This window comes from Gossypium raimondii, chromosome 13 (genome assembly GCF_025698545.1).
Source record: "Gossypium raimondii isolate GPD5lz chromosome 13, ASM2569854v1, whole genome shotgun sequence".
Taxonomy (NCBI): domain Eukaryota; kingdom Viridiplantae; phylum Streptophyta; class Magnoliopsida; order Malvales; family Malvaceae; genus Gossypium; species Gossypium raimondii.
Window position 1 is genome coordinate 18,365,901 of NC_068577.1, and position 72,089 is coordinate 18,437,989.

At 33.6% G+C, this 72,089-nt stretch overlaps 3 protein-coding genes across 4 annotated transcripts; all 3 read left to right on the top strand.

Moving 5' to 3' along the window:
* Positions 1 to 24,668: 24,668 nt before the first annotated feature.
* Positions 24,669 to 27,236, top strand: LOC105784478 (cytochrome P450 CYP749A22). Of its 2 annotated transcripts, none has more exons than XM_052626835.1 (5): positions 24,669 to 25,016; positions 25,151 to 25,323; positions 25,904 to 26,136; positions 26,221 to 26,599; positions 26,674 to 27,236. In XM_052626835.1, exons 1-5 carry the CDS (start codon positions 24,743 to 24,745, stop codon positions 27,121 to 27,123), a joined length of 1,509 nt encoding a protein of 502 aa, XP_052482795.1. In that variant the 5' UTR covers positions 24,669 to 24,742; the 3' UTR covers positions 27,124 to 27,236. The 2 variants fall into 2 exon arrangements, with proteins under 2 accessions (XP_052482795.1, XP_012465826.1); XM_012610372.2 differs by having other exon boundaries at positions 24,670 to 25,016; positions 25,100 to 25,323.
* A 2,303-nt stretch (positions 27,237 to 29,539) lies between these two features.
* On the top strand, positions 29,540 to 29,905 carry LOC105784480 (uncharacterized). Its single transcript, XM_012610376.2, has one exon. It carries the CDS (start codon positions 29,540 to 29,542, stop codon positions 29,903 to 29,905), a length of 366 nt encoding a protein of 121 aa, XP_012465830.1.
* Positions 29,906 to 37,789: 7,884 nt separating this feature from the next.
* On the top strand, positions 37,790 to 40,354 carry LOC105784479 (probable protein S-acyltransferase 7). Its single transcript, XM_052627028.1, is given in 6 exon segments — positions 37,790 to 37,877; positions 38,909 to 39,030; positions 39,105 to 39,275; positions 39,350 to 39,613; positions 39,684 to 39,917; positions 40,106 to 40,354. Coding segments are annotated over 6 exon segments (1,056 nt in total). The 3' UTR covers positions 40,283 to 40,354.
* Positions 40,355 to 72,089: the final 31,735 nt, after the last annotated feature.

Consider the following 72,089-nt stretch of genomic DNA (forward strand, 5'->3'; position numbering starts at 1 on the left):
ATTGACAATTTAGTAAGAAGGTAATTGGAAATTTAGTATGTGTTGCATTAATAAGTTAATTGAATGAAAATGTTGCTGTTCGAAAATGCCATTTAAAATGTTTAATATATGTATGCCTATTAAGTTGTTTGGGACAGCTTGACTTAGATTAAGCGTTGCGATATATATATATTTATACTTGGTATATGAAAATGCAATGTAATAAGCCTATTTTTAATTTGATAATTCGAATGTCTTGATAGTTGATCACATGATTCGGTTGTTGGATTTATAAAGCATGTGTTGTATGACTTTGATGCATGGTTTGTATTTGTAATATGATTAATAACGCTCGTTGTAATATGATTAATAACGCTCGTTGAGTTAATTGGTTATATGCTTTATATATAAATGTATGAAACTTACTTATATGAATGAATGAATGGTTGCTATCTGAATTTGTGCATGAATTTTAATAAATGATCGTGATAAACTAGGTTTTGTTCGATAATGCCTTGTAACCCTAATCTGGTGACGGATACGGGTTAGGGGTGCTACAAATGTGTACATATATATATATGAGTATATGCTTATAAATGGTGATATGAAATAACCAAATGAATTGATCACTAAGCCTATGTTACAATTTGGTATAGGAATTAGTTGAGTGATAGACTTGAATTGATTATTTGTTTTTGGATAATATTTATGTTATATTGATTTGATTTATAGAAATACTACTGATTTTTATCACTCAACGTGCTTTTTTTTTCGTGCGCATGTTAGGTCTCAAAGAAGATCTAGAGCATCAACTTCAGCATCCAGTTAAGATCCAGGACTCGATAATGTTTGTATAAATCTCTTTTTTCGGTTATAAGGCATGTACCTAGGTTGAGTAAAATTTGGTATATAAAGTTATGCGTATATGCACTTATGGTTTAATGGTTAATGTTACCCGATTATGTGGCATGTGTCTAGGTTTAAATGAGATTATATGTTTATTTTAGATGTTGAGGAAATGATCTATGTCTATAATGCTTGTATTGATTGGCAAGTTGATATGTTAATTTATGGCTGGAAATGGTAGTTTTTGATGTGGTTGTTAAATATGGGAAATGTGATGGTACATATAAAATATTGATATGCCTGAAGGTAATAAGAAATGTTTGAATAGGTGAAGTTTTGTTGGATGACATGATACAATAATTTGATTCATATTTGAAATGTTGTAAGTATGATATGTAACACGTTTTGGTATTAATTTTATATGTTGTTGGTTTAGCATTATAGTTAATATTAGGTAATAGAAAATTTGGTAATTGATGGCATATAAGACATATGTATGGTTAGTTTCTAATTTGGTATAAAATGGATTATAACTTTGGTTTTGATTCATGTTTGTGATAATGCCTTGAGGCATATTGGTTAGAATTAGGAAAATAATATGTTTTGGTATGCTTTGCTGCATTTTGAATAGGTCTAAATATTGGTTAAGTGTATACTTATGGCACATGTGAAAAATTGGTTTTATATCTTGCATGTTAAGGTACCTTTTGGCACACAAAGGCTAACAAACGGTCGTGTGTAACACACGGGCATGTGACACAGTCGTGTGCTCTTTATGAAATGAGAGGTGATTGGTAAACACGATCACAGTTTGTTATACAGGCTAGCCACACGACCGCGTGGTACTGTAGATTTGGTCAATGTATTTTCACATTATCTCAATCTCTCACACAACCCAACCACATGGTCGTGTGATTGTTTCTAAATTTTTGCATCTAGGTCCACACGCCTTCAGTGAGTTACACGACCTGGATATAAAGTCGTGTGACTCTAGCTTTACACAATTGGTAACACGGCCATGTGACCTTGTTTTGTGATTTTCCCTAGTTGTTTTAAAATTTGCAATTTAATCCTTATTTGTACTCAGGTCAATATAAGAGCTTTCGTAAGCTCAAATTAAGACTCAGATTTGATTGTTAATCATGCTAAACTTGAATTATGAATTGTTTTGTTGATCTATTGAATATTAAAGTTAGAAATGAGTGTGAATTGTTCTGTTAACTGATGCAGTATCCTGTAGCTCGGGTCCGGCGACCGGACTAGGTAAGGGGTGTTAACTCCCTCTCTCAAAGCTTCATTCATGATCACTAGTAGCCTGTTTTGCTGCCATCACTGGCTTTGCCTCTGAAAAAATACACTAAATTGCTCCCTCAATTACCTCTCAACAAATCTCTAATCAGTTTTCTTCAAAACATACTAAAAATCATTCAAAATAAAACTTTACTTTTTGACTAACCAAGCTCAGATCTCCATCATTTGCTGTTAGATCGACTTGATTTTTTTATATGTGCTTTTCCTCACCAATACCTCTTTCTTGACCGTCGGGATCAATAAGCAAGTCGCTGGAGTATGTCCAACCCCGTAATCGAATTTGGCCCCCTTTTTTTTTGCTTCGATGTTCTCTTCTATTTTTGACACATTTTTCTTTGTTAGAAGTCTGGTCTTTGTCTCAATGTAGTGTTTCTTTGTGCTTATTAATTGTTGTTTGCTTGGGTTTTTGGTTGATTTGAATATAGGTTTATTTGATAAGTGAATGATGTTGTTGGGGGTGTTGTGAATGAAATTGGGAGTAGTGGTGAAGGTGACATTGTTTGAGAGGTTTGCTAGTATCAAATATTGGGGAATTTTATTGCAAATTCAAGTTGGGCTTGTGGTTTTTGCTATGATAAAATTTTCATTATTTTTGTTTTTCTCTTGTTTGATTTGATAGATGATGAGAAACTTATTAAATCTACTTTGTTTTCTATAGCTTTAAGAAAAAGAATATGAGATTTATTTTTTAAATTTATATTTAATCAACTTCTTAACTCATATCCATTAAAAAGTGTGGATGAAGTTTGAGAGAATAAGTGTGCTTCAAACAGGGTGAGTTAGGAGAGGCGAAAGAACAGTGAGAAGAATGGAAAAAAGGAAATAAAAAAAGGAAATGAAGTAAAAAAATATAAAATTTATTTTTATATAAAAAATGTGTTTAACTTATGTGATGATGACATGAATGACATGTCAACATTTAATGACACGATTTGTGTCACATCAGACTTTTGTTACATCACTAATGTTGAATAATGGCACAATGACCAAAATGTTATAAATTAATAACATTAGTGATCAAAGCGTAACAAATTATAACTCAATGACCAAAATGTAATTTAAATAATACATAAATAACTTTTTTTGTTGTTTTCGCAAAAAATAGTTCACATTCGAACATGTATAGTTGTATAAAATATAGATTCTGCCTGGGATCCATGCGAAGTCCTTGTAATTTTACTATGGTTGAAAGTAACGACACGCAATCCTTGAATTCAGTTGAAAATAATGACATGTCAGCATTTAAAGACACAATTTGTGTCACCTCAGACTTTTGTTACATCACTAATGTCGAATAACGGCACAATAACCAAAATGTTATAAATTAATAACATTAGTGATCAAAACGTAACAAATTATAACTCAATGACCAAAATGTAATTTAAATCATACATAAATAACTTTTTTTTTGTTTTCCCAAAAAATAGTTCACATTCGAACGGGTATAGTAGTATAAAATATAGATTCTGCTTAGGATCCATGCGAAGTCCTTGTAATTTTGCTGTGGTTGAAAATAACGACACGCAATCCTCGAATTCGGTTTTTTATTTTTTTTTATTTATGTTACATGGATCCACTTAAAATTGGCTTTTTTTATAAAACTAACCCAAAAAATTAATTAATTACATAAATGACTTATTTTTTTATAAAATACGAAAATAACCTAAAATCTATAGTAAAAGTTGGTGGAGCCAAAGTATTTGGCACCACCAACATACCACGTCAGCAATCGGGATAAAAAAATCAATTTTTTTGTGGAGCCATATAGAATGACGCCACCTGTATAAATACTAAAAAAATACTACAATTTTTGAAAAAAATAGGGCTTTAAACAAATTTACCTTTTTCTGGAGGAGCCAAATAATTTGGCATCACCAAATTCCAACGCCCTATTCTTCTCCTATTGTCCTTCTTCTATTTTTTTAATTGTTTTTAATTGTTTCCTTTTTTCTGTTTTTTAATTGTTTTTCCTTTTTTTATTATTTGGTTTTCTTTTTTTATTATTTATTATTTGTTTTATAATATTCTAAATGTATATTTTAAATGTTTTATAATATTTTTATTAATTTTTTAATTAATTAATTAATTATTTGTTTTATAATATTTTAAACATTTTATAATATATTTTTATTTAAACGTTTTAAAAAAATTATATTTAAAATAATATTTTATTTGGTGGAGCCATTCTAAATGGCTCCACCACTCTATTACAAGTGTAATTTTTTTTAAATGTGCTTTTTAATATAAAATTTAAAATTTGATATTTTATTTTGGCGGAGCCATTCTTTATGGCTCCACAACTTGGTTCTCTAACATATATAGAATGGTGAAATTGTTGTGTTTAGTAGAAGAGTTCAAAAATTCTGTTGAAGATGAATAACAATGTGTTTTTGGTGTACGTTCTTTTTTATGGTGAAATTGTAGAAGGTGATGTTGGTTGTGTATTTCAAGGTCGGCAAAGAGTAGGATTGTGATTCAAAAAAATGTGAAAGTGACAGAAATGGAAAGGAAGATCAGTGCGAAAATAGCTATCTGTTGTGGAAGGGCAATGTCTAGATTATTTTACAAGTTTCTAATCTCTACAAATCCGTTGAAATTTTGTCAGATGCAACTGTTAGATGATGATGACTTAGGCACTATGATGGAAATATGGTGGTCGATTAGGAATGAGAACTCCCAACCAGTTGAGTTATTTGCTGAGTTACTAGACTTAGAGCTTGTTGAGAATGTTAGTCCAATAAGTCAACATCGCGGATTTGACTTTGATCTTAATGTTGGATGGACAAATCAGCTAGAATGCGGAGGGATATCGTAGATACCCAAAAATCCAAATTATGGTGGGAGTTCGTATAACAACCCTACCCCCAGTCCCCATCTACAAATACACCCGGAGGTGATAATAAGCACAAAGGCAGACATCGGAGAAATGACTAATAATGGTGAAGATTCTGATCAGGACGTTAAAGATTTTAGTGACCCTGGTGTTGATGATGTTCTAGAAGATATCGACGATGAGGGCCTTGAGGAGGTTGAACAAGCTCACGACCCTTTATTCAGTAACTTGAGTCATTGCATTGTTTTACGAAATGAACTTGGAGGCGACATGTTGAACGTAGATCTAGATGCAGTGCATGCATCCGAGTTCCCTGAGTACACCGATATAGTCCTTGCTCATAGATTGGCGTCAAATTCACAATTGGAGGAGTTATTCGTTGGGCAACGATTCGAGAACAAGGTGGACTGTGTGTTTGCCATCAAACAGTATAGCATGATGTTGTCAATTGATAACAAGGTTGCCAAGTCTACACCGACATTATATGTTGGGGAATGTTTGAGAGCCGGCAATAGGTGTGGTTTGCGGGTTCAAGCTGAATTTATACAAAGGACTCAACATTGGAAAATACGAAAATTAGAAGGGTGTCATACATGCACTGTCGCGCGTAAGTCTCAAGACCACCGAAAATTGGATGTCAAAAGTATTTGCATCATGCCACTAGTGAAAGATAGCCCAATGACTCTTGTGTCGATATTGATTATGGACACGCAAGCCTGATTCCAGTACAAAGAAAAGTGTGGTGGGTGAAACAAATGGCCAAGAAACAATTTTACGGCGACTAGAATAAGGCATACAATGAACTTCAGGGTTGGATTTCAGCGATGGTGGAGTACGTCCCAAGAACTATCGTGGACTTGCAAACGTTACCTTATCAAGGCTCGAATGGACCATTGGAACTGGGGAGAAAATTTTTTCGTCAATTGTTCTAGACTTTTGATCCATGTATTAGGGCCTTCTCCCACTGCAAACCGCTAGTGCAGGTTGATGGAACGTGACTTTATGGAAGAAACATGCAGATACTTCTGATTGCAGTTGTACAAGAAGGTAACGAAAATGTACTATCGATCGCTTTCACCATCGTGGAGTTGGAGAACTCTGAATCGTGGGCATATTTCATTCGGAACTTACGGAGGCATGTTGTCAGACAAGACAACATTTTCATTATCTCCAATAGATCGAAGGGCCTTGTTATTGCAATTCAACAATTCGAGGTTCCATGGAGGTCCGTCTACTGTATTCATCACATCATTGTCAACTTCCACAATGATTACAAGAACAAATACTCATGCAAACGAATCATGAACATGGGAATAAATATGTAGTTAAATTCGTATTTGTAAATATTTTGAGTCTATTTCCTAATTGGGATGGTAACGTGTTTTATCGGAATACACACGTAGGATATGAGCTAGAAGCATACTGATTCAGACATAATTTGCAAGGTTAGAGACTGATATGGCGGGGTCCAAACCTTCTCTCACATAGTGGTTGTGTAACACCCCTAACCCATATTCATTGCCAAAATAGGGTTATAGAGCATTACCAGATTTACAAATTAGACAGATAGAAATTTCAAACATTTCATATCATATAGCATTCATGTCAAAAACCAATCAAATTCATACAAATTGTCCCTTAAACGAGCCCTCGAGGCTCAAAATATGCATTAGAAACAAATCGGGACTAAATCGAAAACTCAGAAAAATTTTTAGAAACATTTAAAATTTTTCTTTAAATTTTTTTTGATTTTTTGATTTAGTCCCGATTTATTTCTAGTGCATATTTTGAGCCTCGAGAGCTCGTTTAAGGGAAAATTTGTATGAATTTGATTGGTTTTTGACATGAATGCTATAAGATATAAAATGTTTGAAATTTCTATTTGCCTGATCTGTAAATCTGGCAATGCTCTGTAACACTGTTTTAGCGATGAATACGGGTTAGGGGTGTTATATCAAAGCTACAATTTAGTCGATTCTTGGACTAACGTAGCATATACAAGTCCAGCTAAGTTGTAACAGCCTATTTTTAATGAAATATAAACAGTGGTTTCGGGACCACAAATTCGAAATCAAAAAAATTATTTTATTATTATTTTATGATCTACTACATGATAGAAATGCCGTATAAAAAATTTCGCTAAGAAATTTTACCGTTTACATGCTCAATTTGATAAAAATGACTAATTTGCGTAAAGTGCAAAAGATGTGTTATAATAGCTAAAGGTATTAAATAGCTATAGGACTTTAAAATGGAGGTGCTTATATGGTAATTAGACCATTAATATGTTAGTGGATGATAATGGCTTGGCAATTTTGTAATTATTAAAGTTTATTAAGGTTAATTTTGGAAATTAGAAATTTAGGTTATAATTAATTAAATAAAACAAACAATTCACATCCATTATCATCATCTTCCACCATTTATGAAGTGAAAAACCTAGGCATGGAAGCTTGAAGTTTTAGCAAGTTGATTTTTGCTCAATTAGGTATGTGTTTTGTCCCGTTTTTGATCATTTCTATGTTTTCGGGATCGTTATAGCTTAATCTAGCTAGCCCGAGGACTAATTTGTGAAACTATTAAAGTATTTGAGTTTTACCATTGATGAACATGTTAGGGTTTTGAAGTTTAATGGTAGAAAATGAATGGTTGTTGTTAGATAAACAACTTTTGTAAAGGAATTTTTGATGAAATTATCAATTAGGGATTAAATTAAAAATTGTGATAAATTATGTGGTAAAATTTTGAATTTATGAAAAATGTGGGCTGTTATAAGCATGTATATAGTTCGGCTATGATGGGTTGTAATGAAATTGTGCAAATTTCCATTTTTATGAAATAGGGACTAAATTACAAAGAATTAAAAGTATAGGGGCAAAATGGCAATTTTACCAAAAATTTGTGTTGGACTAATTTGAATGTAAATTATATTGAATTGAGTTAAATTCATTCGTATAGATTCGGTTAGACCTCCTATGGAGTTAGATAGAGGAAAAGAAAAAATCTTGGATTAGTCGCCTCCGTATCTACGTACACTCGTCAAGGTAAGTTCATGTAATTAAATTGCATATTTATATGCTTTAATTGAAATATATATTTGTGGATTGTATAATTGCTATGTATAATTACCGATGTATATATCCGACAACATACGACGACTACCGAGCCCCGTTTGAACCTTAGGAATTCGTAAGATGCAAATGACATGTCATTAGGGTTACCAATTTCAGGTCGTATGAGCTTACCGTTACTCAGCTCACATGTGCTTACCATTATTTAGCTCGGAGGAGCTTATCGTTATTCAGCCTGGAGGAGCTTACTGTTTATAGCTCGTAAGAGCATACCAATTCAGAGCTCGTATGAGCATACATGTACATGAATTAACATATTACAATTCAATACACCTGGTGTGTACTACCTATGTATCCAACGATATTCTAAATGGTTCAACTAGCACAGTTTTGTTTCGAGTTTATAAGAGTTCAATACAAACTAGTATAGGTATTTACATGAATTACATGGAAATGGTTTGTATATGATATATGGATACATGATATTGGTGTTACATGTATATAAAGTTTGAATAGTTGTTAAATTCATACATGACTCTCGGTTTTTATATGAATTACATGGCTAACATGGTTGATGAATATGTGTTAGGCTTGTGGACAAATTGAGTTGAGATATGCTTTGGGTTTACTTACCTTAAATGTGATTAAAATGGTAAGTTAAATTCTCTATTATACAAACTTACTAAGCTTAAATGCTTTCTTTGTATTATTTTTTATGTTTTATGGTGATTCGAGAGCTCATTCGGGTTGGAAGCTTGTCGGACTATATCACACTATCCATCGGCTCTTTTGGTACTTTTGGTTATTTAATTTCGGTTATAGTGGCATGTATAGGTTAATTTGGCCAATGTTGGCATATATGTGTTTTGTTGAGAATAGTCATTTATATGGCTTTTGTTTGGTATATTTTGATGTATATATATATGTTGTCTTATCATATTTGATATGTGTTTGATATGGTAGAATGATGGAAAGTATAATGTGGTTTGAATATGCATATAAGATCTATTATATACCTTGGTGTGATTTAGTGCTTTCTTATGGAAAACTTATAAGTATATTAATGTTGGTTAGAATGGTATATTTGGTACCATTTGGAATTATATCTATGTTTTGGTAAGAGAGTTAAGTGACATGAAATGGTGCAAAATGATTTACCTTGTGAATTGGTATTTTAGGTACCAAATGGGTGAGCTTGATAAGTGATCTACATGATAGGTTTTGGTACAATTATGCTTATATGTATTTATTCACTTAGGTAAATTTGAATACATGGTTGACATGTTTGCATACTGTCATTTGAGGTGCCGAAGGGCATATTGGTTGTATGTGATGATTTTAAATGTTTAAGGCTTGATTTTGGCTTGTTTTGAATGCCTATTATGACTTGTGTATATGCAAAAATGTTGAGTGCGGGTGGATGTCAAATTGGGTGAGAAGTATGGCTTGTAAAATGGTCTATTTTCTTCCACACAGGCAGAGACACAGGTACGAGCACGGCCAAGTGACACGACTGTGTGTCCCCTGTATCTTTTAAAGAGTGCAAGTTAGTATACTCACATGGCCTAGCACACCGGTGTGTGGCTTGGCCGTGTACCAGAGTTAGTGAGTTACACGGGTATGAGTACGGGCTAGGACATGGCCATGTGTTCTTATTTCGAGTGCCCACACGGCCTAAGACACGGGTGTGTCTCTTGGCCGTGTGACCCCTACAGTGTTTAAAATTTTAAATGTTTCTAAAATTATTTTTGAGTTTTTGATTTAGTCTCGATTTGTTTCTAATGCATATTTTGAGCCTCGAGGGCTCGTTAAGGGACAATTAGTATGAATTTGATTGGTTTTTGACATGAATGCTATATGATATGAAATATTTGAAATTTCTATCTGTCTAATTTATAAATTTGGTAATGCTCTGTAACCCTATTTTGGCGATGAATAAGGGTTAAGGGTGTTACATTTATTGGTATCAGAGCAATGGTTTAGTCGATTCTCAAACTAACGTAGTATATACGAGTCTAGTTATACATGAAATTATTTAACCTATGATAGTGTGATATCTCCTGACCATTTTAAAACATGTTTACATATAGCAATGATATCCAACTGAGCTGATTCCGATGAAGTAAAGAGTAATGCTCAAGCCTTCGTTCATAGAGTAGCTTCGAGTGGTACGAGGCCGTATCTGAGGGCCAGGGAGGAAAGGCTAAGGAAGCCTTCTTCTAGATGATGAATGAGTGGTTCACCGAGTTTGTACAAATGAATCCGGCTGCTCAATAACCTCTACCCACTTGTGTTCCCCAACCGTTTTCCGTTATTCATTAAAGTATGGAACCTATCCAAGTTAGTAAGCCTCCTGTTGATAAGATCCGTAAGTATGGGGCTGAAGAATTCTGAGCTACTGTCGAGGATGATCTTAAGAGAGAGAAATTCTAGTTAGAGAATACCATCAGGGTTTTTGATGAGTTATCCTATTCCCCGATGGAATGTTTAAAGTGTGCCATATCTTTATTAAAAGATCCAGCTTACTAGTGCTTGTAAAATGACCTATTTTCATCCTCACGGGCATGTGTCTCAGCCGTGTGTCACACGACCGCGTGTCTCCTGTATCTTTTAAAGGGTACAAGTCAGTATGCCTACACGACCTGGCACACGGGCATGTGGCTTGGCCGTGTGACCCAAGTCAATGAGTTACATGGGTACGAGCACGGTCTAGGACATGGTCGTGTGTTCCTATTTCGAATGCCCACACGGCTTAAGGCACGGGCGTGTCTCTTGGTTGTGTGACCCCTGTAGTGTTCAAAATTTTAAATGTTTTTAAAAATTTTTCTGAGTTTCCGATTTAGGCCCGATTTGTTTCTAATGCATATTTTGAGCCTCGAGGGCTCGTTTAAAGGACAATTTGTATGAATTTGATTGGTTTTTAACATGGATGCTATATGATATGAAATGTTTAAAATTTCTATCTGTCTGATTTATAAATCTGGTAATGCTCTGTAACCCTATTTCGGTGATAAATACGGGTTAGGGGTGTTACAGGTTGGGTAGCATGGAGCCGTGGCAATGGGCTCAATATTTTAACGAGGGGAATCGATACGGTCATATGATGACCAACCTCGTTGATGTTGTAAACTCCGTCTTCAGGTGTACGCGTCACTTGCCAATTTAATCAGTTCTTTCAAACATATTTTACAAGCTAGTTTCCTTAATGCCAAAAATGGGATTGAAACAAGCAAAATAGTTGGAGGGATGACACGTACACGTCTAAAATATTAAGGATGCCATGAAAAAGAACTTTCAAAAGGTCAGGTCAATGAATACAGAACTTTATTCCCAAAACTTGGAAACTTTTCGAGTGACAGAGTACATCGGTTGTTAGTCGGGAATCCCGCTATGGTCCTACAGAGTTGATCTCCGAAACAGACTGTGTGTGTACGGGATGTTCCAAGCACTACGGTACCCATGTGCGCATATGGTTGCAGCGTATGCTACCTACAATTTGATGTCGAACAATATATCGATAATGTGTAAACGCTTGAACGTACGTTGCGTATTTGGGGTAACGGGTTCCCCTTATTAAGAGATGTATCAACATGGAAAGTGCAACCGCCTACGCTTGAGATGTTGCCAAATCGGTCACTCGTAGCAAAGTCAAAGGTCAACCGACAACAACGAGGATTCAGAACGACATGGATATCAGAGAACAATAGGTCGATCCAAAGTGTTGCACCATATGTAGAATAGTTGGACACAATAGGAGCAAGTGTCCTTATGAAAACGTCTATACTAGTCAATCTTCACGGTCTGAAGGAAATTAAATGTTGTACCCAATTTTTGTATTTTATGGTCTTTTGGAAATAAAGTTTGTATTGTTTAGTGCTAAGCTTTTATTTAAAATTAATTGTTGCAAGTTTTAATACTTTAAAAGGTATTATAAGTTATACAAAAAAGACTAATACATAAGTTGTGGAATTATAAACCAATACAACAAATATTACATAACACTTAAAATTTACGTGTATCAAAATTGGAATCAACTGGGAGTGGTATCGTCATTCAGGGTATAACAGTTTACGGTCCTCCATTGATGAGGTGGACATTAGGGTGTACTGTACACATCAAGAGGATCAGCAGCTGGATTGAAAGTGGCCTGAGGCAGGGTGTAATACATGTTATTAACAAACATATCAAATGATATCGGTGGTTTCTCTGGGTGATATGAACCCTTTTACGACCCATCACGAAAAGCGCCAACCCATTGGTCCGATGTGTTCAAAATTGGTCTTCTGATTCGGGCTCCACCATATGTTGATCCTTTAGGTCGAGCTCCCCCATAGGTTGACTTCCACGTCTATAGTCGTGATCTGGTACTATTATAAGTTTCCCATCATATAAATAAACGCGCCATCGAGTCATGTACCACTGCATGTATTCAGTCGAGGGACTGAAGTCAAACATGCAGGAGTGCATCTCATGCCATTTGTTGTACCGGGCATTCCATAGTGCTACATAACGTTGATTTTCCACACTCTAATTTGTTGTATGTTTCCCCCTCATGGTCTTACCGTGGACATTAGCAAATTGTTGTAAATAGACTGGCAAAAATTGTCTACACCTAAACTGTCGCATAACTCGATCGGCGTTATACAACTCAATGGTTGAAAAGTTGAACACCAACGTGTTAATGCACCACACATGGGCTTCGGCGTGAATCCACTGAGGAATAAGGGTTGCAATGTTCGGTGCAGAATACAATATCTACAAGAACTACACAATATAACATAATGAGTCAAGTCATATCACATACTGCAAGTGGATAAGTTAAATCAACATTAGTTAAACCATATTAATATATATTACATTCTCTCTGGCGGACGCCTTTATCATTTGGCAATAAATGATTAATGTCTGGCTCGCACCAATTCTCGAAAATGTGGCCCATCTGAAATTGAAACAAACACGTTAGCACTTAAACTTGGGAAAATTTTATCCACAATTATGAGTTGTTAAATGTTAAGTATAATTTTATTTTTACCTGTTTACAAGTGGTCACAAATATGGTTGGTGCCTAACAGCCGCTAGAAACGGCATTATGTTTAGAGCCTAGGGTTGCAGCAGACCCAGACAACCAGCCATGTTACTAACCCAATGTTTTGCTGCTTGGCAAAGCTCACGGTAAAATATGGCCAACACTGCTGATCCCCAAATATAAGTACCGGGATGAGAGAAATCTTCCAATAGAGGCAAGTACTTTAAGTGGACCCTATTAGACGTGTTGTCCAGCATAAATACCCCCACGATCAGTTGCATAATATAGGCTCAAGCAACACACATCACCTCGTGCTCAGTGGCAATGCTCGATAACTCCTTAAAACTTGCTCTGAACCATTCTAATGTTAAACATGTGAAATTCTATTCCCATCACTAGGGGACTGTCCAAGCAATCTGTGGCATAGTACTAAAAGTTTCAACACTTTGCTTCGACCCGTGACCACAATACCGTCAACTCGTAACCCAAGTTGTATAGCGACGTCTTCCAATGTGATAGTGCACTCCCCACATGACATAATGAAGGTGTAGGTCTCCGTACGCCACCGCTCAACTAAGGCGGATATTAAGTTCGCCCTCAGGTCAAACCTTCGGATCAATGTGACATCCCCAAATCCCGCCAACTGTAAGTATGGCATGACCCACTCATCCGGATCATACTTGGGAAAATGAAACCGCAACTTCAAAACCCGATACCCATCCTGTATGGTAAAATTTTTATAAACAATATGATAAATCAATTATCTATATAATTTAAAAACATCAACGTAGCCATTCTAAGTATTTTTTATTTGAGTTAAATTAAATGAGTAATAAAATATTAATATAGAATGAAGATTTGTCATAAATATTAGTAATAATACGTAGAGATCAAATGTGATTTCTAAATTAATAATAATAACACTTATAATATAATATATACATTAGTTGAAGCCAAATTAATATGTGTTCCTAGTTTCCTCATGTGAAAGCTATTTTTAGTTTTTATTTAGGTGGTGTCAAATTAGTGGAAGACAAATGTAATTTTTTTTGTACCCCACAAATGGAACCAAGCATGGTAACAATGCAAAATTAAGTAGAAAGGTCATCATATTAAAAAATTTAATATATAAATTTATGAATGTGTCATAAATTAAAAAAAAAATTATTATTAACACATAGAGACAGTTTCATGCAATCAAAACACGTTGAGCAAAGTAGCGCTGAGTAAGAAAAACTAAAACAATTTTTTTTATTTAATTTATAATTAATTTTATTGTTTTGTTTATCCTCAATGAAGTGTGATCCGTATTTACTCGAGAAGACATTTTGATATCTGCATAATTTTAAAAAAATTACATAAATTAAATATAATTAATTTTTATATTACAATAACTATAAAATACAAAATACAAACTATAAATACCTTATGAGTTTTTTTTTTCTCTTTTCTTCCTTCTCTTCTTCTACAAAATACAAGATATTTGAAGGGAGATCAAAACCCCACCTTCTTAAATAGAGACGTTCTTCTTCTTCCATTTTTTTTAACTAACAATTATTAGGCTTTTTTAACCTATTCACCAGTCACATCGCTGATGTCACTGATACGATGTGACCAATCATGATATATATTTTAATTCTTTAATATATATATTTTAAAAAGCCATAGTTTTTTAGCAAATAACTTTTTTATTATTTTTTCCAATCAATTCAACTTTCACTCTCGTTTTTTCTCATTTTTTATTCTTTAGTACTCCATTTTTTATTTCTATTAAAATGTCCCTTTAATTTTCTTAGTTTCACATTATATACCTTCAAATTAAAAAAATAAAAATACATAAAAAAGAAACACTTCTCATATTCATGTGTTATTGAGAGGCTTATATATAAGTAATTTTTTCTTCTTTCAACTCAGATTCATGTGTCATTAAAAGACTTATATATACAAATTTGGTCACACAAAATAGAATGGCTCCACCAAATAAAATATTATTATTTTTAAAATTAAAAGAATTAAAAAAGCATCATTGGCTCCATTTAGAATGGCTCCACTACAAAAATATACATAAAATATTATAATAATAATAAACAAATAAATAAAAAAACAAATAAAAAAGAAAAAGGACAAACAAATAAAAAACAGAAAAAAGACAAACAAATAAAAAAATAGAAAAAGGAAATAAAGAAAAACAAATAAAAAAACATAAAAAGGACAATAGGCAGCAGAATAGGGTGGAATCTAGTGGCGCCAAATTATTTGGCTCCATCAGAAAAAGGTAAATTTGTTTAAAGCTCCCATTTTTCAAAATTCATAGTATTTCTCTAATATTTATATAGGTTGCGCCATTTTACATGGCTTCACCAAGAAATTAATTTTTTTTATCCTGGTTGCTGACGTGGCATGTTGGTGGCGCTAAACACTTTGACTCCACCAACTTTTACTCTAGATTTTAGGTTATTTTCATATTTTATAAAAAAATTAGGTAATTTATATAATTAATTAATTTACTGATGAATTATAGGTTACACGAATAGGATGGAATTGATATAAATGCTATATGATTTACATGAATTATTTGTTTTATGAATATATGAATTATAGGGATGTCATGATATATTTAGCTATATGACTAACTCGTGGATGGTGATGTGAATAGACTTTGTGGACAAATGAGTTGATTTTAATTGTTTTAAATGCTTAAATGTTAAATTGGTAACAACCCGTTTTTGAGTCTGATCGGAACAGTGGTTTCGGGACTACTTAACCGAGTAAAAATATTTATTATGTTATTTTAATAAGTTTTACAACATGATGGAATTATAGTATAAAAATTTCATTAAGAAATTTTACCGTTTAAATAATTAATTTGATAAAAAAGACTTAATCGCATAAAATGTAAAAGTAGCATGCTATAAGTTAAGAGTATTTATTTGTTGATAAGTTGAATGAGAGGTCCTTATATGTTATTGGACCAATGATAGTGGTGCTGGCCATAAATGACCTTAAAATATGTGAATTATGCTTTTATTTCATTAAGGTTAATTTGGTAAAATGGTTATTAATATTGAATTAAAGTAAAAACAAAACAGAAAGTGGCAGTCATTTTTTTTTCTGCATGATTTTGAAGTTTAGAAAGCCAAAGTCATGGCTTTTACATTCGGCCAAGCTTAGATTCTCAATTAGGGTATGGTTTTTATTCCGTTTTTAATAATTTTTACGTTTTTGAGATCGTTGCTTTATATTCTAGCTAGCCTGTACCTCAATTTATGAAAATTTTGATGATTTTGAAATGTGCCATTGTTGAATACTAGTATATTTTGAAGTATTATGCTAGATTATTGATGGGTATTGAAATATATACAAGTTTTATAAAGTAAATTTTGACAAAAAGCGAGCATTAGGGATTTAATTAAAAATAGAAATATTATGTTAGAAATGTGAAATAAATGAAAATATGGGCTGATTAGAAGATATATAGTATTCGCTAAGAATACGTATAAAGAAATTTTATATATTTTGTGTATTTCTGAATTAGGAACTAAAATGTCAAAATGTGAAAATATGATGGCTATTTTGTAAAAATGCCAAAATATATTTATATGGATTGGATTGATTGATTTGATGAATAAATGAGTTAAATTTGAATTTGTATAGATCAAGATGAACAAATATCGGAACTTGATCGGGGGAAACAAAAGTTAGACAGGTAGACAAAAGTATTCGAGCAAATACGAGGTAAGTTCGTGTAGCTAGAATTGAATTATTAAATATTTGTGATTGTCCAAAAATGAATGTATGTAAGTTGAATGAATGATCCACTTGAATTTTAAATTACTGATATACTATTATATTATTGTTTACATAAATGCAAATGAAATGTTACAAATACTATATACGTTATATAGATTTGGTATAATAATAGGCATTGAATATGAAATTTTGAGTATTTAAATGTATGTATTGAATTATATTAAATATATATATACACATATGAATTGAGAAATTGAGCTATTGTTTTTTCATTGCTTAATTGATGAAATTGGATAATACCGAGCCCGTTTGAACTTTAGAAAATCGTCGGATACGAGTGACTTGTCACTAGGGGTACCGTTTGGTCGAGCTCCTGTATTTGTTGCGGACTCACCACAGCTTGTATGAGCTTATCGTTTCAGCTCTACGGAGCTTACCGTTTTAGCTCGATACAGCTTACCGTTTATCAGCTCGGAATGAGCTTACCGATCATGGCTCGAAAGAGCCAAAATGACAATGAATTGACGAATTTCTGATAAATACACTTATAGTGTATCACCCGTGTATCCCTCGATGTTCTAATAGGTTCAACGGGCATAATTACTGTTACTAATCATATGAATAAGTTATATAATTATTTGGATGAATTACCATTGATATGTTTAAGTTACTATTGATACGGAAAAATTTCTGTTATTACTGATGAATTACAGGTTACACGAATAGGATGGAATTGATATAAATGCTATATGATTTACATGAATTATTTGTTTTATGAATATATGAATTATAAGGACGACATGATATATTTAGCTATATGACTAACTCGTGGATGGTGATGTGAATAGACTTTGTGGACAAATGAGTTGATTTTAATTGTTTTAAATGCTTAAATGTTAAATTGGTAAGTTTAATTCTATATTATACGGCTTACTAAGCTTAATGCTTACTTCATTTATTTTCTTATGTTCTATAGACTTCGGAAGCTAGCTCGATTTTGGACTAGGTCGGAGATTTGCTATCACACTATCCAAACGATTTTCGGTACTTTTGGACCTTATGTAAATAATGTAAATATGGCATGTATAGTTAATTTTTGGTATGAATTTTGGGGTTTGATCAAGTTATGTGATATGGCTTGAGTTGGAAATGTTTAGTTTAGAATGGAAATATTATGTGTTATGTTCATTTTGGGTGCACTTTGATAAATGATATTTTGGTATATTTGAATATATAATGCATTGGTTGCGATTTGATATTTGCAGGGAAGGTTCAATAGTTATAAAGGGGTTACGTACAAATTTTTCTAAAAAAAATAAAAAAATGAATGAAGTCAATTAGTAAGAATTTATATGAATTTATGATTATATATGTTTTTTATTTATTTAAGAATTACTGTATATTGTCCGAGATATCTGGTAATGCCTTGTAACTCGATTTCGGCGACAGTTAGAGGTTAAAGGTGTTACATTTAAATTGGTATCAGAGCTATGATTTGTCGATTCTAGGACTACCGTAGTGTTTACGAGTCTAGTTATACATGCCATATTGAAACTGCGATAGTGTGATATCTCCTGACAACTTATGAATTATGTTTTATATAGTAAATGGATCCAAATCGAGCAATGGCCGACGATGTAGAAAGTAACGCGCCAGCTTCCACTCAAGGAACTGCGCCTTCTGAATCGAACCCTGCTACGGGCGGTCAGGGAGAAGCTAAACAAGCTTTCTTCCAAATGATGTCTGAATGGTTTTCTGAATTTGTTCGAGCAAACCCGGCTGCTCAACAACCTCCACCCCCTCCAGTTCCCCAACCAAACCTTGAAAATATACAAGGTACGGATTGTTTACGATTGAATAGACCTCCTGTTGATAAGATACGAAAATACGGGGCCAAAGAATTCAGAGCCTCAGCTAGTGATGATATTGAGAGGGCCGAATTCTGGCTTGAGAATACAATCAGGGTTTTCGATGAATTAGCCTGTACACCAGAAGAATGCTTAAAATGTGCTATTTCATTGTTGAGAGATGCAGCATATCAGTGGTGGAATACTCTAATATCTGTTGTTCTACGAGAAAGAGTTACATGGGATTTCTTCTAAACTAAATTTCGAAAGAAATATATTAGTCAGCGGTTCGTCGGCCAGAAAAGAAAAGAAATCCTTGATTTGAAACAGGGCCGTATGACGGTAAACGAATATGAAAGAGAATTCATACGACTGAGCAAATATGCTCGTGAATGTATTTCTACTGAAGCTATCATGTGTAGATGGTTCGAGGATGGGCTGAATGAAAATATTCGATTGTTAGTCAGAATTCTTGAATTGAAAGAGTTCGTTGTGCTGGTTGATAGGGCTTGTAAAGCCGAAGAACTTGCCAAAGAGAAACGCAAAGCTGATTTTGAAGCAAGAGATTCTAGAAAGAGATTCGCGAGTAAACCGCATCAGTCTGGATCAAAGAAATCTAAAGACTTTAATTCCCATTCCACTACTTCAGCGGGTATATCAATCAGAGAAAGAGATGCTAGATCATTCAATTCGAAGCCCCAAACGACATCCATTGCTAGTGTTGGTAGTGTGAGAAATACAGGACCTGATTGTAAACATTGCAACCGAAAGCACTATGGTGAATGTCGATTGAAAAATGGGGCATGTTTCAGATGTGGATCGTTAGATCATTTCTTGCGAGACTGTCCGGAGAGATCTACTACTGATAGAGAACAAACAGTTAAAGTGGCTAATACTACTACTAAGGGTAGACCACTCCGAAATGCAGGGAATCAAAACGGAAACCGAAGTACTACACGAGAGTCAAATGTGAGATCGGAGACCCGAGCACCTACCGGAGCTTCTGCTATACGTGCACGCGAGGAAGCCTCGTCGCCTAATGTTATTACCGGTACTTTTTCTCTTTTTAACACTAATATAATTGCGTTGATAGATCCAGGATCAACTCATTCTTATATTTGTATAGAACTAGTGTTTAGAAAGAATTTACATGTTGAATCTATAGAATTTGTAGTTAAAGTATCGAATCTGTTGGGTAAGTCAGTGTTAGTTGATAAAATTTGTAAGAAATGTCCATTGATGACTCGAGGATACTGTTTTCTGGCTGACTTGATGCTCCTACCATTTGACGAGTTTGATGTGATACTGGGCATGGATTGGCTGAATTTGCATGATGCAGTTGTAAATTGCAGACGAAAGAGTATAGAACTGAAATGTCAGAATCGTGAAATTTTTCAGATTGAATCTAATGATTCGAGGTAATTACCGGTTGTGATATCTTCTATGTGAGCTCAGAAATGTGTAAAAAAGGGTTGTGATGCGTATTTAGCATATGTACTGGATACTAAAATGTTAGAATTGAAGATTGAATCTGTACCGGTTGTCAGTGATTTTCTAGATGTATTTCTAGAAGAACTATCGGGTTTACTGTCGATCAGAGAAGTTAAATTTGGCATCGAATTATTACCAGGTACAACACCGATATCGATAGCTCCGTACAGAATGGCACTTACAGAATTGAAAGAGTTAAAAGAACAGTTACAAGAGTTAACAGACAGAGGATTTGCAAGACCGAGCTTCTCACCTTGGGGCGCTCTTATGTTATTTGTTAAAAAGAAAGATGGATCAATTAGAATGTGTATTGATTACAGACAACTGAATAAAGTAACTATAAAGAATAAGTATCCTTTATCGCGAATCGACGACTTATTTGATCAGTTGAAAGGGGCTGCCGTATTTTCAAAGATTGATTTGAGGTCAGGCTACTATCAGTTGCAAGTTAAAGATTCAGACATACTGAAGACTGCCTTTAGAACACGATACGGTCACTATGAATTTTTAGTTATGCCTTTTGGTTTGACTAACGCTCCTGCGGTATTTATGGATTTAATGAATCGAATATTCAGACCGTATTTAGACAGATTTGTTGTTGTGTCCATTGACGACATTCTGATCTATTCTCATGATGAGACGGAGCATACTGAACATTTGAGAATTGTGTTACAGACTTTGAGAGATAAAAAGTTATATGCTAAATTCAGCAAATGTGAATTTTGGCTTCTGGAAGTCGGATTTCTGGGTCATATTGTTTCAGCGGAAGGCATCAGAGTTGATCCAAGCAAAATATCCGCAATTATAGAGTGGAAACCACCGAAAAATGTATTTGAGATCAGAAGTTTCCTGGGATTAGCGACATACTACCGGAGATTTGTAAAAGGATTCTCGATGATTGCAGTACCGTTAACTCGATTACTTCAAAAAGATGTAAAATTCGAGTGGACTGATAAGTGTCAACAGAGTTTCGAACAGTTGAAAGCACTGTTAACTGAGGCACCGGTTTTAGTTCAACCTGAATCGGGTAAAGAGTTTGTGATTTATAGTGATGCATCGCTAAACGGACTGGGTTATGTATTGATGCAAGATGGAAAAGTTATAGCTTATGCTTCCTAACAGTTGAAACCACACGAGACGAATTACCCAACACATTATCTTGAATTAGCTGCAATAGTATTTGTATTAAAGATTAGGCTACACTATCTGTACGGTGAGAAATGTCGAATATTTACAGATCATAAAAGCCTGAAGTATTTGATGTCACAAAGAGATTTGAATCTGCGACAACGGAGGTGGCTCGAATTACTGAAAGATTACGAGTTTGTAATTGATTATCATCCGGGAAAAGCTAATGTTGTCCTTTGACTCTGAAAAAGAAAGATGCAATCTGTGTTATCGTTGATCGATTGACAAAATCGACTCATTTTATACCGGTGTGTACAAATTACTCCCTGGATAGATTAGTTGAATTGTACTTATCTGAGATTGTACGATTACACGGTGTACCATTGTCTATTATCTCTGATAGAGATCCGAGATTCACATCGAGATTCTGGAAGAAATTACAAGAAGCTCTGGGAACAAAATTGAATTTCAGTACAGCCTTTCATCCTCAGACTAATGGTCAGTCCGAAAGAGTTATACAGATACTTGAGGATATGTTGCGTGGTTGCATACTTGAATTTGAAGGTAGCTGGGAGAAACACTTGCCTCTGATTGAATTTGCATATACAATAGCTTCCAAACAAGTTTGAAAATGGCTCCGTATGAAGCTTTATATGGTCGTAAATGTTAGACACCGTTATACTGGACAGAATTGAGTGAGAAAAAATTCACGGGGTTGAATTGATTAGAGAAACTGAAGAAAAAGTGAAAGTGATTCGAGACAGTTTAAAAGCAGCCTCAGATAGATAGAAATCATATGCGGATTTGAAATGTAAAGAAATAGAGTTTCAGGTTGGAGATCGAGTATTCTTGAAAGTGTCACCGTGGAAGAAAATTTTTTGTTTTGGCCGTAAAGGAAAGTTAAGTCCGCGATTCATCGGGCCGTATGAAATTGTTGAAAGAATAGGGCCTGTAGCATATTGACTATCATTACCGTCTGAACTTGAAAATATACATAATGTATTTCATGTTTCGATGTTACGTCAATACCAGTCCGACCCATCACATGTGATCTCTCCCGTTGATGTGGAAATACAGTCAGATTTATTGTATAACGAAGAACCGATCAAAATTCTGGCCCGAGATAATAAAGAATTAAGAAATAAACGTATAGCACTTGTCAAGGTTCTTTGGCATAAACACGGGATAAAGGAACCTACGTGGGAACCCGAGGAAGCTATGCGAAAACAGTACCCTAATTTGTTTACCGGTAAGATTTTCGGGGATGAAAATCCCTAAAGGAGGGGAGAGTTGTAACAACTCGTTTTTTAGTCTAATCGAAACAGTGGTTTCGGGACCACTTAACCGAGTAAAAATATTTATTATATTATTTTAATAATTTTTACAACATGATGGAATTATAGTATAAAAATTTTATTAAGAAATTTTACCGTTTAAATACTTAATTTGATAAAAAAGATTTAATCGCATAAAATGTAAAAGTAGCATGCTATAAGTTAAGAGTATTTATTTGCTGATAAGTTGAATGAGAGGTCCTTATTATGTTATTGGACCAATAATAGTGGTGCTGGTCATAAATGACCTTAAAATATGTGAATTATGCTTTTATTTCATTAAGGTTAATTTGGTAAAATGGTTATTATTTCTAAATATTATATTTAAATATGAAACGTTGCTTAAAAAACGAAATGTCTTATTATTTTTATTTGTTTCTATTTAGGTTTTTTTTTTTAAAAAGTGTAGAATTACAAATATATATATATATATATATAGATTTATTAAGGAGATCAACTCTTTTAGGAGTGTTAGGGTTTTGTCTCTCGACTTTTTGGATAGTCTTACGGATTCACGAAATGGGAGCGCCTCGATTGGTGGAGAAGGTACGTACATGGAGAAGATGCAAAATATTGATACATAACTTCTCCACCACTTGAGGTGCTCCTAGTTTGTCAATCTACATGGCTTTCTATGAAGTCGAGAGCACAATACCTTCGATTGTAAAAGGAAATGTGGACTACCTGACGACGACACTTTGAAGACTTCTCTTAAAGGAGTTGATCCTGTCAACATTATCCATACAACATGTTAAAAGATGGATAATATAGCTTCTTCTTCTTTTTTTCTTTTTTCTTTTTTTTGTACAAAATGAATAACATAGCTTTAAATAATGGGAAACAAATAACATTAATGTTTTTGGAATTAGATTGTGGTCAAATTGGTCAAACCATTAGTTTTTTATTTGATCAAACTGTCTGTTCAAAACAAATAAATTTTTAAATTTTTAAAAAAATTATAAAATTATAAATACCGATTCAAGCAATATTTTAATCTAATTCAACCGGACCATATTAGTTCGCAGATCAACTTATTTTTACCGTCTATCTGATTTTCAATCCAACCAATCGGTCTAAACATGTCACCGTTATGTAATTACAAGCATTGCACCAAAATCCAATTATCACGTAACTTTCCAGACACTACCAAAATAAAATTTTATAACATTGTCTTAATTAAAGGGAAGAAAGTAATTTTATTTAGAAGTGAGATAAAATTAGAAATTATTTAGAGAATGAAAGTTAAACAATTATGTTAAAAATAATAAATTATTAAAATTTCAAATAAATTAAGAATATAACTTTTTTTTTATTTAATTAAAAGCTAAGCTATAAAGGAATTTGTGAATATAACTAAGGGGGTGAAGCTCCTCCCTAGCCCTGGTAGGCTGCAGGATTTGAAGTGTTTTAGATTTAAATATATTTATAGTTAGAAAAAGAATAGTAAAAAAAAAAATTCTATTTTATCACTTATAAAATTTATAACTGAAATATATTTAAAATGTAGACATTAATATAAGAATATTGTATTATTTGCTTCAATTAAGTTATTTGTAGTTAACAAATGAGGTTGATAGCGAATTTGGATAGGCGATGTGTTTAGTGTAAAAATAGTGATAACGATATTGTCATAAAAAAAAAGCTAAACACACCGTACTACATCTAATCTAATGGTCCATTCAAATCCACCCTAGATTTTCGCATTCATTGGTAATGTCTTCTTTCCCAACTATTATAAAAGTCTCAAACTCATCGTGGCCAACGTTTTCGTTTTTAGAAAAGGGGAATGCGATACATGCTTATAGTTTAATAGTCGAGGTCAACTCTTATAAATTTATTTGTCTATCTAAATATTATATTTAATAGATATGAGTTAGAAAAGGAGTATCACATGAGTGGACGTCTCCCTTAATTAGTTTGCTGGTAATCTTGCAAGTAAAACCAAAATAATGATTATTTTAAAAGGATGGGATGGCTATGAATATGTTAATGTCATAAAATAATAATAATCAATAGCTTAGGCAATCCGCTTTTGACCCGTAAATAAAGGGCCAATCTGGAATCAAGTTGAGGATGCAGCACTAACCTTTCATAGATTTTCAACTAATAGAGTTATCAAGCTAAAGATGGGAGATCCGATAATGATTCTCTCAACCATTTTTGGCCTCTGCCTGCTCTTACTTCTCATCAGGTTGTTGCACACATTTTGGTGGACTCCAGTTTACATACAGTATCGACTAGGTTCACAGGGAATTAAAGGCCCTTCTTACAAATTCATCCATGGAAACACCAAAGAAATGCTGGAAATGAGAAACGCAGCCTTAAGCAAACCCTTGGGTTTATTAGATGATATATTTCCCAGGGTACTCCCTCACGTTTATACATGGTTGAGCAAATACGGTATGACTTGCTTTCATCTTCTTTTTCACCTCATTTCCACTTCCAAAACATGATTTAAATCCTTTATTCTTTTTCTGGAATAGGGAAGAATTACCTTAGTTGGAAAGGTGCTGAACCAGAACTAATGATTACAGAACCAGAGCTAATCAAAGAGGTGCTGATTAACAGAGATAGAGCTTACCTAAAACCGTCGCCTCCGTTCGATTCCATGAAGCTGATGGGCAATGGACTGGTGACATCTAACGGTGAACGCTGGGCACAACACCGCAATTTAATAAACAATGCTTTTCAAGGGGAAAGCCTTAAAGTATGTTTCCTAGTTCCAACCATAAATTTTATCATCAATTTTTCGCTTGTCTCCTCGAATATTTTAATCAAATATTCTTAACCGAGGCTCGAGCTCGATCGAACATCTCTTTTTAAACTTTAGCTCGATTTGAGATATAATTGAGCAGCTCAAACTCAATTAAGCTCGTTTACCAATTTTTGTACTCGAACTGGAGCTGGGCCTTGACTAAATAATTAAGCTTAATGTTAATAATATATATTAATGACAATAATGTAATTTAATAATATAAAAATATGAAATATTGCTCGATAAAACTCGTGAATTATTTGAGTCAATAATTACTAAGCTCAAATTCGGCTCAATCAATAGCTCGAGCTCATCTCGATACTTACTGAATCGAATTTGAATTTTTTTCAAATCGAACTCAAATAATTTACGAGCCATTTAAATCTAAATATATATTTCATCATTATTTTAGTCTCACTATTATAATATCTCATCTTCATCATTACAATAATTAATTTTATTGTGATTTTAATTTCATCAAAATAAATCTCACGATACATTCTTAAAACTTATGGAAGGGTATTTTTGACAGAAAATGATTCCTGAAATGGTTGTTAGTGTTGAATTGATGTTACAATCTTGGAAAAACCACCTAGAAAAAGAGATTGAGGTGTTTGAAGAATTTAGGTTATTGTCTGCGGACATTATATCAAGGACAGCTTTTGGGAGCAATTACTTAGAAGGGAAAAACATTTTCGATATGAAGGTGAAGTACTCCAACATTACACGAATGAATATTTTTAAATCAAGGTTTCCAAGCATCAGGTACTTTCCACATTAATCTAATCGTCAACCTGTCCACATTAATTTCATAGATTGGTTCTTTAGTGTTTTTTTTTTTTTTTGCAGTAAAATTTGGAAAACTTCAGATGAGATTGAAGCAGACAAGCTTCTAAGTATAATACATAAGTCTGTGATGGACATCATCAAGAAAAGAGAAGAAAAAGTGAAACTTGGAGAAATAGACAACTATGGTACTGATTTTCTTGGATTACTTTTACAAGCATATCATGATGTTGATGAAAATAGGAGAATCCTAGTAGAAGATTTGATTGACGAGTGCAAGACATTTTACATTGTTGGACAAGAACCTATCAATTCCTTACTTTCATGGACCGTCTTGTTGTTAGCAATCCACACAGATTGGCAAGAAAAAGCAAGAGAAGAAGTGATTGAATTGTTCGGTCACCAAAACCCGCATCCAGATGACTTATCTAAACTAAACATTGTAAGAAATTAAGCCACTAAGCGTTCATTGTATATAATCCAAATGACTTCATACTTTTTTACCCAACATTGCAGGTAACCATGATAATCAATGAGGCCTTAAGACTATATCCTCCTGCAGTTGGCTTTCCTAGGAAATGCGACAGTGAAGTTAGATTGGGGAAATTCATTTTGCCTGCTAACATTCACTTATTCATTTCAAATTTGGTAGCTCATCACGACCCTGGAATTTGGGGTGACGATGCTCATTTGTTTAATCCAGAGAGATTTTCAGGAGGAGTGGCTAAAGCTACAAGCAACAATGTGGCGGCATATTTTCCCTTCGGGTTTGGACCTCGAACCTGCGTGGGTTTCAACTTTGCAACCATGGGAGCAAAGATTGTTCTGATGATGATATTGCAACGTTACAGATTCACCCTCTCCCCAGCTTATGTTCATTCCCCGGTTGTTCATTTTGTACTTTACCCACAACATGGAATTCAAGTTATCCTTCATTCTTTGAAGAGTGAGGAAGGTCCAAGTTAGAAAATATAGCAGACCCTAAGACAGAGACATGAAACACGATCATATGGTACCTTAAACCAATATATAACCATAAGGAATGGCTTCAATTAAGATAATATAAAACTTTCTTTCTATGATTCTTGTTACTTAAGGCAGCATTTGAAAATTTGAATTTGGATTTAAAAAATAGTGTGAATTGAGTAATAAACTATTTAGAATGGTAATATTCATAATCATTTCTCAAATTCATGAATTTGCTAGAAGCCTATTTAGTAATAAATTTGAAATCCTTAAAATATTTTAAAATTTGGCAAATCTATCTTTTTGTATTTTTCTAATATATTTTACATTGAATCTCAACTAATTTAACTATAACATATGCATTTCATTCTTAATATTTACATAATAATTGAAATCTAAATCCAAATTCCCAAAAGGAGGAGCATAGGTGAATTTAACTTGTATTCTCAAAACCAATACAATTAACTTACAATAAAAATTAGTAATAGGCGGACATGCTCAACTTGAAATAAGATCATAGCTAGACAATCCAAAAAGTTATTGAATTTTTTATCGTTAAGGGAAAGTGCGTCTAAGTGGGTACAATTTCTGTATAGTTAGAGGAAAGCGGGCCAAAAAAAAAAGAAAGAAAAAACTGGAATATTCGGCAAATTTAGCCCTTTTTTACAATTCCTAAAACTTTTTCTTTCACTCCCCTCTTCAATAATGGTTAGGGTTACCAAACTGAAATCCTTAATCTCTTGAAACCTGTTCCTTTCACTCTCTTGATTGTGAACATCTTCTAGACATTAGATTAATGCATCAATCCTAAAACTATGAGCACTATACGAATTTATGGACACCAAAAAGTAAGAGCTTGACTTGGTTTTATAGTAATTAAAGAAGTGCAGAAAGCTGAAAAGGGATTAGCGTTGAAGATCTTATTCGTCTTCTATCCTCAGCAAGATAGCTATACCACTAACCATAACCATAACTAAAAAAGCTGAGAAGACCTTATTCATATGTCCGGTGAAAAAGCTATTCTCAGGCAAGCTTAAAGCTTCCCCTTGAAAATTCTGTGATTGCAAGCAAAAACAAAATCCACCCGAAATTCACCAGTTTAACTCCCAAACAATTCAATCTGGTTGGATTTTGACCTAACGACAGAGACTAAAACTGGGTTGTTCAGTAAATGCTGAGATTTTCAAGCTGCTCCATTTGAGGTGAAGAAGTAAAAACAAAAAAAAAAAACCAAAAACCAAACAGTCTGGGTTTTGTTGGTTTCCATTATTGATTTCATATTCATAAAGGTGTCACTTCAAAGCGAAATTTGTTAGGTTTTGTTGATATGATCTCTTCAGTCCTCCACATTCATTCATTGTTGATTCCATTTTCATAATTTTGTTAAAGATAAGAACATGAGTATCTTCAAAAGGTAATAGAGATGCAGAAAAGCAAAAGGAAAATAAAATTGAGAAAGTGGGGCACATCCACAAGCTACAAAAGAGAAAAAACAAGGCTCCAGCATTTTCCCGAGAAACAAATGGGAGGGGAGGAGAGGGCAAAGGTGACCTAACCGCCCACGTGGCCTTGGCCCTTTTCAATTCCTTTACAATAAATATTCAACGACTGTTTATGTTTCTGTAATGCTAAAAAACTGCGAACATGTTATCAAATTGGTGCCCTAAACATAGAAGGACATCTCAGATTCACTGAACCAACCCACCGCCACCACCATCCTCTGCTATTGCGTGTTCTAATCAAAATTTTGACTAATTGTTTCTCTAAATTATAAATAAAGAAAATTTGTTTGGCAGTTGGTTTGGTTGATTGGAAAACAAAATTCAAAACTCTCTCTTTGCTTCTCATTTATTTCCCCATGAAATAAAGGACACAAAAAAACATTAGGTATGATACAGTTTATTATTGTTGGACATTTTATTGAATTGATGTATTTTTCCTAATTAAATGCTATTTAGTACCAACATCCAATAAAATAGATGTTTTATCTAAAAAAGTAACGTCCAAGCTCAAGCAAATTTGTGTTTCATGGAGCTACACAATTTTTTTAAAAACCTTGGTAGTGTATACGCGGTGATTGTAGTATGATATTTCAAATAAATAAAAAACTTGGTTGTGTTTTTTCTTTAAAAAGAAAATCCTTTTCTTAGGGTTCATGTATCTGATAAATTACATTGAGTCTAAGGTTATAGACAAGTATATAAAATATTTAATCAACAGTTATCTGATTAAGCAGGTGAGTTGAAAGAGCTGGAATTATATTTTTCAAAATATATAACTGTTAACGTCGCTCCCATTGGCGTGAAAACCGCATTTGCATGTGCCCCCTTACCTTCCATATTTTTCTATATATTTATGTTTCACTCATCTCTCCCATTCTTAATTCTGCATTGTTTTTGTTACACCTGAAAAAATAATGGGGAATTGCTTCACAAACACCAAAGTTGTAGCTCAAGACGACCAGGACGAGACAAGAAACGTTATTCCAGCTGCTGGGGTACTTGAGACTAAGAAGGAAAAGAAGAAGAAAGTGGTTAGCTTCAAAGCAAACGAAGAAAACAACGTTGATAGTGGAAAACCCAAAGATGGGGTTGTGAGGATAAGATTTGTGGTGACACGGAAAGAGTTGAAGCAAATTTTAAGTAGTGGGAAAGATTTAAACAAGTATTCTTCAATGGAGGAAGTGGTAAGAGCTATGAAATTGAGAGAGAACGAGGTTTGTGATGATGGCTTCCATGGAGCTTGGAGACCGGCATTGGAGACTATTCCAGAGGAATATTAACACACACACAAAAAAAAAAAAAAACCAAAGCATAACTGTGACTTATAATCAGTTTTGTCTCCTCATTAACTGATCTATCTGTTTATTGTAAAAAAACAAAACATTTTATTGTAGTTTATTGTGAGAATAGAGATTGCTGTTCTGAATGTCGTTTGCTTCTGTTTTTTTTAAGGTGGCTGATCAGGTTTTGGACCAAGTTTTATGTTGGATCCTTAGTTGAATTTAATGAAAACCATTCACCATGTCTGCATAATTATGTCAGTTTTGCGTTTTTTCTATTGGATTCACGATGTTTCACAATAACTTTAACCACGGAAATTATTACATGAATCTTTCCTATAACAAAAAAAATTATCGCGTCAGATTTTGGATTACTCAACCCTATTATGGAGGTTTGATTCTTTTTTTACCTTTCCCCATCGTCAATGAGATGAACCGAGAAAGAAGTTTAAAAATTACCAAAAATTAAAAATTAACCATCTTCAAGTTAACAACTTAAAAAAAAAAAATTGGGGTTTTAAGCAATTCAACATCAGCAATGGAAGAATTATAGGCTGAGCAAAAAAATTTGAGGGATTACAGAATCTGGTCTGTTCCTTTTCAAAGGACGCAAAATCAGGATCCCCTTCTTTCTTGTCGGAAATCTTCTACAGTCTCGTGGTGGCAACGATGGTGGAGCAGTGCCGACGATTCTTCTGTCGATACCGTTTGTGTTTGTCAATAGTACCCAAGCAAATTGTCCCCCTGTGGAGGTGATTGCATGTTTTACGTGTTTAAATCAATTAATTCTTGAATTAAATACTGCTAATTTGGTGATTTTATATTTAAATTTTGTTAGGAATGTAATTCGGATGCTTTAAATAAAAAACAAGCAGAAAATGATTAAATTGGAGCACAAGCAATACAAAAGGGACCAAATCAGAAATTTTGAGACATTTAAGGGTTGATTAAATTTTTGACTTTATAAAAGCCATATTTAGAAAAAAATTGATATGAATTTGATTTCATGTAATTAGTTGTTAGGTGAGTTAGACTAATTTTAGTATATGATGTGTATATAAATAGGGTGTGTGGTGGCCTTTGAAAAATACACTTGAATACAATGGAAATTGAATGGAATTATTTTTAGTCCTTTCTATTTCATGCGTCAGTGGCATTCTGTCATTTTATTTCCTTTTCCTTATTTATTTACAAATTTATTCAATTGCTCCCTTCCCTTTCCAACTTTTCCATTTCCACTAAATCCATTTACATACACCAACTAACATGATTAATCTCATGTTTTACTAAAATTCGACCTAGTTTTAGGCCGGTATTATTTCCGGTAAGAATCGTGAGAAAATGAATCTGCACTAAAAATCTTTCATAACGGTATTCACCATCTTTCTAGAATATGGTATAGTGCAAATTCGTCCCTTAAAGTTAATTCAATTTCAACACAAAGTGCACGTTGGGTTGGAGTCGTTTTGGCGTACAGTTGGGAAGTCGAGTCGGCCGTGTTGTATTCGGATTTCCATGAACAATTTGGCTTATCTTGGCAAGGTCATACTAGTGGGATTTTCGTCAGTGGAGATAATGATCGGATTTAAACGACCCACGTAGTTAAGGTCGTTGATTCGAGTTGGGTTCTTTAGAATGCAAGGCTGACGGGGTCTTGAATTGTGAATGCATGTATCGCGGTTAGACAATCGGTAAGGGTTGGTTTGCAGGTCTTTCCATAATCGACTACAAAAGGAAGAATTGGCGATTGGGACGTTCTTGGTTGCTATAGCCAGCTTATGGTTTCGAAGAAAAAACCTATTTTGAAGGACCAATTTAGTACCGGAATTCACCAAGTCTAAGGCTAAGACTTTATATTACTGCTTACTAAATTTGATTCCATTTTCATATTTTATTTTCGATTAATATAATTGTTTATTGTTGCTATTTCACTTTATTTACTTTCTAAACATTTTCATCTCCCATTATTTATTTATCTTTTTTCAGCAAGTTCATCACGAGTCGTGGGCACGACTATTGCTGCAATAATATATTTGGTCACAACAAAAGGCAAAATTGGATAACCGATCCCTGTGGATTTGACCCTACTGCTCTAAACTTCTATTTCGTATTATTTTGTCGTAGAAATTTTTATTTGGTGGTTTCGACACCCATCAAATTTTGGTGTTGTTGCCGAGGATTGGAAATATTTTTTTTCTACTTTTTGTTTGTTTTCCTTATGACCAGGCCTGAACCAAGGACTCTAGAATTTGAAATGAAAATAGAGAAGTTGGCTCGAACACTGCGAAGAGAAGCTATTTGGCTCGGTAAAGACCACAACCCCAATTCGAAACATGATCTTATATCGAGGACATTTTCTTATTCGATGAACTAGCCGAAATGGTAGATCAAACTTATTTGGCAAGAGGAATGCCATTCGAGTTGAAATCAGGCTTAATTCATCTATTGCCCATCTTCTGCAGATTACAAAATGAAAATTTGCATACCTATCTTAAAGAATTTCACATGGTTTGCACAAGCATGAAACCTCAGGGAGTGACTGAAGATCAAATTAAACTTCATGATTTTCCTTTCTCATTAGCCGACTCTGCTAGAGAGTTGTGATTTTATTTACCTCCTGGTTCAGTTAATACATGGTCTGATATTTCTCATTTATTTCTTGACAGATTTTTTCCAGCAACTCGGGCGGTCGAATTAAGACGAGACATTGTAGGAATTCGACAAAAGGAGATTGAATTGCTCTATGATTACTTGGAGCGGTACAAAAAGTTGTGTACAAGTTGTCCATAACATGGTTTGACTGAACAATCGCTTTTGCAGTATTTCTACAATGAGTTACTCTTAATGAAAATGAAGATGATAGATGTTGCTAATGGAGGGGCTCTTGTAAATATGATGCCTCAGAGAGCAAGAGAGTTGATTTTGACCATGAATGTGAATTCTCAACAATTCCGACCAGCAACAGAACCCACGAGACAAGTTCATGGGTTAAGTTCTCTATCTTTAGAAGATAAAATTGATAAGCTTACTAATGTTGTTCAAAATTTTCTTATAGATAAAACAAGCCCAACACGATTGTGTGGAATTTGTGCTATGCCTGTTTATTCAATGGACTCTTGTCCTATTTTACACGAGGGTTCGACAAAACAAGTGAATGTTGTTAGAGACTTTCTAGGGTCACCCCAAAGGCGATATGATCCCTATTCGAACACCTATAATGTGGGGTGGAAAGATCATCCAAATATGAGTTATGGGTCGAATTGATGTAGTCATAAACCAACTAAAAATTCGACAAAGACAAGTGCACCTATCAATTAATAGTATAGCTATGGTGAGCACAGAAGACTAAAAGTACTAGTAATTACCGTCTTCCTATTATTTAACCGACAAATTGGAGTGATTTATTAAAACTTAAATTAACTAAATTAATTAACTAAAGAACACGACAAAGAATAAATTAGGAAAACAAACGATTAACAACCAAGAAGCAAAACAATACTCAGGAAACAATCCACTTAGATTTCATCTGTCATTATCAATCTGAATTAAATAATTTCTTCATTTAGTATCTTGACCCGTAGAAATCCCTAAATTATGCTAATACCTCTTTCGAGAGTAAGAGCAACTGACTGTAGGTTGATTAATTGAAATTTCTTTCTAATTAAAACCTATATTGTCACATTAACTCGATCTATGGATCCGTCTATTAGATTTAACTCTAATTTGGTAGATTTATGTCGTCCTATTTCTAGGATTGCATGCAACTCCGCTCAATTATGCTAGATCTACTATTAAACAGGAACTTTTCCTCCTTTATTCAAGCACATCAAACATGGATTGATAGTTCGAAAATATTAAACCAAGAATTATGCACACAAAATTGAGACCAAGATCCAAGTATTTATTGTGTAAAATAGAAATCGAAAGATAGAATCCATCTAGGGTTCATTTCTCTAGGTATTTAGAAAATTAGCTCATAATCTAAAATAAAAACATCTCAAAGACAGTATAACCACAAGAAATAAAAAAACTCATAATAAACTTTAAAGAAATCAAAATGAAATCTTCAATCTTGATGGAAATCTGCTTCAGAGTCGGCTTCAATGGTGTTTTTTGAGTTGTTTTCTTCAATATTATTTGATTGTTTACTCCCCACTTCTTATATTTGGTATATATATATGTTTTAGAATGCTTGAAAAACTTAAAAATTACGTTTTTTCGTGTTTTTAGAGTGCAGTTCGCGAAATCCACACGGTCTGGCACATGGTCGTGTGGCAGTCTGTATGGAATGACCCAACCCGTATGGCTCTTAAAACTTGCTCCGATTTTTTTATTTTTTCTCTTTTTCGCTCCTTTTGCTGCAAAATGCTTTCTTAAGTATAGAAACATGAATTTAAATGATTAGAATCATAAAATTCACCATTTTACATTGAATAATCATCCAAAAACGCATTAAGAATGGGGCTAAAACATGTTACTTTTGGCATTTATCACGAATCCTCGATTCAATCAGCCATACCAACAAAGGTTACTTCTGAATCAACAACAAAGGTCTGCAGTGTATCTAGAAGAAGTGGTAGAAAATGTTCTTGTCAAGGCAAATGAATTAATTTTTCCTATAGATTTCTACATTATCGACATAGAGGATGACAACTCGATCAATTCTTCCGATATACTACTTGGGAGACTATTTTTGAGTACTGCACAAACAAAGATTGGTGTGCGGAGTGCAACACTCACTATCAAGTTCGATGGAGAAGTGGTGAAACTTAATGTTTATGGGGCCATGAGCTGTTCCAACATGATTTTGAATGTCTCTAGTATTGATATTATTGAGTCACTAACAAAGTTACATTTTGAATATCATGAAGAGGATGTGTTACAAACTGTGCTTTGTAAGAGTTTAGACCTCGATACTATGGATAAATTAGAGGAATTAATGACGTTGGAAGAACCAATTTGTGAATATGTCATTCGCATAAAAGGCCCCAAAATTAGAGCTCAAATCATTACCAGAACATTTAAAGATTTAGATAGAGAAAAAGAGAATTTAAGAAAAAGGGATCCCGAACGGAGAAGCTCAAAGACGCCTCAATCCACCAATGATGGAGGAATCTAAGAAGTACTTCAAGGACAATGGGAAAAGGTTGAAACCTTTCTTCGAGAACTTCCAAGTGCGTATAATGGAAGAATTAATTCTCAAGGAACCAAACGAATAACACTCACATTGTCGAGCTAACAACGTTAAATAAAAGCGCTTTTTGGGATGCAACCCATATTTATTTATTTTAATTTATTTAATTTTGAATTTAGTTTAATTTATGTTGAAAATTAAAAAAATAAGATTTTTATTTAATCTATTTTAATGTGTTGTTTTCTAGGAACGATGGTGGAGGCTATCCATTTTCATCAAAAAATAAATCAGAAACGGATTTCTTTTGTGGCATGGGCACGTCTTGTGAAATTTCAATGCTACCATTTATTGAAACATACACCCAGGACCGATCCGACCAGAATGAACCCGAACTGCCCAAATCACCCTCTGTCGAATTAAACATATACAAGGAGTACACTTGACCCTTTTCTTTCTTATTTATTCTTTTATTATTACACATTGAGCGCAATGTGAGCTAAGTAAAGGGTGTTGGATTAGTAAGTATGCATGATTGTTTCTCTTTCGCATGTGTTAATTCTTATGCCAAGATCATTCGTTAATTTGTTTGACATTGAGCCTCTAATTCCAATGCTTAGTCAGAGTTAGGCAATTCTTGGATTAAAGTGTTTATTATCTAGTTTAATCAATGTGTGTGTAATGAAGTTAAATATTGTAATTAGATTGTTTCATGAAAATTGATTGTTTATAAATTTGTTTGGTAAGTATATCATTCTTAGTTGTTTAATTTTAAATGTATTTTCTAATGGAATAAAAAATAAAAAATAAAAATCTACTCTGCTGATGGCTTAAGTTATGAATGAAGATTTCGAGAATGTGACCGAATTTAGTAACCGAGGTGAGGTGCTTGAGTTTTCATCTTGTTTCGTATGAAAAGGTTCAAGTGGTGAACTGGAAACTTACAAACACTTTGCTAACCAAGCTACCATGAGTAGGGAAAAATAGTCCATTTAGAGACGTGCCAAATTGAGTAACCAGGGTAAGGTGCCTGGGTTGTCATCTCACTTCGCGTAAAAAGGTTTGACTCTGTCTCAAATTTGCTGTATAATTAATTGAGAATAAATACCTTACAAATTTTGGTTCAATTTCAATTTAGTGAAATGATTGAATTTATATGTTTGAATTTTATAGACACTTGTTGATGAAACAGAGTATTTGAACACTTATTCATTTTTCACTTAAATTGTTTGCATTGATCATGGTTACAGAATAGAGGCTTGATTTTTGATAATTTATTGGATAGTTTCTAATGTAGGAACATACAATATGCTTGAAGACAAGCATAGGCTAAGTTGGGGTATTTGATAACATGTTTTACATGTTTAAATAGATTAATTCTTAAATTAAATCCTGCTAATTTGGTGATTTTATGTTTAAATTCTGTCAGGAACGCAATTCGGATACTTTAAATAAAAAAACAAGTAGAAAATGACTAAATTGGAGCACAAGCAATAAAAGAGGGGTCGAATAAAAAATTTTGAGACATTTAAGGGCTAATCAAATTTTTGACTTTGTAAAGGCATATTTAGAAAAAAAAATCTGATATGAATTTGATTTCATGTAATTGGTTGTTAGGTGAGTTAGATTAATTTTAGTATATGATATGTATATAAATAGGGTATGTGGTGGCACTTGAAAAACACACCTGAATACACTGGAAATTGAATGAAATTATTTTTATTCCTTTCTATTTCATGCGTCAGTAGCATTCTGCCATTTTATTTCCTTTTCCTTGTTTCTTTACAAATTTATTCAACTGCTTCCTAAGTCTCTTCCCTTTCCACCTTCTACCATTTCCACTAAATCCATTTACATACACTAACTAGTATGATTAATCTCATGTTTCACTAAACTTCTATTTAGCTTTAGGTCGGTATTCTTTTTAGTCAAAAATCATGAAAAAATGAATCCGCACTAAAAATCTTTCATAACGGTATTCATTATCTTTTCAGAATATAGGATAGTGCAAATTCGTCCCTTAAAGTTAATTCAATTTCAACACAAAGTGCACGTTGGGTTGGAGTCGTTTTGGCGTACAGTCGGGAAGTCAAGTCGGCCGTGCTGTATTCGAATTTTCGCGAACAATTTGGCGTATCCAGGCGAGGTCATACTAGTGAGATTTTTGTCAAGGGAGATAGTGATCGGATTTAAACGACCCACGCAGTTGAGGTCATTGATCCGAGTTGGGTGCAAGGCTGTCGGGGTTTTGAATTGTGAACGTGTGTATCGCGGTTAGACAATCGGTAATGGTTGGTTTGCAAGTCGTACTAGAATCTACTACGAAAGGAAGAATTGACGGTTGGGACGTTCTTGGTTGCTATAGCCAGCTTATGGTTTGGAAGAAAAAACCTGTTTTCAAGGATCGATTCTATACCGGAATTCATCGAGTGTAAGGCTAAGACTTTATATTACTACATTACTAAATTTTATTCTATTATTTTATTTTATTTTTGATTAATATAATATTTTATTGCTGCTGTTTCACTTTATTTACTTTTTAAACATTTTCATCTCCCCTTATTTATTTATTTTTTCATCAAGTTCGTCATGAGTCGTGAGCACGACTATTATCACGATGGTAATTTTGGTCATAAGAAAAGGCTAAATTGGATAACTAATCTCCATGGATTCGACCTTACTGCTTTATACTGCTATTTCGTATTATTTTGTCGTAAAAATTTTTATTTAGTGGTTTCGAGGCCCATCAGGAAATGTTCAGAGCTATGTTGAATTTGCTTCGTCCGTGGAATAATCGTTGGCTACTCCCTCAAATGCTGTGTATAACAGTGGACTTCCAAGGTTCTCAAACGGTTAAAAGACTATTAATGTAGTGTTATTAACCCTTTCAAATCCGGTTAAGTTTCGTATTAAGAAAACGGGTAACTAATTTTTCTAAGTATTCAAATACTTTATTTTTCTGTCATGAAATTTCTGAAAATGCGAGTAGTTTATATATATATATATATATATATATATATTTAAAAAATAGTTTTCAAGATTCAAGAAATGAAAGCCTAATTTTCAATATCAAAATTAAATCAAAACTCGGGTAAGGAAAAGTTAATTTCTTTTTATATTTACAAGAAAATAAAATAATGGATCGAAAAAGAAGATGGAGAACAAACAAAGTAAAAAAGAAAAAGAAAAATCAAGTCTACATGAAGAGGGGCTGAGTTGTGGGTTAATCATGAACCCAAAATTTGACGCGGAGAAAGTTTGTTTTGTTTCGTTTAATTTAAGTTGAAAAAAAATGATTGAATAGGAGTAGAATGGGTTGACATAATAATCTTTTCTGATAAAATTTGTTTTTTTTCTTTTATATTTTTATACAAAATTTATAAAATAAACTTAAAATATAAAACTCAGATACGATTACAAATCATAATCTCTAAAAATTTGTGATAAGCAACACCTAAATAGAACTGATTTAACAAATTTTAAAAATAAAATGTGCTTGCAATTAGATGAAGATGATGGTGCAAAATGGTGTGTATTTAAAGTTCAAAGCACATGGTTCTTTTATCCATGTTAAAACATGTCACTGCAGAGAGATAAATAATGCGATGAAATTGTATTAAAAATTATAGAAACCTATTTAATTAATTTTTTTTCGACTGATTTTTTAATCCCACCAATTGAAACAATATTGGATAACATTCTTTTTTCAGATATATTTGTATAAAATTTCATGTTCAGAACTCAGCGAGAAGCGGCCACCACACACCTTTAAACGCTGCGTTTCGATCCCCATCCTTGGGCCTGCGAGTTTGTCGGCCCAGATAGTTAAGGAAAAACCGCATTTCCAGTTTATTTATTTGTTCCCCCTTCAGTCTCTCCTTTTAAGCGTAATATCAAATCTAAGCGGAAGATCTATGATTCCAACAGTATGGTTGCCATGGAAATAAATGCTGCAAAGGGAACTAGAACATACCAAGTTTGGCCAGGGAACAATGTAACCTTATCCTCTTGTGAATATATATACACTTCGTTTTCTTACTTGTTCGCTAATTATAATATTATGTGCAGGTATTTTTTTGACATGGCCGACTTGTATGCGGTCCAGATCCAAGAGGGTTGTTCCTGACATCTGTTTCTACCCTGATTTCAACTTGGATTTTCACCATTTACATTGCAAATGATTTGCAAAATACTAACCCCACTCTTGTTATCACTATATGTTCGATTCTAACTATAGTGGTCTGTTCCGCATACTCCATGTATATTTTAAAATTTATTACAGCAGTTAGAAAATGATGATCCTTTCATTGCAGGTTATTGTCAACTTGATTCTGGTTACAGCCATTGACCCTGGAATCATTCCCACAAGCACTCAACAATCATCTGTTGAAGATACTGATAGCAGTAATGGGAGTAGGAGGAAGAAGGTAACTATTAATGGGGTTCAACTGAAACTAAAATATTGTCGGATTTGCAGGATTTTTAGACCTCCAAGGAGTTGCCATTGCGCCATCTGTGACAACTGTGTTGAAAAATTTGATCACCACTGTCCATGGATTGGTCAGTGTATTGCACTGGTATGGTCGGCATGCTTTCACATACATTTCATTTCGAAATATTTGACTGAAACTTCGTTTTTTTATGCAGAGAAACTATCGGTTCTATTTGTCATTCTTGATAACAGCACTAGTGTTCTTTATCTACATATTTGCTTTCTCTTGTTGGAGGATTCACCAAAGAATGTTGGAAAGTGGCACCGGGTTGTTTGGAATGCTGAGGAACTGCCCTGAAACCTTGGCATTGACATTGTTTAGCTTTGCTGCCATTTGGTTCCTAGGTGGCCTTGCTATCTTCCACTCCTCTTTAACTGCAACAAATCAGGTGAAGAGTTGGTTTCATGACTGTTTTGACTACAATTGACTGCCATAACTTAGCTACAATAATTTAAATACTGGACCAAGACTACATCGAAATATATGCAAATCGCCACTTTAATTCAGATTACTTGCTTGCAGCTGTGGTGATTTGTGAAGTTTAATGGATCATATCTTTCCTTCAATCTTATGCAGACAGCATACGAGAATTTTCGGAACCGCTATGAGGGCTCTCCGAATCCATATGACAAAGGAATAATAAGTAATATAACGGAAGTGTTGTTTTCACCTTTACCTCCTTCCAGAGTTGATTTTAGGGCTGAAGCAATGCCAAGGTGGAACGTGGAAGATGAGAAGCCTCCTCTTGGCTGATCATTTAAAAGTTCAGAACATAGTGGCAAAGCCTGAGTTGAACGGCTTCTTTCATGAGAGCAACAGTATTTGCTTGGAAAAATCTTTGTAATAACAAATAGTTAAAACGTTTAAAAAGCAAATGCAGATCAAGAATTTTTACAAAAGAGATATCAAATAGCAAGTACCTATAAATACAAACTATGTTACTCGAATTCTATGGTTGTCAATGAATGGAGGTAGTGCAGTAGGACTACTATGACGATGCCAATCAATAGTATCATGCTGGTGGCCCTTGTAGCAATAGATTTCTTCATAAATTAGAATCAATTAATGCATCAGATACTATTTATGTTAAAGATAGATAACATTGGTCAAATTCTTGCTCATCGTATAAGGTTTATATGTTTAATTTTTGTGCTTCAAGAGTTAATCTAACAAAAAATAATATAGTACGCAATGCAACTCTAATGCTATAGCTGTTTCTTATCGACAACAGTAAGAATAATATGGAAAGCCAACTAAAGAGGGTTAGCTTTGGCATGCACTGTAAAGTCTAAATCCATAGTGAAAGTTGAGATCATCTTAGGACAATATGTTATATTGCTCTTCTTCCATGTCCAAAACGACAAAATCCTACTCCGCAGGAAAAATAAATCAACCTTCACCTAGAACATCTTCAACCATTCCTTGCAGAAATCCATAAGTTCGATCAGCTAACTACGGTTTTATGTCTTTAATTCCTAGCTTATTATAGATAGACAATGGCATTAACTTGATGCTCATCCCTAAATCACAAAGAACCTTGTCGGAAAATTGAGCACCAATTGTACATAGAAAGGTGAAGCTCCCTGGATCACAAAGCTTTGGTGGCAACTTCTTTTGCAAGATAGCACTAGATTCTTCAATCAAAGCCACAACTTCAAATTTTCAAAACACCTTTTCCTTGATAGAGTATCTTTTATGATCTTAACATAGCTTGGCATCTGCTCTAGAGCTTCGGCAAAATTTATATTTATGGACAACTTCTTGAAAACATTCAAGAATTTCTGAAAGTGCTTCTCTTACTTCTGCTTTTGTAGCCTTTGTAGAAATGCTGGAGGAAGGTATACCTCACTTTAACTGTCTTGTTTGATGTATTTGTACTTTTATCTTATGTTGTAGTGTTTTTAATTTCAACTTCCTTTGCCTTTTTTGCTACCACTTTCAATTTCTTTATCTCTCCTCAAGGTGATTTCCTTACATTACTCTTTGTTTTGTCTTTAAAGATTCAGTTCAATGTTTTCTTGAGGGCACATTCATTTCTGATGAACTTTGGCTTGCAATGCAACAGCAGACTAACATTAAAGCTGAACCAGTGCAGCAGCAACATTTTGTTCCTATGTAACCAGCTTTAAATCTTTTGTAATTTGGCTTTAAAGTTAGTAAGATTAGTTGCTGATTTATTTGATTTCCAATGTGATGTAATAGATTATATGTCGGCTGTATTTTGTGTGTAATTTTAGCTTTACTTTAGTCAAGTAATTAGTGGGAGCAGTTACACATTAGGTAACAGCTTTGTAACCTATATGTTTTTGACTTAATGAAAATTTGAAATGATGATCAGATTTGTTTTCAGTTTCTTCTTGTTTAAATTTGTGCATACATTTCTTCGCTTCTTTTTATCTTTGTTTTGCTGCCAAAACCCTAACACATGGTATACAGAGCCTGTCATCTTTGAGTGCCTCTGTTGTTGGTAGCTTTCTTTGTGAAGACAACTTGAAAAGAAAGAAACTGAAGCTGTTGTTTTTTGTTGCTGCAAAATTAGTTTTACACCACCACCATCACATGTTTTTGCTGGTGAGAACTACCACATTTAGGTAGTGAAGATGAAAACTTACCTCCAAGCACATGACTTGTGGAACGTGGTTGAGAATGACACAGAACCAGCTCCATTGAGGGCTAATCCCACAATTGCACAAATCAGACAACATAGTGAAGAGTGTGCCAAGAAGCATAAAGCAATGACATGCTTGCAAAATGGTGTGTCTGATGTGATCTTCACTCAAATAATGGCTTGTGACACTCCAAAGCAAGCCTGGAAGAAGCTAAAGGAAGAGTTTCTGGGGTCAGACAAAACTAGGCAGCAGTAGCTGATCAACCTTATGAGGGATTTTGAGAATTTGAAGATGAGAGAGTCTGAGACCATTAAGCAGTACTCTGACAGAATAATGGCCACAGTCAACAACATCAGACTCCTCGGAGATGATTTTAGTGAGAGCCGAGTTGTGGAGAAGGTCATTACTACCCTTCTTGAAAAATTTGAGTAAAAAATCTCCTCACTAGAGGACTTGAGAGATATATCAACCATATCACTATCTGAGTTGATAAATTCTCTATATGTACTCGAGTAAAGAAGGGCCAACAGGCTAGAGGAGCATCCTGAAAGAGCTTTTCAAGCAAAAACCAAAGAAAGCTCAGGTTCGAGCTACAAAGGAAAGAAACCATAGCTTGACAAAATGGACATACCAAAGAGAGATTTAGGGAAGAAAAAGTTCCCACTATTCGTTCACTATAAAAAGTCCACACACTTGGAGAGGTATTGTTGGTATAAGCCTGATATTCAATGCAGGAGCTACAAGCAGTTTGGTCATATTGAGAAGGTTTGCAAAAACAAAGAAAGGGCACAAACTTAGTAGTAGAATCAAGCTCAGACTGTTGAGGACATTCAAGCTCAGGAGGAGTATGTTTTCACTGCATCCTGTTTTGTAACTTTAAGCAAAGTCAGAAGAGACTGGTTAGTAGACAGTGGTTGCACTCATCACATGGCATCAGATGAAGGGTTATTCAAAGATCTTGACTGAAGCTTTGTTTCCAAAGTCAGGATTAGAGATGGAAACCTTATTGAGGCTAGAGGCAGAGGCAATGTTGTGATCAACACAAAGTCAGGTAACAAAACAATTTCAAATGTCCTTTTTGTACCTGCTATAGACCAAATTTTGCTTAGTGTTGGTCAGTTAATAGACAAGGACTATTCACTTATTTTCAAGAATAACTCCTGTGTTATTGAGGACACATTTGGTCAATAACTTGTCACAGTAGCCATGACTGAGAGATGCTTCATGTTGGATGTGAATTAGTTGGAAAAGAAAGCCTATACTAGTATTACTGATAAAGCTAGTTTATGGCATAAAAGGTTAGGCCATGTCAATTATAAATCACTCGGTTTGCTACAGAAACTCAATCTGGTTGAAGACATGTCCAAGGTTGAAGTCAAAGACAAAGTTTGTCAGATATGTCAGCTTGGGAAGCAAGTGAGACTGCCATTTCCAGTTAACAAGGCATGGAGGGCTCGAGACCAGCTTCAATTGGTCCATACTGACATTGTAAACCAATAAAGACTTCTTCTTTGAATGACAGCAAATACTTTCTACTTTTCATAGATGATTTTACTAGATTCTATTGGATCTATTTTCTGAAACAAAATTTTGAAGTGTTTAAAGCATTTAGAAAATTCAAAGCCTTGCTGAGAATCAATTAGGGTGCAAGTTAAAGGCTTTGAGATCAGATAAGGGCACTGAATATTTGTCAGAGAAGTTTCAAAACCTGTGTGAGCAGGCTGGAATTCATCATCAGCTGACAACCATCTATACTCCTCAGCAGAATGGAGTTTGTGAAAGAAAGAATCGAACAGTGCTTGACATGGCTAGATGCCTACTATTTGAAAGTAAATTGCCAAGAAAATTTTGGGCAGAGGCTGTAAACACCTCAGTGTACTTGCTTAATAGACTGCCAACCAATGCTGTCAAAGAAAAAACTCCTTTTGAAGCTTGGTTCGGACTTAAGCCAATAATTTTACACTTAAAAGCGTTTGGTTGTGTATGCTATTCACTCATTCCAGCTGAGAAGAGAACCAAACTTGAAAAAATATTTGTGCCAGGGATCTTTTTTTGGCTACAACAGCACAAATAAAGGCTATAAGATCTTTGATCCCTCGACAAAGAAGATCTTGGTGGGCAAGGATGTGAAATTTGATGAGGGAAATGTATGGAATTGGAATGGTATAGATGCAAGCTTGAATGAGAAAAGGCAACAAGACAGTAATTTACAATCAACTGAAGAAGAAGAGCCAATTGGTGATGACTTCGATGATGAACCTGTGAGAGGCATAAGAACCATCATTGATATCTATCAAAGATGTGATGTTGTAATACTTGAACCTATTGATTTTGATGAGGCTGCCAAAGAAGAGTGTTGGAAAAGGGCCATAAAAGTTGAAATGGAGATGATACGCAAGAATGAAACTTGGGAATTGGTTGACAGACTAGACCAGAAGAGGGTTATTGGTGTGAAGTGGGTGTTTAGGGTCAAATACAATGCTGATGGGACTCTAAACAAGCACATGGCAAGACTTGTGGTGAAGGGATACAGCCAATAGTATGGGATCGACTTCATTGAAACCTTTGCTCCTATTGTAAGGTTAGATACAATAAGACTTCTGTTTGCCTTAACTGCTCAGAAGTAATGGAGGGTGCATCAGCTGGATGTCAAGTCTGCTTTTTTGAATGGCTTCTTCAAGGAAGAAATCTTCATAGAACAACCAGATGGATTCAAAGTTCTTGATAAAGAGGACAAGGTCTACAAGCTGAAAAGGTCTTGTATGGTCTGAAGCAGGCACCTAGGGCCTGGTATGACAGGGTTGATACATACCTGTCTAGGCTCGGGTTTTAGAAGAGTATCAGTAAGCCTACTCTTTATGTGAAGAAATCAGAGAATGAAACCTTGCTAATTGTGTCACTTTATATGGATGACTTGTTAGTAACTGGAAGCAATGGGGAGATGATTGGTGAGTTTAAAATGCAAATGCAGGATGTCTTTGAAATGATTGACTTGGGAGAAATGACATATTTTTCTTGGCATGGAAGTAATTTAGACTGATCAAGCTATCTTCATAAGTCAGTAGGCCTTTGCTTTGAATATCCTAAATAAATTTTGCATGTCAACTTGTAAAACAGTTAGCACACCAGTGGCTCAAGGTGAGAAACTAACCAGCAATGGCAACCACAAAAGAGTTGATGAAAAGGAGTATAGAAGCCTTGTAGGTTGTCTACTCTACTTGACAGCTACAAGGCCTGATATCATGTTTGTTGTTAGCCTTCTGTTCAGATTCATGCATTTTTGCAATGTTGTTCACTTTAAAGTAGCCGAAAGAGTTCTTAGATATGTGAAAAAGACTTTGGGTTATGGAGTGAAGTTTGAGAAGTCAAAAGAGCTCAAGTTGATAGGGTATTCTGATAGTGATTGGATAGGATCCATTGATGACATGAAGAGCACTTCTAGCTACTTCTTCACTTTTGGCTCAGGGTCTTTTGTTGGAGTTCAAAGAAACAACAAACTATTTCTCAATCAACAGCTGAAGTAGAGTACATTGCAGCTGTTGCAGCTGTTAATCAAGCCATTTGGCTTAGGAAGCTATTGTGTGACTTGAATGAAGATCAAGTTGATGCTACTGAAATTAGAGTTGACAATCAGTGAGCTGTTGCCATAGCTAAAAATCCAGTATTTCATGGCAAGACTAAGCATTTTAAGATTAAGTTTCATTTTGTTAGAGAGGCTGAACAATCAAGGGAAGTTAATCTAACTCTGTAATATCCTAAAAATTACTACTGAAATACCCCGAAAACTACTACAGTAAGAAATTAGGTACCCTTGATATAGTAAAATAAGGAAATAAAGTGACAAAAAGGGAAATTTTGAGTTATGGCAACATTGGGAAGTATATTATGATATATTAATTCAAGAAAGGATTAAATCGCAAAAGTGAGAAAAGTTTTGTTGACCAAGAGTAAATACTCAAAATTTGAGGGGGTAAAGTGTAAATATGTAAAAGTTGAAGGACCAATAGTGCAAATATTTTAAGGGTGGAATAATCTAGAAACTAAGGAAAATGGATGAATTAGGACCAAATTGAAAAGGGTGAAGAATTTTGAGGGACTAAATCACAATTTTACCAAATTAAGTGATGACTCAAGGATAGAATTTTAAAAGATTATGAAGGGCAAAATGGTCAATTAGAGAGAGATAGAACTCTAGCAGGTAATGATGATGTTTGTGATATTTTTTAATTAATTAATTAGATAAATGTTATTTAATTAATATTTTATTAAGATTTTTTGTATTATTTTATTATTAAATGATTAATATAAAAGGGAGGAAAGATGAAAAGAAATCATCATCTTCCCATGCATGCAACGTGAGAAGAAGAGAGAAAGAAAGAAAGTTTTGCTTTCTTTACAATTTGGTCCTACCACAAAAAATTTACCATTTTCACCTAGAAATCAAAAGAATTTTCATATCCATCAAGAGAGAAAGATAACAAGGAGACTATGGGGAGGTAGAATATCAAGTTAGATTCAAGAAAGAGAAGCTGGAGGAGAGAGAAAATCAAGTTAAAGGTTGAAACTAATAGGACAAGGTAAGAACATCAAGATTTTAATATATTTTTAAGTTTGATAACATTGAAAAAGCATAGAAATGATGTTATAGTAGAGTTTTATTATATAATGTCTTATGTTCTTGATATATTAGTGAAGGAAATAAGTGAAAGTGATGAGAAATATTATAGAGAAATGGAGTTATAAACTTTGAAAAATATTGCACTAAAACAGTTTTGGACAAGAATGAGAGGTTAACTTTGAAAAATCACCATAAATTTTAGAGATCAAATTAGAAGATGAAAATAATATTAAATTAAATCTTATTGAGTCTAGTTTCTCATAGAAGAAACGTGTAAGAAATGGAATTGTAAATCATGAGATATAATAAATTTTGTGAGACAATGTCGAATGAATTGAGTTCCCTGCTTCGAATTTGGAAAATCATTAAAACTTTTAGAAAAATAATTATGGGCTTAAATTTAAATTTTTAAATCCTTAGTTATTATATTTTCAATAGAAACAAACAGTAACATCATCCGAATCTCGTACGAGGATATAATTAATTTTTAGTGAAGAAGGGTCGAAACTATCAAACAGCAGAACAGAGATGACTATAAATAATAAACTGCACTTATTGGCTCAACCATAAATTCTGAAAATTTTATGGTAAGAATATATGTGAGTCTAGTTTCATATAAATTTATTGGATCTTAATTCGGAGTTCCGTAGCTCAAGATATAAATAATTTAGTGACTATAACTCAAGTGGACAGCTTTGAATGAACATATAAATAATGTTATATATAAGCATGTTATATACATTAAGGATGTGGAATGGAGAGGAGGAGGAGAAAATATATAATTATTCAACTAGCATTAGTTTTCATTAAAATGGCTAATTTGCATGTTTTAGGTTCAGGGACTAAATTGAATAAAAGTAAAATTTTAAGGGTAAATTTGTAAAAATTTCAAAAAGTGACCAAATTGCATGAAATGAATTGTTTTATTATTTAAATTAATAAATTGAATGAAATATTAATTTAGATCAAGATTGGGTGGAAATTAGAGAAAATAGAAAATTACCAAAATGTCCCAATTTTGGTATTTACGTAATTTAGCCTTGTAAGTTTATATGAACTATATTTTGCATAATTTTAATTAAAGTGAATGTTATTTGGTGATGAATATTATATAAATATGTGTTTTATTATTGGAATTGAATTATTATTAGTAATATGTATAATTATTAGATGCATTGAAATGATTATCGGAAGCTCGATTGGATTGGAAGCTTGTCGGAGATATATCACACTATCCATTTGTTCTATCAGAAATTTTGGATGATTTGATTCTGGTTATAATGGCATGAATAAGTTAAATTGGTCAACGTTAGCTCATTAATGTTTTAATTTTGATTAGTTATAAATATGAATGCTTGATGAAATAATGAAATGTTTGTAAATTAATTTGTAAACTCTGGTAATGCTCTATAACCCTATTCTGGCGATGGATATGGGTTAGGGTTGCAGCTCAGAAAATCAGTTTGCTGATATTATAACTAAGTCTGTCAGCGCTACAAGATTTGAAAAGTTAAGAAGAAATATTGGTGTTGTTGCATACAGTCCAAGGAGGAGTGATGAACTTTGGCCTGCAATGCAACAGCAGACCGGCATTGAAGCTGAACCAATGCAGCAGCAACATTTTGTTCCTATGTAACCGGCTTTAGTTCTTTTGTAATTTGTCTTTAAATTTAGTAAGATTAGTTGTTGATTTATTTGATTTCCAATGTGATGTAATGGCTGATATGTCAGCTACATTTTGTGTGTAATTTTAGCTTTACTTTAGTCAAGTAATTAGTGGGAGCAGTTACAAATTAGGTAACAGCTTTGTAACCTATATGTTTTTGACTTAATGAAAATTTGAAATGATGATCAGATTTGTTTTCAGTTTCTTCTTGTTCAAATTTGTTTTGTATATATTTCTTTTCTTCCTTTTCTCTTTGTTTTGCTGCCAAAACCCCAACAATTTCACTAGTCAATTTCCGCACCTAAGCCTCTAAACATCCGACTTTAAAAATTCAAAAATACCAAGACATAACGACAAATAATATGAAATGTTGATGAGTTGGCAAGAAATTAGTATTCAAATGGCAACGTGACAATTACCTTTGGTATTGAAATGATGATAATAAATAATTACTTTTAAGTTGACTAAGCAAATGGATAATAAGCATGGTTGAAAGTGCTTGATGTTTCATTAAGATAAAATGGAGATAAATTTGCATGATGGATAGCAACATGGCAAGAAGTGAGGATGCAAGTTTTTAATAAAAGTAATGTGGCATGATTCTAAGGTTTATCCTTACTAAGCAAAGAACAAGTAAAAATAGCGAAAGAAATTGAGAAATTGAACACACAAATTTAAGGTGGAAAAACCCCTCCAAAGAGGATAAAGAGGATAAAAACTACGGGCAAAGATAATTTTACTATAATGACAAAAAAATGAAGGGTACAAAAAATGGAGATAAAAACTTAACCCGAAAACCCTAAAAAAAAGAACCCGAAAACAAAGAACCTTTAAAACGTAAACACAAAATTCTCTAAATGTGTTATGAGTTGTAATCTCTAATGAGTGTTTTTTCTAAGGTTGTAAAAGAGCCTATTTATAGGCTAAATTCATAGGTCAAATAATAATAAAATAATCTAGACTAATTAGAGTTTGATTGAAACAAATAAACAGAGTTTAACTGAAAGATTATTTCTTAAATTCGACCGAAGTAGGAGTCATACTCAACAAATATCCACCTTGACTCATATTTCCACAATTCCATCTTTGCCAAAACCCACCACGGGCCTATCTTGAACTATGCAGGGAATTAATTGAGTTGAATTTGTGCTTAGAAACTGGAAGACTTCTAGCCTTCGACTTGTACATTGCCAAACTAAAACTAACCCGAGTCTGATTTTCACAAACACAGTGCCTTAACTTTTCAAAACCTGTATCCAAAAGAGAACCTCTATTCAACGAAATGATCTTACCTTTTTCCCTCCTATGACCAAGTTGCCTGCGCTCCAAACAAGTTGACTTTGACTCCGTAATGGATTAGGGACGTCTAATTTCACTGGTCACTATAAAACCTTCCAGAATATAAAGACTGTCGGTTCTTCTACCTTTTAACAAAACGGGAGCTCCATGTGATACTTTAATGTCGCCCGACTCGATGTTGATTCTGCATCCTTTCAAGTCTAAAATACTCAAGGAGATGAGATTCTTTCGTAAATCAGGTACATACCTGACATTTGAGAGAGTCCTAATCGTCCTATCTTGTATCCTAATTTTAACAGTATCAATACCAATTACCTTACCAGATAATTCGTTTCTCATGCGCACAACTCCACCTTCAACCAAACTGTATGTGGAGAACTATTCTCTATTGAGACACATGTGGAAAGAACATCTCGAGTCTAGGACCCACTCGAACGTGAGCTTGGAGTTATCGCTCGTTGACACTAACAAAAAATCATCACCACTTTCATAGGCCAAATTAGCACCAGCTACATCTTCCTCGTTACTTTAAGCAACTCTTTTATTTTGCAATTTATAACAATTTGCTTTGACGTGACCTGAATTTTTAGAATAGCGGCACCTTTTGTCTCGTTTCTTTGATGCTACCAAAACAGAAGCTTGCTTATCTGCCTTACTATCCAAACCAAACTTATTGTCGAGTTTGTTTCTACTCAACAAATGACCCTTCACATCTTCGAACGGGAGTTTGTCTCTGCCATAAATCAGAGTCTCATTTAAAGACTTGTATGAAGGGGGTAAAGAGCACAATAATAGCATAGCTTGATCTTCATCGTCAATATAAGCCTCAACGTTCTTTAAATCATTTAAAAGAGTAATAAATTGACTGATGTGATCTTTAAGAAGATCACATTTGTTCATGCGAAATGTAAATAGACGTTGTTTTACCACTAAACGGTTAGCCAAAGACTTAGTCGCATAAAGAGTTTCTAACCTTTTCCACAAGGTGGATGAGGTCTTCTCCATCAATACCTCCTACAATATCGTATTTGTGAGGCACAACTAGATTGCAAAAAAGGCCTTTTCATCAACCTCTTCCCATTCTGTTTGATTTAGATTTTTAGGCTTTTTCCCAGTAACAACCTTTTTCAAGCCGGTTTGAACTAGAATTACCATCATCCGGACTTGCCACAGATTGAAATTTGTCTCACCATCGAACTTCTCAATTTCAAACATTGTTGCTGCCATCTCTGAATAGGCTGAGTTTTTGAAAATTAAATTAGCTTTGATACCACTTGTTGGGGATCGACCCGATTAAGCAACGAATAAGTAAAAATAGCAAAAGAAATTGAGAAATTGAACAAACAAATTTAATGTGTAAGAACCCCTCCAAAGAGGATAAAAAACCACGGGAAAAGATAATTTACTATAATGGTAAAAGAACAAATAGTACAAAAGATGGAGATAAAAACTAAACCCCGAAACCCTAAAAATAAAGAATCCTCAAAACGTAAACACAAAATTCTCTAAATGTGTTATGAGTTATAATCTCTAATGGATGTTTTTTCTAAGGTTGTAAAAGAGCCTATTTATAGGCTAAATTCATAGGTCAAATAATAATAAAATAATCTAGACTAATTAAACTTTGATTGAAACAAATAAGCAGAGTTTAACTGAAAGATTATTTCTTAAATTTCATTGAAATAGGATTCATACTCAACATAGATAAATATGACATCAATGGATTAGCTTCACTTAGGTTTTTAACTAGCCTATAAATAGTCATATATAAGCAAGTGAAAGAAAATAAAAGAAAAAACTATTCTTGGTATAGAGAGTGGTATGAGTGAGAGTGAAAAGAAATTACTAGCAGCTAGTAATTGAAATATTTATAATTGTAATTTGCTCCAGATGAATATATATTGTGTGAGTGATAAAATTATTTTGGTTTCAAGTGCCCGTTACTTTTCCAACACCTAATATCAAAGTTAGTTTGGTGTTGACGTCACAATAGCGAACATAATTCAATCGCAAATCTCAAAATTAACGAAGACAAGTTATGGCAATTGGAGCACCCAAATGAAGGCTTTGCTCAGCTTTCAAGATTGTTCGAATATTATTGAAGAAGGATATGTCAAGCCTAAAAATACAACTTTCGAAGCGGTTTTGACAAACGAAGAGAAAAAAGCATTAAAAGAAGCTAGAAAAAATTATAAGAATGTGTTGTTCTTTATTTTTCAATAAGTTGATGAATCAACCTTTGAAAAGATATCATATGTGAAGATATCAAAGGAAGCATGGGGTATTTTGCAAAAATCCCTTCAAGAGTCGAAAAGGCCAAAAAGGCACGTTTACAAACACTTAAAGCTGAATTTGAGACATTGAAAATGAAAGTTTTAGAAATTTTGATAATTATGTCACCCGAGTAAAAGCGATGGTAAATAAAATGGAAAGAAATGGAGAAACTCTAGATAACATGAAAGTAATGGAAAAGATTTTGCAATCATTAACATGCAAATTTGATTACATGGTTAATGTTATTGAAGAATCAAAAGATTTGTTACAAATTTCTTTCGATGAACTCGTGGGTTCTCTTTAAGCCCACGAACAGAAAATGAAGCAAAATGATGATACTAGAAATTTAGAGCAAGTCTTGCAAAGTAAGCTATCCTTCAGTGAATGTGAAGTTAGAAGTAGCTCTAAACAAGGTACAAATAATCGTGGAAGATACTGTGGAGGATATAAAGGTGGCAACAAAGGCAAGTGAAAAAAAAAGTGGATGAGGCTATCAATCATATGGTAAAGGCAAAACAAGGGAAGAGTATCAGATGTTATGTCATGGACAAGGAGTTTGAGGCCGAGGTCGAGGTAGAGACAGATTTCAACAAGGAAATAAATTGTAGGTAAAATGTTATGATTACAATAAATATGGTCATTTTAGTTATGAGTGTAGATCAACTCCTAAGGTAGAGGAAAGAAATAATATAGCATCAGCTAAAGAAGAAGAAAATGTGGAATCTAGTGTATTCCTCACTTATAAAGAAAGTGAAAAATCAAAGAAAAATATTTGGTATCTTGATAAATGTGTCAATCATCACAGTGTGGTTGAAAATATCTATTCTCAGAGTTAGATGAGACTATTCATGGATAGGTAATGTTTGGAGATGAATCACATGCCATAGTCAAAGGTAAAGGTAAAGTCATTATTACACAAAAGAATAGAGAGAAGAAGTATATATTATATGTTTATTATGTACTAGCTTTGACAAGCAACACCATCAACCTTGGGCAACTTCTAGAAAATGACATGAAGTGTGTATGAAGGATCGCATGTTTGCCCTAAAAAATAAGAGTACGTGAATTAATTACCTAAGTTGATATGACGTGAAATAATTTGTTCACTATTGATATTGAATCATGAGAAGTGAATTCTGTGAAGAATTCTATCAAAAATGATTTATGGTTGTGGCACCTAATGTTCGAGCATCTTGGATTTTCTGACCTGAAGCTATTGTCGAAAGAAAAAAATGGTGAACGAATTGCCAAAAATTAATCCTCCAAATCGAATTTGTAAAGATTGCATTAAAGGCAAATAACATAGACAGAGTATTGAAGCTGGAAAATCTCGAACAGTCAGGAGATCTTTGGATATTGTGCACTCTAACATAGCAGGTCCTTATTTTATACCATTACTTGGATGAAACAAATACTATCTTACATTTATTGATGATTTTAGAAGTTGGATATATTTTCTCAAAACAAAATCAAAAGCTCTTGATAAATTTGTGGAGTTTAAAGCTATGGTGGGACATTATATTAAGATACTCAGATCTAATAGAGGAGGCGAGTATATATCAAAGTTTTTTGAAAACTTTTCTAAAGAGTACAGAATCATTCACCAGTTGAAAACTGCATACACGCCACAATAAAAAGGAGTTGCTCAAAGAGAGAACTTCATTATTCTTGATATGGCTAAAAGTATGGTAAAAGGTAAGCATTTACCAAGAACTTTTTGGGCTAAATTTATTCAATGTGTTTTTTACCTGTTGAATCGATGCCCAATGAAATGTGTGAAATACAAGAAGCTAAATGGAGCTTGGAGTGATCAAAAGTCAGGATTTGGATATCTCAAGGTTTTTGGATGTATTGTATATGGTCACGTTCTTGATCATACGAGAAAGAAGCCCAATGACAAAGGCATGAAATGCATCTTTATTGGATATGCAAAAAGAAGCAAACCATATAGATTACAACCCTCTTACCAGGAAAGTTATTATTTCAAGTGATAAATAAGATGAAGCCCTTCACCAAGTCTTGTTGCAACAACTTCTACAACATCGTCATCACCAAGTAGCATCAGTAGTAGCAGTAGCTCAGAGGAAGCACTTATAAGAATGCACAGTCTACGTGACATTTATGATGATACAAAACCCATAGAAACAACACTTGATTATTCCTTATTATGTTTAATGACAGAATGTGATTCAATAACATATGAAGAAATGGTTGAAGATGTCAAATGAAAGAACGTAATGGACGAAGAAATTGCAACAATAAGAAGAAATTACACGTGGGAGTTAACAACCCTACTAGAAGGACATAGTCCAATAAGAGTCAAATGCGTGTACAAGAAAAATACCAACAAAGAATGAAAAGTGGAGAAATAAAAGGCAAGACTGGTTGCTAAATGCTACAAGCAAAGACATGGAGTGAACTATGATGAAGTATTTGCTCTAGTAGTCAGAATCAAAACTATAAAGCTTCTCATAACAATTGCAACATGAAATAATTGGAAGATTTATCAAATGGATGTAAAGCCAACATTCTTTAATGACTGCCTAGAAAAAGAAGTCTATATTGAGCAACCACCAGGATATAACAAATAAGGATAGGAAGACAAAGTTTATCGCTTGAAGAAAGCTTTATATACACTGAAGCAAGCTTTGAGAGCAAGGAACACTAGAATAGATGAGTACTTTCAAAAGAATGGTGTAACACCTTATACCCGACTTGATCGTCTGGTCTAAGCTACAGTGTGTCACATTCACTTCCGAAGCAATTACTAACAAACCATAATTAAATTAAAAAATTTATATGATAAAATCAAACAAATATACATTTCAATACATACAAAAATTCAACCTTCTATTACGGTCATATAAAACATTGCAATGGATGTGCCATCACATATCTCACACATTTGTCAACTATGAAAATTATAATTTGCATATGCTTTTATATATATGCACATCAACAATATATATACATTACTAGAAGAATATAAAATACAACATTTTATTAAAACATCATTCAACTATTGCAAAACCTAACCTATTTGTTACATGCCAAATATAAATAAGTTTGAAAACAAACAAACAAATATTGTTGAGACTGGGATTGTGGATAGGATGATAAGGTTGAAACTAAGAAAATCTCGAATTAAATCTAACCTACGCACGGAGAGAACAAACAATACGCTGAGTATATAGACATATTCAATACAACATGTTAAGTGCACAAGTCTAACAACAATTCATCCCACCTCAATACAATTTATATAAACATATTGCTATACTTATATTAATAAACATTTCAATTTACATTGATTTTTTCAAATAAACATGGAATACTTCATAAATATACAACTAATACTCAAATCAATTAATAATCACCAAATACAACATTTCTCAAGCCTTATACGAGCTTATGTATACTCCAGATCACCCAGAATTTAACTAGGACTAATTTACAACATTTCCAAACTTTACAGATCAATTATATCATAAATAAATCCTTCAAATAATCATTCCTGTCATAAGCACTCAAGTATTATGATATATAATTATATTTGAGTCTTAATTGAGCTTACGAAAGCTCTTTTGTAAACCTGTGCACGAACAAGGACTAAATGGTAACATTTTTAAAAAGTTAAAGATAATCATGTAAAATAGGGGTCACACAGTTGTGTGTCCAGACTGTCTAACTCTTTGAAGCTGTATGGACCAAAATGTAATATTTCCTCAAAAGTCACATGACAGTGTGGCTAGTCTGTGTAACAAATTGAGGCCGTATGATACAAATACTTCCTGACTACCAACGAGCAAATGGTCGTGTCACCTGTCTGTATGATACAAATAGTCGTGTGTCAGCTCGTGTGGTGTAAAAATGTCTCATTTGGTGCAAGTTACCAAAACCAAATTTCCAAATAAGCTAAACATAGACATTTATAAACTTTGACTTTTCCAAAACATACCAAAACATACCATATATCAACCCCTAATCAACTAACCAATATGCTCTAATGACACCATTCCACAACAAGTTTATATAAGCATTATCAATCATTCAAGTCATTTGATATAATTTTATACCATGTATATCACACTAATACAACTCTTTTCACAATCAAAGGTGACCATTTGAAAGTTTCAACCATTTGTAAACCATAATACCATTTTTCACATTTTGAGCACTTTACTAAGGCATCTAAAAACCAACCACATTCATAGTTCAAACACATGAAAACTCTCCATTACACACTTATACACTTCAAGCATTATATACATATTATACACACATTTAAAACAAGCATTATATATATGAACCAATTCATCAACTTACAAAATCAATACTTACCCATATTGAAACTTATTTACATGCCACAAAACCAATCTTTAAACGATAGAAAGACTTCCAATATACCAATGTTTAATACACATACCATTCCTAATTGCATATCAATAGGACCTATCATATCCAACCATTAAGTTACAAATATATATACACATTATTCATACCATAAACCATCATCTATACCATGATCAAAACATAACCACTTTGCCACATATTCATACCACTTTACTTCACATTCTATCACATCTCATCAACTTACCTATATCAAAACTTACCATTTTCAATTAGGCTTTAACCATTCATACCACATTTACATATTAGCTTCCAGATAACTACTTTATACATATAACATCTTCCAAATCAACATTCCCAACCATGACCAAAACATCAAACACTTCCTTAGGTACATGGCACATTTCCATTCTATCTTATGTAATTCTAGCATATCATCTATCAACATTAAAACATATAATCAAATCATACAAATTTGCAAAACATAACTATAAGCATTATTAGCTTCTAAATCAAACTAACTAAACATAACCAAATACAAGGGACTCCACAAGACACAGGTTCTATTACATACTATCACAATTCACATCGCAACATTTTCCATTCATCGTCAATACATTAAGTCATCACGTAATATAACATAATTCAGCCCAATTTCAAGTTCATTTCATACTTTCATCAAATTATACTATTCCCAATTTTTTCGATTTAGTCTTTTACCTCAATACTAAGACATCCACACCAAATCAATAATATTAATTTCTCACATCTTACCTCTATACCTTACCAAATAGCACAAAAAAATATGCGACAATTAAAATGAGTTGAGTTATAGAAATACAAACTGAAAGCTCGCGTCACTAGTTGTGGACTTTCACCTTTCTTTTCCTTTTCGATGATCCTGCATCATTTTTAGCTACAAATAATGATTCAGTAATAGTATCACACCAAATTCTATAAAAATCACATTTAATTACAAGGTCCTAATATTTTGCGAAGTATTCGATTTAATCCTATATCTCGATAATCAATCAAATTCATACCAATATTAGTTGATCAATCATAATTAAATATAAATTCATTAAAATCTCAAATTTTAATTTATCATATTCAATTTATCAATCAATTTATCATCTCTTTATGTTTTAGTCCCTATCACACCTTTTGTACCAAATTGTAAAGATTTCAAATTACAATAAAACAAAAACAAATCCAAAATTCGAGAATATATTGCAAATACATATAACCATACCCTATAAACTTATCTAGTTAAATCAATAGACAAATTGAAACTTTAAGGACTATTCAACAATTTTGTCTTTTCCTAATTATTTCTTATTTGGTCCAATTTTTATCTATACAATTTTTCCATTCAATTGACCAATTCCACACATCTTATATCATCCTATTATGATCATGTATTAGTTCAATTTCTTATATTGAATGCTCTCTAAATTTTTAAATTTTATTCGATTTAGTCCCTAAAATCGATATGGCAATATCTTTCAAATTTGAGCTTCAATTCACAGTCCAATTTTGATTTCAGCCTTCAACGGCCCTCTACTAACCATAATTATAGAAATTTCATGTCAAATTTGACATATTTACACATTAGTCCTTATTTGGATCCTCCAATCCTCGCATTTGCTCCTTCGCAAAGTGCTTCTCAAGGTGGCAGACCAAGAGAGTATTTTCTCAAGGAATTGCTAGCTAAGGGGAAGGGAAAATCGGGATGACTATGCATGAAAGGGAGAGGAAAATGAAATGAGAGAAGAAGGTGTGAAGTGAAGAATGAGGGATGATGGAAGGAGAAGTGAGGGTTGGTATCTATAGTAGAGGGGTGACTTGAGTGTTTGCTAAAAATATCTTGACTAATCCCTTGATATGCTCCCTTGCTTGGCTAGCCATGAATTATGGAGAGGGGATGTTGTTGGTTGCTTGATTCATGCATGAAATCATGCTTGAATCAAGAAAGGTGGTGGATTGTTTCATGGGTGATTGTTAACAGCTGGTTTTTAATTGTTTTGCAAGTATAAGGACCTCTGGAAAATTCGTCCAAAAGCTAAATTTGGGCTGTTGAAATGCCCTTGCCAAATTGGGCTTCTTCCCCCTTGGTTTGGATGGTTTTGTGACTCATTTATTTGTCAGACCTGCCCTTCAATGTAAACATCTTTAACTAGATCAAGGCGACCTATTCATGACCCAAATTACATTCCTTTATCGTCCAACTAGGTAGAATAAGTCTCATTCCCAAGCAAAATTAAAATAAGCTTCATAAATTATCTACTCCATGGCCCCACTACAACATTTAAATAGAGGAAATGAATATGTAGCATGAATTAATTAAATTATGCACAAAAGTAATACATCAAAGCATAAAATTCCATACTTTATTAAATCATGCCCATTATTGTAATATGAACAAGATTCACCCAATTAACTAACAAATACTAAGATTAACATTATTTTTAAGGAAAAAGTTGTTATAAATTACTAGAAAAAATCTATATAATTTAGAGTTTACACACCTTCAAACTTAATCCATTACTCGTCTCGAGTAATGCAAAGAAACAATTTAGATATGGCAATCTTACAACAAATTTAAGTAGAATCATTAAGTAGAATCAACTTTTGCACAAACTCTTTTTGTTGATAAGTCACTCATATGCAAACATTATTTCAGAATTTTATACTAAGTGTAGAAAAATGCTAACATAAATCATAGAGTGCATGCTTTTCAAGTTCATACATAACATTCACCATTCAATAAAAATTTTCTTATCAATTAGACAAACAGTCACAAGGTTTAATTAGTGGTCCTCATATATTGAACTTAGCAATTTCTCTCCACTAATGTAGTCAACATAATTATCAAAATCAATAGGTCTTTTATAGGGTTGTAATGGGGCTAGGCTCAAGGTAGGGATAAAAAGAAGTGAATTTTTAGGTTCAATAATCTCAACCCTAACTTTGCCTTGAATCTTTTCGATGTACATCCTTCCTACTAACTGGTTTTACCACCTCCAAACTTAATTTCAAGCTTTCTTAATAGTTTGAGTATTTATTTTATTCTTTTTTCTTTGACATTAACAGAGATTTTTCTCTCTCTCTTCTTTAAACATATGGGAAAATATCGAGAACGTATACATCTTTGTGAATTTTTCCTCAAATTTTCATCATCAGGGCAAGTATAGTTAAGATAGGTGCAAAAATAGGATAAATCATAAAAAAGATGGTACTATGGCTCATGATGTAGGTGAATAGAAATAAAATAGGCTTAAAGGCTCAAACTAAGGTTTCAAGGGTTAAATTCATATGGTAGGCTTGAAAGGCTCAAACGATCCAAAGAAAATGTGCCTATATCATGTTAGATTCTTATGCCTCCTAGGATTTCGCCTAAAGAAAGTTACTAAGTCAATTCTCAAGACTTAAACCTTCATGCATATCTATTTCAAAGGAAATTAAATTTTCATGGCAAAGGACTACATAAGACCTAAGAACATACAAACATTCCTTAACTTAAGATAACATAAAAAAACTTAGATAAAATCAAAAATCATACTTGCATTTGAGCTAACTTATGAACAATTTTTTTTCTAAACATTATTTTATTTCAGCATACTTATATGTAAATATTGAATCATACATAAGAAAAAAATAAAATTCATGCAAATATTGCCCTACCCTATCCTTTAAAAAGAAACAATGTCCTCATTGCGTAAACAAAGTAATGAATGAGAACTGAACACCAGGTAGGGTTGCAAGAAAAGAGAGGTGAGTCATGAAGAATGCTTAAATACCAAGTCTTTTCTTAACAATCCAATACTAGACATGTTCATTCACATTACCACACGACTTTGTTTTTTTATTAAAGAAGATGCATTGAGCGTAATTTATTTATGTTTGTAATTTCCTACTTATTGTGCGAAAGCAAAATACTAACTAAAAATATAATTTCCTAAAAATAGATACTAAAGGAAAGAAATTCCCCCTTTTAATATGTGTCCTCATCTATGTCTTTCTTCATGCCGTTCTTGGTCGCACTTGATTCCACAAGCTCTTCTTGTCATGTCCCAAAGATATGATCTGGAAACTTAGGAATAAAATAGTTAGAGATATTCTTAAAAGTATTTTGTATGGTATCATCTCTAAATTTTGCATATCTATAGTAAGTTTTTTTTTTGGTTATGCATGAATTTCCACATATCCATCATAGTTAAAAATTTTGATTTCTTCATAGTGTTTGAAAAAGTGGGTACTAGAATGGTCAACTCAGGATTAACACTTGGCTCCACTGGTTCAACAACATTTGGTTCCACCCTCAGTTCAAATTTGTTTGGTTCCCCTTCAGTTTCTACTTCTTCTGTTTCATTTACTCAGTCAACTTCCAGTTTAGATTTGGTTGAAGACTCATCAGATTCGAGTTCATTCGGGTCAACCTGGTTCAACAGTTAAACATTCTCCACTAACCTTTCAAGATCATGCCTTGTTATGCAACCTTGAACATAACGACCCTTTAGGTTTGCTTTTGATTTACTTGGGCCCTCAAGAAAAGTGAAGTAATCAATGATGGAAAATAAGCACTTCCTACCATTTTTCTAGCGCAATCCTGAATTTGCTTGAGAATAATTTACCCAACATTGATGGACCTTTCTATCATAATTGCATACAACAAAAGCATCCATTCCATAAAGATGGTGGAACTATGTGAGATAAGCATAAAGATGTATTGAACAAAGTAGAACCATACCTTAGTCACTAGGTTTAAATACTCCCTTCGACAAGAATGACTGTCATACTTTACTAAAATCCATTAGGATCTCAGATTTGTAACAAAATTAAGTACTTGTTAAAGAAAATCCCAATTGATATTCATCATCATGGTAGAGTACTCATCTTCTTCAACATTAGGCAGATTAAACAAATCATTAATGGATTTAGAAGTAAGAGATACCTTCTTTTTACGAGCAAAAACCTCATTAGCATCTGGCGTGGTCAAATTGGCATAGAATTCTTTCACCAATTCCTCTTCAGGCATTAAATGTGCATCACAGAATTGATTCCAATTTAAAGCATCAATTTTTTTTTCGAATTGATAATAGCAAAATCATCTTTTCATTACTCTCCAAATTGAAACGTTTTTTTGACATTATAGGTTGATTTTTTAATATGGAATCAATTCTTTCCCTCGTTTCCATCATCTTGAATCACAATTGGATTTTTGGCTGTAGTTTTGGAAGATCTAGTTCTTTTGCAAGACATGGTGACTTTTCTTAAAACAAAAGAAGACTTTCTACTCTTTGAGGTGGAGGTTACAACAGTAAGAGATTTTCAACGACAAAAGAGGCTAGTTACTACGATGATGGGATTGCTTTGGCAACAGGCTTGCAACGTTGAAAGGTTTGCAGTGAGGATAGTAGGCTTTTGCGACAAGGAAATTGGGGAGAACTTTCTATATTTTAGGTTAATGGTAAAGAGAAAGGAAATAGGTGGCTAAGATTGAAGCTAATTGCTTGCATGGTGTGAAAAATATAGTGGTAAAGAGGGGTTTATATAGTAGAAAATTAGGGTAAATTTAGTTAAAAGTAGTGACTTGGGTAGAAAGGTATGGAGGGAATAAAAGTGGGGGCAAAAATTAGGGTTTTGGAAGGGTTTATGGATGGCACTTGCATGGGTAATTTCGTCCTCTTCGCTGTTCTGAGCCTTGAGTCCAAACTACAATTGTTTCTTGAAAATTTGAATTGAACTAGAAAAATAACTTGATTAATACTTGGGCCAATTTGACCATATTATTAAACATAAAAAATTAAATTAAAATTTACAAATTAAATTTAAAATTAATTTTTTTTAGATTACTTAGAAAATTTCTTCTCAAAAATTATATTAAATTAATATCCCAGAAAGGTTAGAGAGGTCACAAATGGTCTCGTTTAAGTTCCAATCTCCCTAGACAAATTTAATTTAAAGTACTAATTCAAAAAAAAATTCTCAATATGTTATTTATTAAAAATAAAAATAAGAAAAGTCAAGGGTTTGTTAAATTGAACGAATTTTCAATTCGTTTCACTTCACCATCCCAATAGTGCTTGAGACGTTGACTGGTAACTTTAAACTTACCTCAATTATTGTCGCACAATTCTACAACTCCATATGGAGAAACTTTGTAAATGGTAAAAGGTTTAGTCCATTGGGATTTAAGATTCCCAGTAAATAACCTTAGCCTTGAATTAAACAACACTTTTTGACCTTATTTAGATTCACGAGGATATATACGACTGCCGTGCCATCTCTTAATCTTTTCTTTACACATCTTGGCAATCTCGTATGAAAATAACCTCAACTCCTTCAACTCGTCAAGCTTTAATATTCTTCTCTCACCAGCTTGCTTTAGATCCAAATTTAATTGTTTCAAAGCCCAGTGAGCTTTATTTTCAATCTCAAGCGGCAAATCATATGTCTTTCCAAAGACTAACCGATAAAGAGTCATTCCTAACGATTTTTTAAAAGTTGTTCGATACGCCCATAGAGCATCATCGAGCCTTCAGGGCCAATCTTTTCTATTAGGGCGTACCACATTCTCAAGGATTCTTTGGATCTCACAGTTTACTCGTTCAACTTGCCCATTTGATTGTGGATGATAGGCAGTGGTAATTTTGTGTCTCACATCATACTTGTAAATCAACCACTTAAGTCGTTTGTTTACAAAGTAAGATCCTTCATCGCTAATTATAGCTCTCGGAGTCTCAAACTGTGTAAACACATGCTTATGTAGGAATCACATAACTACCTTAGGATCGTTTGTTAGGTATGCCTCAGCTTCCACCCATTTGGATACATAATCCACAGCTACTAAAGTATAGCTATTACCATAAAAAGAAGGAAACGAACCTAAAAAATCAATACCCCATACATCAAATGATTCTACCTCTAAAATTTTTGTCAGGGGCATCTCGTTCCTCCTTGATATGATTTTGGTCCTTTGGCATTTATCACAATTTTTCATATATGCATAGACATCTTTAAACATTGTAGGCCAAAATAATCCTGCTTGTAAAATCTTTGCTGCAGTGTCAGAACCACCAAAGTCTCCCCCACTTGGAGATGAATGGCAGTGGTATAGGATCTCATGAATCTCGCTTCCAGCTACATACTTCCTGATTATATTATCTACACACTGTTTAAACAAAAATAATCCTCCCAGAAATAATACCAACTATCGTGAAGGATTTTTTTTTTGTTGGTATGTCATTCCGAAAGAATTTCATAAATTCAACTTAACTAGAATTTCATAAATTCATAAATTCGCACATGCTAAATAATTCGCATAATCAATAAACCAAAGAATTTCATAAATTCGACTTAACTAGAAGATATGTTAATCTAGAAAATTCCCATTGATAGGAACAAGTGAATGAATTACCTCATTTTGTTCCAACCTCGACAGATGATCAACTACTTGGTTTTCAACACCTTTTTTGTCTTGGATTTCAAGGTCAAAGTCTTGGAGTAAAAGTATCCATCAAATTAGCCTTGGTTTAGCATATTTCTTTGTGAGTAAGTATTTAATGGTCGCATGATCGGTAAATACTGTGGCTTTCATACCTATGACATAATAACAGAACTTGTCAAAAGCAAAAACTAAAGCAAAAAGTTCTTTTTCAATTACCGTATAATTAAGTTGGGCTCTTGTCAAAGTTCTGCTTGCATAGTATATCAGATGAAACACTTTGTTTCTTTTTTGACCCATCACCACTCTAACAGCAAAATTGCATGCATCACATATTAACTCAAAAGGTGAGTTCCAATCAGGTGCAGCAATTATTGGGGCTAAGATTAACCAATTTTTTAATTCAACAAAACCTTCCAAGAATGCTTTGTCAAGCTCAAAAATGGTGTCTTTTTCTAATAGCATACACAAAGCGTTGGAAATTTTTGAAAAATATTTAATAAACCTTCGGTAAAAATCAGCATGGCCTAAAAAATTTCAAACTCCTTTCACACTGACTGGTGGTGGAAATTGTTCAATTATGTCCACCTTTGTTTTCTCAAATTCAATCCCTCTTTTGGATATTTTATTTCCTAAGGAAATTTTCTCCTTAACCATAAAATGACATTTCTCATATTAAGGACAAGATTTGTCTCTTCGAATCTCTTCAGTACCTTAACCAAATTACTCACACAAACATCATAAGTATTACCAAAAATAGAAAAATAACCATGAATACCTCAACAAAATTTTTTACCATATCAGTAAATATTGCCATCATACATCACTGAAATGTGGCAAGTGCATTACATAATCCAAAAAAGCATTCACCAAAAAGCAAACATATCGTACGGGCAAGTAAAAGTCATTTTGTGTTGGTCTTCTAGGGCTACAACTATTTGGTTCTAGCCTGAATATCCATATAAGAAACAGTAATATTCATTACTTGCTAGTCGGTCTAACATCTGATCAATAAAAGGTAGCGAAAAATGGTCCTTTCATGTGGCTTTGTTCAATTTACTGTAGTCAATCTAGATTTTCCAACCCGTGACCGTCCTTGTCGGAAATAACTCGTTTCGTTCATTCTCAACAATCGTGTTCCACCTTTCTTTGGTATACACTATACTAGACTTATCCATGAACTATCTGAGATGAGGTATATAGTTCTTGCATCTAATCATTTGCTAACTTCCTTTCAAACTACCTCTTTCGTTATTGGATTTTTTGCCCATCGATTCTACATCTTTTACCCTTCTCTAGGATAATCTTGTGCATACAAAAGGACGAGTTTATTCCTCAAATATCAGCTATGGTCCAACCAATCGCCTTTTTAAATTTCTTTAAAACTTCGACCAGATGATATTTTTAGTGTTCTGTTAGTTCTACTAAAACAATCAAAGCCAAAGTGGAACTATTACCCAAATAAACATATTTCAAATGAGAAGGAAGTACCTTAAGTTTGATCTTGAGTGGTTCATCGATTGACAACTTCAAGTTTGTGTTTTCCCAAGCTTCAAACTCTAATGGTTCAAACTGTGCTGGTTGAATATAGTTCCTCAGATTTGTTAAGAAATATGCCCATATTGTAGTAAACATGTAACTTTTTTCTATTTATTTGAACGATGAATAAATAAATAAAGTTAATTTCACATTTCACTATTTTGTATCTTTTATTTATGTCTTTTATATTTTGCATGCATAGCGAAATTGTGACAAGAAAATATTAGTTCCTTCATTGTGTAAAGTGCAAACTAAAGATAAGTGGCATTGTAAAGAACGTTTACATTGCAAGAAAGACAACTTATTTCAGTACATAATCTAAATAAGTCCATAAACCCGTAAAAGAATCAAAGTGAGCATTTGATTCAAATATTGAGAAGGATTATTATGTCATCTACAACTCCAATTGGGGAGATGACTAGTCTTGGCTATCGAAAAAGTTAACTCCACGAGTAGAGACATAGATGTATTCATTGGTAGAACAATACATTGGATTGGACCCAAGATTAATTAATTCTAAATCCGTTTATGAATTAATTCAGTTGTGATGTTCATGGTGTGATTTACCTACATCCTTAGTTAGTCACTGACCATGTGTATGCAACTCATTTGCTTTGATATAAGTGGAGGCTTATGCTCTAAAGATGATCGAACTGATAGTCAGTACGTTGGGAACATGACTTGTCTATGGCATGGCTTTACTAGAAATAGTGGAATTCATAGCTCAATTAAAGAGTTAATGATATCCTCTCATTGACATTGTGTGGATTGATAAATATGAAACGTGGTCACAGGTTGCTTGCTCTCGAACAAGCAATTTATCACAGTCATTTGTTGACAGTGGTCATATTAATCATTAAGAAGACAAAATGTTGAAAATGAGATAAAATAGGATTGTATTGAGTGAATGGATTTAACTTAAAAGAATCAAGGATACCATATGAGGGTAAAACACGCATGACAAGGTCATTAGACAAAGTAGTTGGATAAATTTCTTTCTTAAAGAGTATACAATAAAGAGTTTTCAATCATTGTACTTCTTGTAAATTAGCTCCATGATTAAGTAATTGTGAATTATCGGAACAATGCTTCTAGACATAATTGCAATCACTATAGCCTAATAGTATATGTCCATCGGTCCATCCGCTACCTCAACAAAAGCTCGATCGGACTACATTTAAATCAGAAGAAAATTATACGACTTTGGGAATAATTTAATTGAGTCAAGTTATTCAATGTGGAATTAAATTAGGTGGTCGAAAGAATTGTTCAACTAGAGAATTTGATTAAAGAATTTTCTTGAAAAATTAATTTGAAAAATCTAAGTGATTTTTGGAAAAATTAATTTCGATAAAGTAAAATTAAATTAATCAAATCAATTAAAATTAATATGATATTTTTGGAAGTTAATTTTTAAGCCAGAGATTTGGCTCAATGGGTAATGGAACTTGAAAATTGGACCTGAGACTGTAAATTGGACCTGTGAGCCCAAAATGGAGACCAAGACCTAAAGAACTAGTCGAACCGGGCTCGATATGTGAAACCTCGCCCGGTATGTGAAACCTGGCTGACGGTCCAACTGGTGGCTACACCGAATCAGTTAGGTCGTCATTAACCCAGGCCGAACCAAACCGGAAACAGTTGAAATGGCTCAAAGTGTTGTAAGGGTGTCGCACCTACATTACTGGACACAGCAGTGCCAGTGGTTGCAACGGTGGCGTCTTGGTGGCCGGTGGCATTTGATCGTCACTGGTTGAACAGTGGAAGAGTTACATTCCTACTGGAATTCTACTAGAGAATTTGATTTCAGATTAATTATTCTAGAAATAATATTATTTTAATAGTTTAATATTAAATTTAATTAAATATTTATTTTAATAGTATTTTATTAATTTAATATTAAAGTGATTATCTTGATATTTAATTTAATTTAATATTTATCTTGTAGATAAACATTCTATTATTTTAATAAGATTTAATATTATATTTAATCTAATATTTATCTTAATAAATATTATATTAATTTAATATTAAAGTGATTAAGTTTAATCATTATTGAACTCTCTAAACTCTCTCTATATAAAGAGAGCCTCACTTAAATTCAAAAGAAAATTGTAGAGAGAAAATTCTATAAAGAGATTATTCCAGAAAATTTCTAGAGATATTTTTCTGATTTAGAGCTTGACCCAAATATTTAGAGAAATTGTAAAATTACTCCACTGGTAATTGTAAAATTACTATACTGGGAATTTTTGTAAAAAATTTCTTATTCGAAGCTTGCCTACACTCGGCAGATGTGAGCTTGAGAATAACATAGAAGACTACTCGGTCGAAGCACTCATCCTAGACTACTAGGTCGAAGTGTTTATTACTTTAGATATCATAACCAAGATCTTATTTTGGAAAAACTTTTAAAACTCTGATTTTTCCCTAAATTTATTTTCCGCTTCATTTTCCAAACTCGTTTTTCCAACAATTGGTATCATGAGTTAGGTTGTGTTTTATCTATAAGTATAAATAGCTAATCAAAATAAATTTCTCTTCTTCTTGAATGATTTGAATATATAGAAAGTGGCATTCTTTAGATCTTATGCATGTTTTGAGTTATAAATGGGAATGGATGAGATATTATATATTTGTTATATAATCATTTTTACTGTCGAGGTTGTGGTTCTTAGGAAATAGACCGTGGACTATCATTTCCATGTAGGGCTATATTTTTTAAAAATCCATAGAATTCTTGTGAGCTAGAAACGGGAATAGGACTTAAATGTAATTTTTCCAAAAGAAGTCCATGACGAGGAAAAGATGCGATGGCGGTTGATGACCCAATGAATGTCTTGTGGTGAAAAATTATGTAATTTTAGTTTTCCATTTATTTTCTAGGAATATAACCATTTAAAACCCTGGCTGCCAATTTTATTTTAATTATCTATCTCATTATATATTTGTTTTATAATTGTTTATAATATTTATATTATGAAATATTATAATTGTGATATATATATATATATATATATGAAATGATCCACAGTTGACCGATTAAAAATAAGAAGTGTGGTAATGAGAAAATACATATGTTGTATTGTTCTATTCACTTCTTTAGGTTCCTCAATAACTATGAGAAGTGTGGTAATGAGAAGTTGCATGTCTAGGATTGGCTCTGGCTAGGAAAGGCTTGGGTTTTAAGTGGTCAAATTTGACTAACCTCCTTTTCTTGGGACCCTACCTGGTGCACGGTTCACATTCATTTCTTCGGTTTTTCCCTTAAAAGAAAAACTATGGAGAATCAAAATTATTTATTTTTCTGATTGATTGGTTCTTATGAATGACTGTGAATATTATAAAATTTCCATAGCATGCCATGTATATATTGGAAACATGTCATTTAGATTAGGTAAGAATGTCACTAGGACTATTGTATGATCATTCTTGAAATTTAGGATAAAAAACCTTACATGTTTTTAAAATATTGAGTGGGAGAAGGTCCTTGAACAAGACCTACGGCCTTCATTGATGGTCCCTAAGTGATAGCATGATAAATTCACGAGTCGGTTCTTACCCTAGCCCCACCCCAAGGTAAACTTTTTCATGTAGGTTCACTAGAAGAGATTTCCTTTTAAGGAAAACTAGTCATGCATGATTTTCAGAGAGGTTGTCCTAAGATGACTCACAAATGAAAGCTTGTTCATAATGGGTGTTGAGTCAACGGTTACACACTCAAGATCATCTGTTATTAAATAGTTTTCCAAGAAACGATATTTAAGCTAGGGATGATGGCCAAACATTAAATAGTCGCTAGTTCATGTGGAATCTTAAGAATTAGGATTCACGAAATGATTGGATGTAATCTATGTTCTTACTAGTTAATCATGGGACCCCAAGGCAACATGGTTGATGAGTGTGAGAATGCTCGTAGCAACAAAAAAAATTTCAAGGTTTTAATACAAGACGCATGCATCATACTGCATTCTTGATATGTTGCTGGAATTAAACATATTTGCTTAATAAAAAGATAGTAATTAGTGAATTTTTTTTTCAATTCAAATATGTCTCCTACTCCTCTTCTTAGCATTCTTATTGAGAATAAATTAAATGGGGATAACTTTTAAGAAAGGAAACGGAACTTGCTAATAGTTTTCAACTGTGAGAAACATAAATTCGTTCTTGACGAAACGTGCCCTCCTGAAGCTCAGCCCAAAGTGAGAAATTGCTGGAGAGATTTTGACGAAACGTACCTCATTTTAAGAGGAATTTAATTTACGTAGCATGTTTATTTTATGATAGTTATAGCATGAAATTAAATAAATGGATTGTTATTCATAGAAATCATTCTTTAATCTGTAATGGATGGATGGAAAAAAATCTCTACTTTATAAAACCAAATAACTACTCGATGCTTCAAACTGAAATAGTGAATAAAAAGCTTAAAATTTCTCACTCTGACGAGGGGTACCTATGACATTTACTTGATCATATTAACCAAGAAAGAATCACTAGACTCATGAAAGATGGTCATTTAAGTATGCTTAAAGAAGTTAGCCTTCCACAATGTGAATACTGCTTGGAAGGTAAAATGACTAAGAGGTCTTTTAATGCAAAAGGCACAAGGTCCAACCAACCTTTAGAACTTGTGCACACTTACGTATGTGGTCCTATGAGCATCAATACTCGAGGAAGATACGATTATCATGTGACATTTATCGATGACTATTCTCAATATGGATATGTGTATCTAATGCACCGCAAAAGTGAAACATTTGATAAATTTCGCGAGTTTCGTACAGAAGTGAAAACGCAGTTAGATTTATCCATAAAGAATCTTAGGCCTAATCAAAGTGGGGAATACTTGTCTGATGAGTTCTTAGGATACCTCATAGAATCTTGCTTGACATGGTTCGTTCAATGTTAAGGTATTCACCACTTTCTACTTTCTTATGGGGATATGCGGTACAAACGGCTTGTTATATTCTGAATGATATGCCAACCAAGTCTTCTTGTAAGACACCTTATGAACTGTGGCATGGAAAGAAACCCACTCTAAATCACTTTAAAATATGGGGTTGCCAATGCATGTTCTGGATAAGGATGCAAAGAAGTTGGATGCACAGACAAAATTATGCATGTTTATAGGATATCCAAAAGGAACAAAGTGAGAATTATTCTACAATTCGAAAGATAATACGATTAAAGTTCCTACTCATGCTACTTTCCTTGAGGAAAGCTACATGGATAACTTTAAGCCTCAAAATAAAGTGGTACTCGAGGAACTTTCAGGAGTGGTAGAACAATTACCAAGTTCAATTCTTGAGAAAGTTCTAGAAAAACCTGCAAACGATCAACAACATAAAGGAACCCATCGTAGAGGGAGAGTTTCAAAGAAACTGGACTTCTTCACCTATGATTGTAGTATTTGTAATATGGAAACAAATCATGAGGATGATGATCCACTCATTTACGAGGAGACTATGTAGGACGTTGATTCCAACCTCTGGAAAAAGACCATGAATGCTAAGATGGATTCTATGAAATCCAATAGGATGTGGGAACTTATAGACTTACCCGTTGGAATTAAACATATAAGGTGTAAGTGGATCCACAAGAAGAAGAGAAATGCGGAAGAGAAAGTGGAAACACACAAAGCTAGACTTGTAGGGAAAGACTATGCCCAAAAAAAGGCATCTATTACGATGTAACATTTTCTCTGGTAGCCATGCTCAAGTCTATCCACATACTCTTATCCATTTTCGCTACTCTCGATTACAAGATCTGAAAAATGGATGTCAAGACAACAATCTTGAATGACTATCTTGATGAGACCATTTACATGGCTCAACCCGCTGGCTATGTTGTCAAAGAAAATGAAAAAAAGTTTTGCAAACTGCTAAGATCCATTTGTGGACTTAAGCAGGCGTCCCACTCATGCTAAAGAAAACGATCAAGACTTTTGGATTTGAGCAAAACATTGATGAACCTTATGTTTATAAGTGTATAAAGGACAAAAATGTGGTATTCCTTGTTTTGTATGTCGATGTAGGAGAATTCTCGCTAGTTAAATTATGGTTAGCACAACAGTTTAGCATGAAGTAATTGGGTGAAGCTAGTTGTAATACCCCTAACCCGTATCCGTCACCAGAATAGGGTTACGAAGCATTACCTTAAAAACATAACTCAAATCATTCATTCTCAAGATTTCATAATCATTTCAAAATCCAATCAAACACATGCATAACATCCCTAATTTGAACCTTCGAGACCTTAGAAATATTTTAGAAATGATTCGGGACTAAATCAATAACATTTAAAACTTCATGGAAAAAGATAGAAAAATTCACACTGTAGGGGTCACACAGCCGTGTGGCTAGGCCGTGTGGCTCACATGACTGAGGCACACGCTCAAGTCTCAGACCGTGTCGACATTCGAAGTAGTGACACACTGCCGTGTCCCAACCCATGTTCGTGCTCATGTAACTCTCTGACTTGGGTCACACGGCCAAGCCACATGCCCGTGTGCTAGGCCATGTAACTCTCGAAATGCAATCTTTAAAAAACCTACAGGCGACACACACTCTCGTGTGGACAAGAAATAGGTCAATCTCAAGCTATTCCTTTCACCCATTTCAAGCTCACACCTACAATACATTTGCACATATAATAAAGCTTTCAAACATACCAAAGCATGCATATTAAGACCAATTCATTAGGTCATTATCAGTATGCCATATAAGAACCTCAAATGCAAACATACAATTTATCTA

What these genes read in the sequence shown, in the direction of transcription:
- LOC105784478 (XM_012610372.2), top strand. Translation starts at nt 24,743, where the DNA reads ATGGGAGATCCGATAATGATTCTCTCAACCATTTTTGGCCTCTGCCTG. An exon ending in TTCAAGGGGAAAGCCTTAAA is followed by an intron (nt 25,324 to 25,903) that starts GTATGTTTCCTA and finishes TATTTTTGACAG; the next exon opens with AAAATGATTCCTGAAATGGT. An exon ending in ACTTATCTAAACTAAACATT is followed by an intron (nt 26,600 to 26,673) that starts GTAAGAAATTAA and finishes CCAACATTGCAG; the next exon opens with GTAACCATGATAATCAATGA.
- LOC105784480 (XM_012610376.2), top strand. Translation starts at nt 29,540, where the DNA reads ATGGGGAATTGCTTCACAAACACCAAAGTTGTAGCTCAAGACGACCAG.